The 71,710-nt window shown below is 38.9% G+C and overlaps 5 protein-coding genes and 1 non-coding gene across 7 annotated transcripts; 5 read left to right on the top strand and 1 right to left on the bottom strand.

The window, feature by feature from the left end:
* The first annotated feature begins 23,430 nt into the window (after positions 1 to 23,430).
* Positions 23,431 to 27,113, top strand: LOC122005839 (protein NUCLEAR FUSION DEFECTIVE 4-like). The gene is made up of 2 exons (XM_042561062.1): positions 23,431 to 23,947; positions 25,722 to 27,113. The coding sequence occupies exons 1-2, from the start codon at positions 23,492 to 23,494 to the stop codon at positions 26,889 to 26,891; spliced, it is 1,626 nt and encodes a 541-aa protein (XP_042416996.1). The 5' UTR covers positions 23,431 to 23,491; the 3' UTR covers positions 26,892 to 27,113.
* A 13,231-nt stretch (positions 27,114 to 40,344) lies between these two features.
* Positions 40,345 to 40,417, top strand: TRNAK-CUU. The gene has a single exon. It is a non-coding gene; the product is annotated as a tRNA-Lys (tRNA).
* Positions 40,418 to 42,428: 2,011 nt separating this feature from the next.
* On the top strand, positions 42,429 to 45,780 carry LOC122005837 (mitochondrial adenine nucleotide transporter ADNT1-like). Its single transcript, XM_042561059.1, has 8 exons — positions 42,429 to 42,726; positions 42,915 to 42,963; positions 43,692 to 43,855; positions 44,132 to 44,169; positions 44,579 to 44,691; positions 44,786 to 44,899; positions 45,151 to 45,495; positions 45,573 to 45,780. The coding sequence occupies exons 1-8, from the start codon at positions 42,557 to 42,559 to the stop codon at positions 45,642 to 45,644; spliced, it is 1,065 nt and encodes a 354-aa protein (XP_042416993.1). The 5' UTR covers positions 42,429 to 42,556; the 3' UTR covers positions 45,645 to 45,780.
* A 1,356-nt stretch (positions 45,781 to 47,136) lies between these two features.
* On the top strand, positions 47,137 to 50,451 carry LOC122005835 (proline-rich receptor-like protein kinase PERK2). The gene is made up of 8 exons (XM_042561057.1): positions 47,137 to 48,149; positions 48,257 to 48,721; positions 48,784 to 48,870; positions 48,976 to 49,046; positions 49,117 to 49,193; positions 49,281 to 49,428; positions 49,588 to 49,749; positions 50,070 to 50,451. The coding sequence occupies exons 1-8, from the start codon at positions 47,219 to 47,221 to the stop codon at positions 50,334 to 50,336; spliced, it is 2,208 nt and encodes a 735-aa protein (XP_042416991.1). The 5' UTR covers positions 47,137 to 47,218; the 3' UTR covers positions 50,337 to 50,451.
* A 111-nt stretch (positions 50,452 to 50,562) lies between these two features.
* On the bottom strand, positions 50,563 to 56,012 carry LOC122005838 (protein CONTINUOUS VASCULAR RING 1-like). 2 transcript variants are annotated; one of them, XM_042561060.1, is made up of 7 exons: positions 55,566 to 56,012; positions 55,029 to 55,081; positions 54,185 to 54,294; positions 52,939 to 53,106; positions 52,772 to 52,869; positions 50,893 to 51,022; positions 50,563 to 50,820 (listed from the first exon to the last, which is right to left on the bottom strand). In XM_042561060.1, the coding sequence occupies exons 1-7, from the start codon at positions 55,698 to 55,700 to the stop codon at positions 50,732 to 50,734; spliced, it is 783 nt and encodes a 260-aa protein (XP_042416994.1). In that variant the 5' UTR covers positions 55,701 to 56,012; the 3' UTR covers positions 50,563 to 50,731. The 2 variants fall into 2 exon arrangements, with proteins under 2 accessions (XP_042416994.1, XP_042416995.1); XM_042561061.1 differs by having other exon boundaries at positions 52,939 to 53,061.
* Positions 55,980 to 57,579, top strand: LOC122005836 (receptor-like protein 51). The gene has a single exon (XM_042561058.1). The coding sequence runs from the start codon at positions 56,114 to 56,116 to the stop codon at positions 57,371 to 57,373; it is 1,260 nt and encodes a 419-aa protein (XP_042416992.1). The 5' UTR covers positions 55,980 to 56,113; the 3' UTR covers positions 57,374 to 57,579.
* The last annotated feature ends 14,131 nt before the right edge of the window (positions 57,580 to 71,710 follow it).

Raw genomic sequence — 71,710 nt, 5'->3', positions numbered from 1 at the left:
CTTGACTTGGAAGAGCCTCCAAGAACCTTCAAGAACTGGCGATCTCGAGCTTGAGAAGAGCTGTGGAGGAGCTGGTGAAGATCTGAATTGAATCGGTGAAGAGATACCGAAGGAATCGTGCGCCTGCGGCCTTTATCGACGCCAACGGTCGGATCCCGATCGATTCGATTATTCCCAATCGATCGGGGAGGCTTTGGATCGATCCACGGATCGATCCAGAGGGCCTCTGTGCTCTGGAAAAATGCCTGGATCGATCCACGGATCGATCCAGCGCTTATCGCACGAAGCAGCAGTGTCCCAATCGATTCACTGATCGATTGGGACATCTGGATCGATCCACTGATCGATCCAGAGGCTTTCTGTTCGCTGGGAAAGGTCTGGATCGATCCACTGATCGATCCAGCACTTGGTATTTGCCCAAAACCAAGTCTCAAACCTCCCAAACCAACATCCGGTCAACCTTAACCTGTTGGTACGTCATGCCTAGCATCTAGTCATTCCCTTGACCTGCTAGGACTCCTCACCAAGTGTCCGGTCAATCCCTTTGACCCACTTGGACTTTTATCTTCGTGCCAAGTATCTGGTCACTCCCTTGACCTACTTGGACTTCCACCAGATGTCTGGTCAATCCCTTTGACCCATCTGAATTTCCTCGTGCCAAGTATCCAGTCAATCCTTTGACTTACTTGGACTTCCCAACACCAGATGTCCGATCATCCTTGATCCATCTGGATTTTCCCTTGCCTGGCTTCACTCACCAGGACTTTCACCTGGCTTCACTCACCAGGGTTTTCATTCTGCCTGGCTTCACTCACCAGGACTTTCATTCTGCCTGGCTTCACTCACCAGGACTTTCACAGTCAAGTATCCAGTCAACCTTAACCTACTTGACTCTTCTGCAATCAATATCTTATTGTCAAACATCGAAATCCAAACCAAGACTCAAGCTTGGTCAACCAGGTCAACCTTGACCTAAGGGATATTGCACCAACACTGAATTCTATAATTCATGTGGAACAAGATCCACATCATACTAACCCTTGAGTTAGCTTTGGCTAATATGCCCAAGACTTAGTATGATCGGTAGGTAACGATTACCAATTACATCTCTATGCAACTCTTGTTTATAGGATCAAAATTCGCATTTATATTAAAACTCGAGTTAGCTTTGGCTAATACGCCCAAGAGTTAATATAAACATGATTTTGACCTATCTACCAACCATTGGATAATGCCTATAGTTAAACTCGATCCAATTGAGTTCACTAGTTACTCAATCTAATTGAGTTGTACTCACCCATGCGTTGATAGGCGGAACCAAAATTATCCCTCCGTACCCTACCAAGATAGTATGTGTTGCTCTGCTTTGGCAGATTCAACAACAACATGCGATCGAGGTAGTGGTAGGTATCACGGCATGGTAGGCATTATAAGTTGACGCGATTTAGATCTAATCTAAACGATGATGCGTATCATATACTTGATAGATCTAATCTAATCGAAGGGTGCATCATGTGCACGACTTAGATCTAATCTAATCGTTAGGTACTAATTAATTACTTAATTAACTAGCATGCATCACATACACACAATAGCAATTAATTAAATAATTTTATGATTATGTCATGACCCTACTACGATCTTCTCAAGCCAATGAGAAGATCGGATGGTCAACCTAAGGTCAACAGCTTCTCAAGCTCCTTCCTTTGACCACCTCGTGTTGCTCGCGCCCTCCTCGTAACTCCGTCTCGAGTGGACCTTCCACCGCCTCAAAATTTACATTACATTTTGAAACTCGAGTTACATTCGAGTCTAAATCTAATTTACAACAAGAATAAAAGAAAGGCACGACGTGCAGGTCACGAAAAAAAATAAAATACAACACGCACATCACATCACGGCACGCAGGCCGTATTATGAATTACAACATGAATTATCCAATTGAATTGGGTCTTTGGGCCATGACTATCACAAAAATAATATATAATTCAAAATTATATATTTCTATAATTTTCTGTAATTTTTTTATAATTTTTACGAGTATAATTTCCTAGCGGTTCCGTTTAGCAGTTTTCGGGCGCAATCGCGGAACGAATCCCCTTGCGGGGCCAGGGGTAGCGCCCCTACCCGCGATCTAACCATCGCGAGGGTTCCATTGCGATCTAACAGCGCCTTAGCCCGCTGTCCCAAAAAGTTTTGGGGCGAAACTTGGCCATTTTGGAAAATTCTTCTCAGTAGTCGAAGCCTACAAGTGTCGAAACACTTGTGCTTCGCTTCTACGAGAAAAATACCCATAAAAACTATAAAAATTCTAAATTTACAGAATATTACATAACTAAAAAGTTTTCATAAAACACAAAATAAACTCGTATTCGTCTTCGCACGTGGCTCTGATACCACTGTTGGGTTTTTTGGGCCGCGAAAACCGCGTTTTCGCGTCGCGGAAACCCCGAATCACCCATGCCACTGGATCTCGTGCGAAGGATAGATTTCAAAAGATTTAAATACGAGTATGAGTTTACTAAAACTTAGATCTACTCCTAGATCTACATGGAAGAGATTTATACCTTCGATGCGTGCCCTTCGCAATCCCGCAAGTCCAAGGTACGCCGGATCTCGAAGTTGTCAACGTAGACAACTCTCTAGTGATATCCACACGAACAAGATGTGTTCTCTAACACTCAAGGATGGAGAAGAGAGCACCCCAAGTGTGCTAGCACTTTCTAGGGCTCTCGGGTAGGATTTGAAAGGAAGAAAAAAAGAGGATGCAAAAAGAATCTCATACACTCAAGAAGTAGTATCCTCCTTTGTGACCTTCACTCTTCCTTATTCTCTTGGAACTCACTCAACCACCTTCTCCTTCCATGAAAACTCACGGCAACAACAAGCAAAGAGGAGGAAGAAGCTAGGAAGAAGGAGAAGCAATTACCACACATGAATACACATCAATCCCCAAAAACAAAACCTCCTCACCACATTAGTGTGGCCGGCCACATGTTGTAACCTCCCTCATTAATGTGGCCGGCCACATTAAATGGCATGGGATGTGTAACCTCCATGAGGTGGCACACCATGAAGATGTGGAGATGATGTGGCAAGGTTAGTCATGCCATGTAGGATGAGTCAACCTTCATGATGTGGCAATACATCAAGTCAAACTTGATGTTTCAACTTCCATTTGGTCAAGTCAAAATTAACCAATTCTCTTCCTTGTTGAGTTAAATCCAACCTTTGATTCAAGTCAATTTCAATTTAATGAATCTCAATTCATTAATATAAATTGACTCAATGAATCAAATTTAAATTAGATTCATTCAACAATTGAATCTAATTGAGTCTAACTCAATAAGTCTAATTTGAATTAATCCGAATCCAATCCTTGGTGCATCATATGAACCTAATCCAATTGGTTCATCATATGAACCTAATCTCCATCCACTTGTTCTTTGTGTGTGACCCAATAGGTTCTTGTAACGTTGGCAATGTTTCTAAACTCCTTTAGAAACATAAGCAATGAGCGGCATCTAGCAATACATCATTGCTACCCAAGTTACAAGAATGTTGAGATCCAACATCACCTTGTGACTACTAATTGTGACTCCTCACAATATATGACAAGTGTCCTTCTATCCTAGACATCTAGATTGATCAATGTGAGGCATAGACCGTGTCATCCTCTGATCAATCTAAATCTTGAACTCCAAGTAGACTCACTAAATCAAATGAGCTCAATATCTTATATTGACTCATTTGGGAATGGTCATGCACTTCGTGGTCTCACTCTATCAAGAATACCGATGTCTCTCCCGTCATATAGGAGGGATAGATCCCATCTACATCACTCACATCCCTCCGCATAATTTGTTACATACCTAGTAATCGCCTTTATAGTCCACCCAGTTACGGGTGACCTTTGACGAAACCAAAGTACATAACTCTTTATGTAGGGATCCATGGTGACTTCAAGTCTAAGGACTAGTAGTCATACTAATAGCCACATGAGAAAGTATATGACACTCATATAACGATCCATGATACTTTCTCATGGTGGGTCATTCAGTATACATTCTCTAATGTATACCCATGTGTCAACTTAATATCTCTATATCCATGACTTGTGAGATCAAGTCATCGAGTTGACCTACATGCTAGTCTTATTACATTAACATTGTCCCTGAATGTTAATACTCGACTAGGAATGATTAAGAGTAGTGTTCCCTATATCATCTCACTATCGGTTCAGCTAACCGATTGATATAGGTAAGAACCTTCTACTCAAGGACGTTATTATACTTAGTTTATTTGGCACTAATACAAGTAAGTATAATAACCAAAAACCAAATGCCTTTATTTATATAGAATATGATACAACAAGTCCAAAATACAATCATCAAATGATTGGCTCTAGGGCTCTAGCTAACAATCCGAACTTGAAACAGTCATCTAGACTGGGTCGAAGGCACCTTTAATGGCATTGAGGGTGCATTCAATGTTGAAGACGCCTTCAATGGCATTGAGGGTGTCTTCAATGTTGAAGGCGCCTTCAATGGCCTTGAGGGCACCCTGGACAAGGTTGAGGGTGCCCTCAAGGCAATGAGAGTGCCTTCAGGACTGTTGGCAGCGCAGGCGCCTTCAGCACTTCGTTGAAGGCGCCTCCAGCTTGCTTTTCAAACTCCTTTTAACTCCTTTTCTTCTTTTGAAGTTACGATTGCTTGGGTGATTGTGGCCAACCGAAATAGGGTTCACTCAAACCTAATTTCCGAGCTTCTCCTCGAGTAGGCTTCCGACCCGGCTTCTCTTCCCTCGAACGTGGCGCACGTTCTTCTCGTCCACCGGTGTACTCTTCCGCTGCTCTCTCATCCTTCGGGCGCACCAAGCCTGTCGGCTCCCTTCCCGTGCCATTCTTCTCGCTATATGCATCTTCTGCTCGACTTCCTGCGCTCCTAAGTTCCTACACACTTAGACACAGAAATTAAAACAAAATAAGACCTAACCTAACTTAGTTGATCACATCAAAACAACCATGGGGTTCAACAATCTCCCTTTTTGATGTGCATCAACTCAAGTTCAAGTCAGGGAAAAATAGATAAGTAATTTAAAGAAATTACTAAACTAACATTTTAAGCAAAAAGGTTGCAATAAAAGAATTTGCAACACTAAGAAAAATTTGAAAATTTAAAAAAATATTAACTCCCCTAAGATTCCCCCTAAACTTGTACCTATCTCTCCCCCTTTGATCACATAAAAAAACATGGGCTAATAATTTTTAAGTAAAAATATTCTAAACAGAAGTTATTAATGTTTTAAAATAAATCATTTAAAAAAAAATTCTTAAGTTTTTGCAAACACAAATATTTTAGAAAATTAGAAAAAATTTTAAGCAGGAAAATTTTCTAAGTAAAAGAAAAATTATAACTTAGGTAATTTTTAGAAAAATATTTTTGAGAAATTTCTAAAAAAAAATATTTAAAGCATTTTCTAATTTCTATTCTCATGCTTTATCAATAAGTTAATTAAACATCTTATTTCAATATTTTGGCTTCTAGGTAGTGGCGAAGCACTAGGTTTTCTTGGTTATTGGAGCAACAATCACTTTCTTAGACAAAGCCTCAAAAGAAATTGACTGTTTAATTTTTCTTGCTAAAAGCGCTAACTTAGAAAATTTTAATCTAGATAGGTTTTTGGAATCCAGTATAGGTTCCTTCTTACCGGATTAATCAAAAACTTAGGGGGTACATAACTTTTGGAAACTTTTCTAAGTTGCCCTTGATGTTTTCTAATATACCAATTCAATTTTCCATAAATTCTAATTTTTTATTTTGGAAATTTATTTAAGCATGCATCATTTTTCAATTTTTCAATTTCAATTTTCAATTTTTCATTTTCTGATTTTAGATTATCGTACATCTCAAGAGGACATGCTTTAGCTAAGTTTAACTTTAACTCGTTGTTTTCCTTTTCTGATTTAACTAAATCTTTAGTGAGCACTTTAATAAACTGAAAGAACTGCTTGGAAGTTAGAGAACGTACCTTACTTACCACTATTTCTGATGCTCCCCCTTCATCACAGTTTTCTTCTTCTGATGATTCTCCCCCTTCATCTATGCTCATCTCCGAGCTGGTTTCTTCAAAGATTTGATGGTTGGCCATCAGTGCTACTCCTGAGAATGCTTCGACTTCTGATTCCGAGGATGACGATTCATCCCATGTAGCCTTCAGACTCTTGCGGTTCGAGGACGTCAGCCTTTGAGACTTCTCCTTGTCCCTTTTCTTTAGTTTTGGGCAGTCATCCTTGAGGTGCCCTTCCTCGTTGCAGTTGTAGCATCGGACCATCCTTCTGTTGCGTTGATGTTTTCCCGACTACGATCTAAATTTATTAGTCTTAATAAACTTATTTAATTTTCTTACCAATAGCGTCACTTCAGTTTCATCAATCGATGCTTCGGAGTCGGGATCGCCCATCTTGGCTTGTAGGGAAACATTGAGATCTGATTTCTCTATTTGTTTCGACTCTGCAATTCGAGACTCGTGAAGTTCGAAAGTAGAAAATAAATTTTCTAAAGTGCTTACCTCAAAGTCCTTAGAGATGTAGTAAGCATCTACTAAGGACACCCACTCTGGAGTTCTTGGGAAGGCGTTAAGCGCATACCAGATAGAATCTCGGTTCATTACCGATTCTCCAAGATTGGTCAGTTGAGTTGTCAGCTCCTTAATTCTCGCTTGGAGTTACGCTACCTTTTCGCCGTTGTTCATCCGGAGATTTGTCAGCTGAGTCCGGAGGATGTCGCGCCTTGTTAATTTCACTTCTGATGTACCTTCGTGGAGCTCTAGGAATTTATCCTAGAGGTCTTTGGCGGAGTCGTAGTTTTCGATCCGACTTACCTCTTCTGATGTACCTTCGTGGAGCTCTAGGAATTTATCCTAGAGGTCTTTGGCGGAGTCGTAGTTTTCGATCCGACTTACCTCCTAGGGTGACAGCACGCTGAGCAGATGGAACTCTGTCTTTCCGTTGGCCACGAAATCGGCTTGCTCCTTCTTCGTTTATTAGTATTCTTCTTTGTCTTTTGGAGCTGTAAAACCATATTTCATAGTTATAAGCATATCGAAATCCATTTTAAAAAATACCTCCATTCGTCGTCTCCACGTAGCGAAGTCTCCGTCGAATTTCGGGGGGTGAATACTTGTTCCGGCCATCGTCTTGATCTTTGTGCTTTAGACAACGCTTAGTCCTTCTAAGGCGGTCTGGGCTCTGATACCACTTGTTGGTGCAGTGGGGCCGGCAAGATGGGAGGGGTGAATTGCCTGTAAAATAAAAATACCCTCCTCAAAACTTTCAACTCTAAAATAGCAACAATAAAATTAAAACAAAATAACAAAAAAGCAAAAGACTCAGTAAGTTGACTTGGTTACAATCAAGAAGGTTGTTAATCCAAGACAGTTGGAAAGAGCACTAAGAAAGTCTCCTTCACTATAGGCAGAGAAGTCATTTTACACACTAAGAAAGCTCACAAGTTGCTAGGAATTGATTACAAAGTTGATTCACTAATTTCCTAGCTCCAGGGCCTTTATATAGTTTCTGAAAAACTTATCTCGAGCCTTGAGGGCACCTCCAATGAGGTTGAGGGCGCCTCCAGCCGAGTCAGCAGATAAAACTTTATCGAAACTCGAAACAGTCATTTAGACTGGGTCGAAGGCACCTTCAATGGCATTGAGGGCGCCTTCAATGTTGAAGGTGCCTTCAATGGCATTGAGGGTGCCTTCAATGGCCTTGAGGGCACCTTGGACAAGGTTGAGGGCTTCCTTAAGGCAATGAGGGTGCCTTCAAGACTGCAGGCAGTGCAGGCATCTTCAGCACTTCATTGAAGGCACCTCCAACTTGCTTTTCCATCTCCTTTTGACTCCTTTTCTTCTTCCGAAGCTCCGATTGCTTGGGTGATTGCGGCCAACCGAAATAGGGCTCACCCGAACCCAATTTCCGACCTTCTCCTCGACCAGGCTTCAACCCGGCTTCTCATCCCTCGAACATCGCGCACATTCTTCTCGTCCATCGGTGTAACGACCCAATTTTCCCTATTTCAAGTTCTAAAAGCCCATAAAAATATTTGGAAACACTTTTAAAATATTCTAGAGATTTTTAGAAATTGTTAGAGTATTTTTATGTAATTTTTGGAGGTCGTTTAGTATGGTTACAAAAGAAAGAAGTTTTGACCAAAAAATTGTTGAAGGTGAGACTCGAACCCAAGACCTCCGGCCGAACCTGACCCAACCGGACACAGCCAACCAACTGGGCTACGTGTGATTTGTTAATAAGTATGAAGCGAGATATATAAAAGTTATAGTAAAGAACAAAGTTAGACCTAGTTATAAAAGGAGAAGTTAAGAGGGATTAGGGGATATTTTCACCCGAAACCCTTTCTTCTCCTCTGCTTCTCGCGTGTGACGGCGCCGTTTCTGCCGAGCGAAGAAATACGAAGCCTTAGCTTCATCTCCGACGACCGACGAAGGTCTTCTTCCAGCGAACCTTGCGGATCTAAGCTCCTCTCGTCGAAGAGAATGCGTGAGCACAAAGGAGAAGCCGAAGTCCTCATCTCCGCGAAGCCCTAGCTGCCTCCTTCCGGTTGTAAGTCCTAAAAGCAAGTGTAAGTACTACTCACCTGTGGTAGGAGTTGCTCCAAACTTTGGATTTCATTCCTTGCTTCTGGATCTTGCTGTGCCGAGTAGAAGAGCATGTTAGGGTTGCGTTGCTGAGCTAATTTGCTGTGTTAAAGGTTGTTGTACCGAAGTTGCCATGTTAGGGCAATAGAGTTTCGGATTTTTTTTATGCTAGGCCTTCCTTTTCAATCAATTAGGGTTGTTGTGTGGAAAATGCTATGTGAGTTTCCTTGTAGAAGCTGCTGTGCCGAATTTTACCATGCAAAGTGCTGTGCCGAGAGTTCTCGCTTGGGTTTGCTGTTGAACAGGACTATAAGTTAGAGTTTTTCCCTTCTATTCCTCACCTTCTGTAGCATAACTATTGAGCATGCTAGGTTATGGTTCGAGTTTAATTGTGTAGAAGGAGTTTAGCTCTTAAATGTTGTAGCCGTGTAGGTCTACTTGCTGCCCATAAATTCCAGCAAAGTTGCCTTCTTTTGCTCTATTTTATAGCATGATTAGTAAGCTCAAAGTTGCTTTCTTTTGCTCTATTTTATAGCATGATTAGTAAGCTCAAAGTTGCTTTCTTTTGCTCTATTTTATAGCATGATTAGTAAGTTCAGATTTGCTTTCCTTTGCTTTGTTTTATAACATGCTTAGAGAGTTCAGATCTGCTTCCCTTATGTTATTTTTATATAGCATGCTTGGTTAGTTGTAATCCTACACTTGTTAGATATATCTACAGGATTCTAATAAGCTCTAATCAAGGAGTGTGAGAAGTATGAGTAAAGAAAAGACTAGAGTTTAGTTAAAAAGAAATAACTAGTAAATTAAAGTAAGATGCTAGTACCCGACTTCCAAGGTTGTCGTTAAATAAATCCAGGTGACCAATTCCAAGGTCTTGGCCCTGGTAAGACCAAGGTCTTTACCTCATAGGACTAGAGGCTCGCTACCTCAGTCACTATTAGAGAGCGCACAAAACAAATATGGTACTAAGCCTGGGCCCAAAGAAGAAGAAAAGAAAGAAGAAAAGAAGAAGAAAGTAAAAGAGAAATTAAAAGATTAATTTCTGGTATAAAGATATAAGAAAATGAAACAAGTATTATGCTTAGAATCAATAGAAGTTAGTTTCTTTAATTCTGAGCCTACAGTAGTAGTTTCATTGTTTTCCTATCAGTTAGTGAGCATGTTTAGTATTCAGTTTTATTTCTGTATACCATGAGTACATGCAGCTTTGCTTTTAGCATTTCAGTTTTAGTATTGTTACATTCTTTTTATGCACTTTGAGTTTTTGTGAGATAGATTAGTACTTACTAAGCATTTCGCTTATAGATCTACTTTTCCTCCTACTGCAGATAAAGGAAAAGCTAAAATATGAAAGGAAGGCGACAAGGAGATGCATGTGTGCGATGTCGGACAATGGAAGCTTGGGACCTTGTAACAGGATTTTATCAGATTCTTTCATTTGATTGTTAAGATAACTAGTCGGATTATTTCCCTTGGGTCACTGGACTTTGTTTATTTCGCATTGTTTTTTTATTACCATTGCTAGGTACGCTAGTCCTGTTGTTGAAAGTTCGGCCGGACTTGATTGCTTTGGTTGCATGTTAAAATTAGGTGCAGTATTCCTTGCACTACTAGAGTTTAGTTATTTCTGAAATTTCTCCCATTTGAACTGCCATGTACGTACCTTTTTATTAATGTCGTAGCATCAATTGTGTTGGGATACACTACTGTTTAAATTCAGAAAGATCTGCATGTTCAGTTGCTATGCCAAACAGAATTTCATGATACATCCGTAACATGCATGGACTTACCTTTAAACTTGAATATAGCATACTGAGGACTGGTTTTTCTATAACTCTGTCTATAACCTTTTCTAGGTATGCTAGTTTATTGTTCAAGTTTAGTCTTTATAGAAGGAGTTCTTTTCGTTCCTTAGCATGTAATCACATATAGAAATGTTTAAATTGCATGATATGAAGGGCGTTTATAGTAAGAACAATGGAAAAGTTTTGCATGGCAGTCCAAAATTTTTAAGCTTTGCTATTACTAGCATACGCAACATTTCTTAAGTAAAGTTATAGTTAAGTAGCATCCATCCTTAGAGATTAGTAAGAAGGGTGGTTGTTACAATCGGTGTACTCTTCCGCAGCTCTCTCGTCCTTCGGACGCATCAAGCCCGTCAGCTCCCTTCCCATGCCATCCTTCTCGCTGGCTGCGTCTTCCGCTCGACTTCCTGCCCTCCTAAGTTCCTGCACACTTAGACACAGGGATTAAAATAAAACATGATCTAACCTAACTTAGTAGATTACATCAAAATAACCACGGGGTTCAACATATAGATGTCATATAAACTAATGTTAGAGATGCATTATGGTTTAGTATGGGCAGATATATCAAGAGGAAGTCAAAACTAAAATTTTAGGTCAAGGTTCAATTGAATCATTTAAATAATTTTAGGTTTTATGTCAATCTTCTGATCGGTGATAAATATATCTTTATATATATTTTTTCAAGTAGACATTGGTAAAACAAAAATCTCCACAAAATTTGAAAAAAAAAATTAGGACTGCGAAATTTTTGGTGCATTTCTAAAATTAGGTTCAGAATGTTGTTTGGGACTGAAATAGAGTACTAGTTGACTGGCTCAGATACTAGTCGACTAGTAACAGTGTTCATCAAGTACAGAATGGTTCTGTAAGGTTATTTCGATGGGATCAGTCGACTGGGTCTATGGCAGTTAATTGATACATGCTGAAACTATTTTTCAGTAATAGAAAATAATCAAATTAGGAATATACATGTATGCAATCTTATGAGGAGATTAATATATGATAATTATGGTCATTAGAGGTTAAAGAGTCAAATAATTAGGATATTATTGGATCTCTTTTTGATGTATGTCAAAGTGGGAGAAGTTTAAGTTTAAGTGGGAAACCAAAATACCTTTGCAAGAAATCCTAACTCAAGGGAGAGCTTAGGTGAAAGGGGAGCCTAGAACATAAGCATGAGTAACTGCTTATTTATTGGCAAAGGGGAGATGTTTATCTTTGCATGAAATCCTAGCTCAAGGGGGAGCTTAGGTAAAGGGGGAGCCTAGGATTAGGTTCCATGATTTATGCATAAGTTGATTTATATATTTATTTGTATATGTATTGCTATATTATTTTTCTAACTTAAACGGGTTGTCAAACATTAAAAGAGGGGAGATTGTTGGAGCAATCTGTATGACCTTATGTTTTAATGTTTGGGTAAAGGTTTAAGTTAGGATTATTATTATATTTGATATGCACTTGTGAGTGTGTAGGATGTAGATACAATAAGGAAACTCTAAGTGTAATCTTAGCAAAGGCAAAGTCCAAGTGGGATCTTGACAAAGGTGAAAGTCTAAGTGGAATCTTGGCAGTGTAAATCCAAGCATGTAGTCTTGGCTGTTGGTTGCTACTTGAAATATCGTACTGATTCCCCTATACAAAAATTTTATACAAGTCCTGAACCTTTCCTAACAACCTATTGTGTTCTTTAGAAATTAAATTTGGAATTGCAAACAGAACTTAACATTATTGATTCCAAATTCAACTTATCTGTTCTTAGAAGTTTAGATTTGGATCGCAAACGATGTTTAACATTATTAATCCAAATCCACCTATGTTACAAATTCGATTAAATATTTATTTCAGAGATCGGCTTCCAGGTTAAACATGGCTAGACACTAAGCCTTCTTGGGTATGGGATCATCCACCACTTCCTAGACAAAGTCTTTCAACGAAATTCAATATTTAATCTCCTTATTGTTAGGACCTTCGGATAGCGGCTAGAGAGGGGGGGTGTGAATAGCCGACCCTAAATTCTCGTTTCTTCCTACAATTTGAGTTAGCGCGGCGGAAATAAAGAGTAGAAACGAAAATGGAGAAGATCAAACCTCAAACGCGACGATATAACGAGGTTCGGAGATGATACTCCTACTCCTCGGCGTGTCCGTAAGATGGACAAATCCTATCAATCCGTCGGTGGATGAGACCCCGGAAAACCGGCTAATAAAAACTCCTTCTGGGTGGAGAAACCTCGCCATAATCTCTCTTGCAACAGCAAGATCGGAGTACAGGAAATACAGCAAGAAGCCAAGAACAATATGAATGTAAAGAACACTAGTTTGCTTGCCTTCTTGTCGACTATTGATGAAGCAACAACTTCACGGATGCCAACCACAACACAGCAGCAACTGTTCAGTTGGAAACTCAGCCGAGGGAAGCTCACACGAAGCTTCAGGGATGAAGAGCTCAGCAAAGCTCAGATCGCAAGGAGGAAGAGTCAAGAAGAAGTCCCAACAGTAGAGGCCCTCCACCTTATATCAACCTGCGAAGAAGACAAAGAACAAATCTAGCCGTTGTGACTCAACGGCTAGACCTGGACCGATCAGGCTCCACCCTGATCGGTCCAGGGTGGATCTGATCGGTCAGGGGACCGATCAAGCCCTATGCTGATCGGTCCCCAGACCGATCCCAACTCTCACAGAGAGTTGGTTGCGATCCCTGATCGGTCTGTGGACCGATCAGCCTTCTTACTGATCGGTCACCAGACCGATCAGATAACTCACAGAAGGTTTCTATGTGGTTACTGATCGGTCCACAGACCGATCAGATAACCCAGTGTTTCACTGGATCGGTCAGCAGACCGATCCAATTACCCAGCCTTAAATCTAAAGCCTTCCTGATCTAGAGAACGAGCTACCGAGCCCTCTCTGACCTAGTCCGGAGAACGAGCTACCGAGCCCTCTCCGACTTCCATGTCCGGTCCAGAGAACGAGCTACCGAGCCCTCTCTGATCTAGTCCGGAGAACGAGCTACCGAGCCCTCTCCGACTTCCACGTCCGGTCCAGAGACCGAGCTACCGAGCCCTCTTTGACCTAGTCCGGAGAACGAGCTACCGAGCCCTCTCCGACTCTATCTAGTTCAAAGAACGAGCTACCGAGCCCTCTCCGACCTCCACGTCTGGTCCAGAGAACGAGCTACCGAGCCCTCTCTGACCTAGTCCGGAGAACGAGCTACCGAGCCCTCTCCGACTCCATCCAGTTCAGAGAACGAGCTACCGAGCCCTCTCCGACCTCCCATGCCAAGCCTCCATACTTGGACTTTTCCCCGTGCCAAGCTCCCTGCTTGGACTTTTCCCGTGCCAAGCTCCCTGCTTGGACTTTTCCGTGCCAAGTCTCCATACTTAGACTTTTCCCGTGCCAAGCTCCCTGCTTGGACTTTTCCCGTGCCAAGCTCCCTGCTTGGACTTTTCCGTGCCAAGTCTCCATACTTGGACTTTTCCCGAATCAGGTCAACTCAAGTCGGGTCAACCAGATCAACCTTGACCAAAGGTTACACCCACAATCCCCCAAGTTTCTATTCTTGTCAAACATCAAAATACAACTTCTCTATTCTTGTCAAACATCAAAATATACCTCGAGTTAGGTCAACTCGAGTCGGGTCATTCAGGTCAACCTTGACCTAAGGTTGCACCAACAATCTCCCCCTTTTTGATGTTTGACAAAAAATCATAATCAAGTTAGGTTAACTCGATAACCTAACTCAGGTTTTCCAATAGTTCTCCAATGTTCTTCCTTGAACATTCTCCTCAAACTCCAATGTTCTTCCTTGAACATTCTCTGGACATTCTCCCCCTTTATGACACACATCAAAAAGAGTGAATCAAGGTCAAGAGTTTCTTCCTAATGAAAGTCTCATACCTTTCATTGAAACCCTTAATTTCCCCCTTGATACTAAAATCAACAATCAACTTAGTGATAATCCCATATCACTCATCCTCAGAAATCTTGACGAGTAAAAACTCCCCCTTGACCATTAGGTAAAACTCCCCCTAAAGGTCAACTCCTCCTTGACCATTGCACCAACAATGTCTTGGAGAGTTTCAACCCTTTAGAAATCTAAAGCACCAACTTCCATAGCTGAAATTTCAGACAACAGTCGAAAATCAGCATTTTGGCACGCTCTGATCAGTCACAAGACCGATCCACACTTCCCTGGATCGGTCTAGTGACCGATCCAGACTTCCCTGGACCGATCAGGATCCCCTCTGATCGGTCCACAACTCTCTGATAAGGATTTCTGATTTTTCACCCGAAATTCAGAAACCCCTAAAAAATCACAGAAAATTCCAAAAATTGTAAAATTTTGAGGATACATTCCTCATGACATATATTATCATGGAAAAATAATTTTCTATGAAAATAACTTCCATTTTTAAATCTTGATACAAAGTTCGAAAGACTTTGAAATAGCTCAAGGTTAATCCATCTTTGTATCAACTTGCTCAATGATGAATGCTATCACTAGAAAAGTTTCATCAAGGTTTTTCAAATCAATTTTGAAATGATTTTAAACCATTCAATTTAGGACCACAATCTTAGGACTAAATGTACATGACTTGTACACAAGTTTTCCCTATGATCCTCAATTTCGAATTAGGCTCATCTAGGTACAAGAACTATGCACCTTGATCCTAACTCATCATCCTAATATCTCATACACATCTAAGGTGTATCAAACACATCCAAGTCAATTTTGATGTGAGATATGAGTTTAGGTCATCTTAAGCTAAGTTCTCATGCATTTTCTAAACAACAATTTGATCTCCATGTCAAATTGTTTCTATCCTTAAATCAATTTAATTGATCATAAATGCAAGAGATGATGACATGGCATAAAATAATATCATAAGTGAAAATATGTGCCAATGTCATGATGTCATGGCATAAAGTATGAAACTTAAATAAGACATGACATATAACTAACCTAAGCATTATCATGACATTTCAAATGATAATAAAATAAATATGATGTCATGACATGGCATATGACAAACAATGTATGGCAAATAACATATAAAGGTATAGAAAATACCTAATTCTAGCCTTAGTTGCCATTTTTGATAATTTTGATCATTTTATCATAAATTCTATATTCCTAAGTGTAATAGACCAAAAATCATATACTAAAGATTTTTAGATCACTATGTGCCAATTAGATTGACCCTAGAAAACTCCTCAAATGTGGTTGGCACATCCTAATCACCTTAGGAATAATTTTTAATTTCATTTTCAAGGCTTTATTACACCTTGAAAATTCCTAAAATACCACCTTTTGTCATGAGTAGGTTAACTACCTATCCAATTAAGTTTGACACACCCTAAACCATCTAGCGTGAAGGAATCACGCTCCTAGGAACCCAATACCTATTTGAGCTCATTGGGTTCACTAAATATTCACTAGGGATGACTTCCCTAGCAACCCTCCTAATGACCCTCCTAGGCTTTAAAGCCTTGGTCATTTGGGACTCATCAAGATCAACTCTAGGGGTGACTCCCCTTGTGACCTTGGTGATGGTCTTCTTAGCCCTGAGTCTTGTTCCATAATCGAATGGAACATTATGATAAGCGGGCTTGACCACTTGAGACTTAGGTTTGTGACCCAAACCTCTCACGTCCTTGGGCTTTGATTTTTGACCCTTAGACCCTAGAGTTGACTTCTCCAAATTCTTAAGAGCCTTTTCTAAAGTGTCAAGTCTTGACCTCAAGACTTGATTTTCCTTCTTTAATACCTCAAGCTTTAATTTTCCATTTTTCTTTGAGGTATTCCTAGGCATATGTCTAGTTGTTTTGGGATTCCTATCTAGGTTTTCCTTAACCTTAGATGAGTTAACTCTAGGGTTGGCATTTCTAGCATTGTCCTTATCTAGGCTAACATGTTTGGCACTTAAGCACATGAATCAGTTTCTATGGTTATCACGCTTATCATTATTGACAATTGCAATAAAACTACTAGCATGTGTCTTATTGCAAGAATGTGCCTTAAAGGATACCTTAGGGTTTGCCTTAGCTCCCCCTATAGATGTGCTTGGTCTCTTGTCCTTGTGAGGTTGCCTCCCCCTTTGACATTGACTCCTATAATGTCCCCTTTGCTTGCATTGGAAGCATACCACGTGCTCCTTGCCCTTGCGTATCGAGACTCCGGCTTCCTTGACTTTTGGTGCCGGTGGAGTCTTCCTAATCCTCTTTGGACATTTACTTTTGTAATGCTCATATTCCCTACACTCAAAGCACATTATATGTAATTTACTTGAAATTAAGTTGCTTGAGTTACCTAGGGTTGAGGATGGATATAAGCTCTCTCCTTCATCCCTTCCGGAGGTAGAGGCTTCTTCTTCTTGCTCCATTCTTGAAGAAGAACTCTCCTCCTCTTCTTCCTTAGATGTTGAGTAGCCCTCAACTTCTAATTCTGTACCTTCATGATGTGAGCTACTTGGCTCACTTGACTCCTCTTCATGACTTGAATTGGAGCTCTCCTCATGGAACTTAGCCAAGTTGTTCCACAACTCCTTGGCATCGTTGTATTCACCTATCTTACACAAGATATCATTAGGTAATGAAAATTCAAAGATTTTCGTTACCTCGTCGTTGATTATGGATTGGTGGATTTGTTCCTTCGTCCACTTCTTCTTCTCGAGAGGTTCTCCTTCTTTATCCACCGGAGGAATAAAATCTACTTGTACACAATTCCAATTTACTAGGTTAGTCATAAGAAAATACTTCATTCTTACCTTCCAAAACGCGAAGTCGTCGCGATCGTAGAAGGGTGGAATCGTGACGTCTTCTCCAAGTTGATCCATTCTCTAGCTCGTGCTCCCCCGGGTGTTAATCCGACGAAGAGCGACCTCGCTATGATACCACTTGTTAGGACCTTCGGATAGCGGCTAGAGAGGGGGGGGTGAATAGCCGACCCCAAATTCTCGTTTCTTCCTACAATTTGAGTTAGCGCAGCGGAAATAAAGAGTAGAAACGAAAATGGAGAAGATCAAACCTCAAACGCGACGATATAACGAGGTTCGGAGATGATACTCCTACTCCTCGGCGTGTCCGTAAGGTGGACGAATCCTATCAATCCGTCGGTGGATGAGACCCCGGAAAATCGGCTAATAAAAACTCCTTCTGGGTGGAGAAACCTCGTCATAATCTCTCTTGCAACAGCAAGATCGGAGTACAGGAAATACAGCAAGAAGCCAAGAACAATATGAATGTAAAGAACACTAGTTTGCTTGCCTTCTTGTCGACTGTTGATGAAGCAACAACTTCACGGATGCCAACCACAACACAGCAGCAACTGTTCAGTTGGAAACTCAGCCGAGGGAAGCTCACACGAAGCTTCAGGGATGAAGAGCTCAGCAAAGCTCAGATCGCAAGGAGGAAGAGTCAAGAAGAAGTCCCAACAGTAGAGGCCCTCCACCTTATATCAACCTGCGAAGAAAACAAAGAACAAATCTAGCCGTTGTGACTCAACGGCTAGACCTGGACCGATCAGGCTCCACCCTGATCGGTCCAGGGTGGATCTGATCGGTCAGGGGACCGATCAGGCCCTATGCTGATCGGTCCCCAGACCGATCCCAACTCTCACAGAGAGTTGGTTGCGATCCCTGATCGGTCTGTGGACCGATCAGCCTTCTTACTGATCGGTCACCAGACCGATCAGATAACTCACAGAAGGTTTCTGTGTGGTTACTGATCGGTCCACAGACCGATCAGATAACCCAGTGTTTCACTGGATCGGTCAGCAGACCGATCCAATTACCCATCCTTAAACCTAAAGCCTTCCTGATCTAGAGAACGAGCTACCGAGCCCTCTCTGACCTAGTCCGGAGAACGAGCTACCGAGCCCTCTCCGACTTCCACGTCCGGTCCAGAGAACGAGCTACCGAGCCCTCTCTGATATAGTCCTAAGAACGAGCTACCGAGCCCTCTCCGACTTCCACGTCCGGTCCAGAGACCGAGCTACCGAGCCCTCTTTGACCTAGTCCGGAGAACGAGCTACCGAGCCCTCTCTGACCTCCACGTCCGGTCCAGAGAACGAGCTACGGAGCCCTCGTTGACCTAGTCCGGAGAACGAGCTACCGAGCCCTCTCCGACTCCATCCAGTTCAGAGAACGAGCTACCGAGCCCTCTCCGACCTCCCATGCCAAGCTTCCATACTTGGACTTTTCCCCGTGCCAAGCTCCCTGCTTGGACTTTTCCCGTGCCAAGCTCCCTGCTTGGACTTTTCCCGTGTCAAGCTCCCTGCTTGGACTTTTCCGTGCCAAGTCTCCATACTTGGACTTTTCCCGAATCAGGTCAACTCAAGTCGGGTCAACCAGATCAACCTTGACCAAAGGTTGCACCCACAATCCCCCAAGTTCCTATTCTTGTCAAACATCAAAATACAACTTCTCTATTCTTGTCAAACATCAAAATATACCTCGAGTTAGGTCAACTCGAGTCGGGTCATCCCGGTCAACCTTGACCTAAGGTTGCACCAACACTTATAGTAACCCTAGGTTTAACCACTAAGAACAATCGAATCACAAGATCGAAAAACCAAAAGAAACACAAAGTCGAATCATAAATCCGAAACCTAGAATCATTAGCCTCTTGTGTTTAGTATTTCAAGATCTAAACAAAAGAATAAACTAGTTATGATGCAGAAACTAATAACTAGTTATACCTTTTGTAGCTTATAGACCTCACGATCTTCTATCGTATTCCTCTTCTTATCTCAGACGTCGTATGGGCGACGATCTACCGAGACGAGAATCGACCCAAGCCTCCTTCTTCTCCTTGCAAGTTTCGGCCACCAACAATCTCCTTGAGATGAAGAACTTCGGCCACTAACCAAGTTCCAAGGGATGCTAAGAAACAAAGTCTCCTTTCTCTACTTCTTCTCCAAGCAAAATTTGGCCACCAAAATCTCCTAGAGAGTTGATGTCGTCGGCCACCAAAGAAGAAGAAAAGGAGAAGAGGAAGAAGATGAGGGACGGCCTCCACCAAGGAAGAGAGGAGAGGAATAATAGATATGTTGTAAGGTGAGACACCTCTACCCTATCTTTTATATTCCTTGGTCTTGGCAAATAAGGAAAGTTTTAATTAAAACTTCCTTAATTTCCTTGCCAATGAAAGGAAAATTTAATAAAAAAAATTCCTTTTATTCTATTAATGGCCGACCACCTCAAATCCTCAAACAAGGAAAGTTTTAAACATAAAATTAAAACTTCCTAATTTGTTTCGTGAAATTTTTAAAATAAAAATTTCTCTTTTAAAAATTCCCTTCATGGTTGGTTATAAAAGGAAACTTTTAAAAATTAAAATCTCTCTTTTAAAACATGTGGATGGTTACAAGGAAAGTTTTCTCCAAAATTAAAATCTTCCTTTTCAACTACAAATAAGGAAAGATATAAAATCTTTTTTTTAATCTTTTGTAGAAAGCTATAAAAGGAAAGATTTATAATTTTAAAACTCTATTTTAAAACCATGAGGATGATTACAAAAAGGAAAGTTTTATCAAAAATTAAAATCTTCCTTTTAACTACAAATAAGGAAAGATATCAAACATTTCTCTTAATCCTTTGTAGAAAGCTATAAAAGGAAATATTTATAATTTTTAAAACTCTCTTTTAAAATCATGGGGATTGTTACAAAAAGGAAAGTTTTATCAAAAATTAAAATCTTTCTTTTGACTACAAATAAGGAAAGATATTAAACTTTTCTCTTAATCCTTTGTTAAAAGCTATAAAAGGAAAGATTTATAATTTTTTTAAAACTCTTTTAAAACCATGGCTTCCACACAAGGAAAGATTTAAAATTTAAAACTTCTTTTAATCTAATGTGGTCGGCCACCCTACTTGGACTCCAAGCTAGGGTCGGCCACCACTTGAACCCATCTAGCCTTGGTTTGGCCGGCCCTAGCTTGGGCTCCAAGTTAGGCTTGGCCGACCACCTTAAGGTGGGTAAGAAGTTGGGTTTGGGTGGATATACGACTTTATAAATAAGAGGCTATGACAGGGACCGAGAGGAGGAATTGGTTTTGGTCTCCCGATGAACTTGAGCTTCTCGTGTTCGCCCTGAACACCCAACTCGAGTTCATCAATAATAACTCATACCACTAAAGAGTTATTATTGAACTACCGAACCAATCACATATTACTATATGGGCTCCTTCTTATCATGAGTGTGTTAATCTCCCTGTGTTTAAGATATCGAATGTCCACTAATTAAATGAGTTACTGACAACTCACTTAATTAATATCTAACTCCAAGAGGAGTACCACTCAACCTTATTGTCATGTCAGACTAAGTCCACCTACAAGATTTACATGACAATCCTTATGAGCTCCTCAAGGGGACATCATCAACCTAGATTACTAGGACACAGTTTCATTCAATAATCAACAACACACTATATAAATAATATCATTTCCCAACTTATCGGGCCTATTGATTTAACGAGCTAAATCGCACCCTTTGATAAATTAAAGAAATAAATATTAAGTATATGTGCTTGTTATTATATCATGATTAAGAGTACACACTTCCATAATAACAGAGGTATTGTTCTTTTATATAGTCAATATAATAAGAAACTACCTCAAATGGTCCTGCTCAATACACTCATAGTGTACTAGTGTAATTTATTAGTCAAGATAAATTAATACCTAATTACACTACAACCACTCCTATGGTTTGTCTCATTCTATCTTGGTTGTGTGCAACTGTTTATAATTTATAAGGAACTGATAACATGATCTTCTGTGTGTGACATCACACACCATGTTATCTACAATATAAATTAATTGAACAACTACACTTAGCATAAATGAAACATTTGACCAATGTGACTATTATTTCTAAATAAATATTTATACAAAAGGCTAGGCTTTTAGTATACATTCTAACATTGGCAACGTAAGTCCAAGTGTGATTTGGCAATGGAAGACCTATAACAAGGATAAGACCGAAGGAAGCTCTTGAAAGTAAAGTGTGAAGGATAGGGAAGCATCTGAGAGACGCAAGGCTAATGGAAGAGGGTAGAAGGTAAAGTCAAGGTTATGCAGGTAAGGGCGAGTGCTGAGAGAATGTACTTGGGGTAAACACTAGGTTTCGGGTTTACCAGTCGACTGATGTATGTACCAGTCGACTGAGGAGAGAACAGAATATTTTTGTTCTCTCAACCGAAGTGGACCGGTCGACTGATCCTGGCACCAGTCAACTGGTATCGAGCCGTTGGAGTTGTAACGATCGAATTCCACAGAGAACCAGTCGATTGGTAACAGTAGAAACAGCTTGGTTATTTTTCCCAAGCTCTATATAATGGAGATCGAGGTGGCTGACTTGGGTGACGAAATTAGAGATGGTTAACCCCTAATAGAGTCTCCCATGCTAAGAGATAATCCAAGAGATCTTGATCAACTTATGGTAAGGTTTCTCCATCGACAAGGAGCATTGAGCTAGCCGAAGTTTCGAGGATTAATCCACTGATGGATTGAGGGACTATCCACCTTACTGACAACTATGGAATAGGAGTCTTAATCTTCAAACCATGTAAATCAATGTGTTAGAGGTTTGATTGTTTTGTTTATTGCCTTTAAGTTTTAGTTTTTCTTTATTTGTTTTGGTACTTCGTTGCGCTAACAAACGTAGGAAGCTAAGGGAAGAAGTGAGTAATCGGTTATTCATCCACCTCTAGCCGGGCATAAAAGGCCCGACAAAGCTAAAATATGAAATATTTGAAAATAGAAGCCAAAAGCTAGAGTGTTTGATGAACAATTACTTTCAAGCTTAACTGTTAGTTAAATGACACCAATATCCTTAAATTATATAAATTAATATTTTTTAATTATCTAACTATAATTTTGATCCACTATTTGTTTATATAATTATTATTATATTTTAAATAAAATTATTTTTTTATAATAAAAATATAAAAATTATTAAAAAATTATAAATAAAAAATGATAAAATTTATATAGATACACAAAAATATGTATACAAATTTTAGAAATATAAATTATATAAAAATATAAAATATTTTTAAAAAATAAAATATCATAAAATTATAGTGATAATTATGTAAAATGATAAATTTATTAAGATAAAAAAAAATATAGTAATAATTATGTAAAATAATAAATTTATTAAATACATAAATGTACTTCTAACTTTTAACTTTTAAATATCAAATTATAGAACTAAAAAAATATTAAATTCTTACTTCTAACTTTTTAAATAAAAATTATAAAAACTAAAATAGAAATTATATTCGTAAACATTTAAAAATACTTTTATATAATTAAAATCTAAGTTCTACCCAACACTTGTTTATTAACTTCGAAACCAGACCTATCCTGTAATTAAAATCTAAGTTCTACCCAAACACTTGTTTATTAACTTCGAAACATACCTATCCTGTCCAAGGAAAAAAACGCTGCTCTTGCTTTACCTACACTAAATAACATACAGTAAATTAGAGAAAAATTTCCAATAATCATAACTCCACAAACATATCTGTGACTGTGTAAACAATATGTTGTTACTTAAATACATTTTTTATAATTAATTTCATTATTTTTATGCTTAACAATATTGATAAATTATCGAAGAGAGAGTTGGCATCCAGCTGTCGCAAACAAGGATTCAGTCCAAGCCAACTTTTTTTGAAGATCTAATCTGGCCATCAGAACCGTTCAATTAGCGGACCCCATCGTGCCCATAAATTGCAGGTTCTTCTTGGACGGGAGAGTTGGCATCCATCTGTCGCAAACAAGGATTCAGTCCAAGTCAACTTTTCTTGAACATCTAATCTGGCCATCAGAATTGTTCAATTAGCGGACACCATCGTGGCCATAAATTGCAGGTTCTTCTTGGACGGAAACCATCCAGTGAATGCGTGTGTCGTGCTACAGCGTCTGCCAAAATAAGCAAACACAAAGTTGCCACGTAAAGAAAGAAGACGCAATAAGAAATGCAGAGGCTTCGAGAGGCGAAAGCTACAACGCCATGCCAATCGCCACCGCCACCTCGGGGCGGAGCAAATGGGCGGCGATGGCCGCGAGCACGTGGATCCAGTGCTCCACCGGCGGATCCTACTGCTTCGGAGTCTACTCGCCGGCGCTGAAGGCGTCGCAGGGCTACGATCAATCCACCCTCGACTCCGTCGCCTTCTTCAAAAACATAGGCGCCAACATCGGCGTGCTCTCCGGCCTCCTCATCTCGTCTCCTTCCGTTCACGAGCGGCCTTGGATCGTTCACCTCGCCGGGGCGGCGCAGTGCTTCGTGGGGTACTTTTTCATGTGGCTCTCCGTGGCCGGCTACGTCGCTCGGCCACCGCCGGCGCTGATGTGCTTCTACATGCTTCTGGCGTCGCACGCCCAGACGTTCTTCAACACCGCCAACGTGGTCACGGCGGTCGAGAACTTTCCGGGGAGCCGGGGAACTGCAATCGGCATCATGAAGGTAATCGATTCCTTCCACAACTTTAGGGATTCATTTAGGATTTTTCTTCGATAGAGATCGATGTTGCGATTATATACTCGAACATCATGCAGGATATCCTTAAATTCTCCTTCTCTGATTTTGATTCTTGAATCAAAGATTGACATTCTAGGGATCGAAAAGGTCAAATCGACAATTATATGAGCAATTTGATTAAAATTTTCACTCCATTCCGACAATTCTAGTGTTCCGGTTTGAAAATCTCATTCTGGCATAAAGAATGTTGACGTCGAGCCTTCTCTTAGATTTCTTATTTCTTGCGGAGAGTAACAAACATGGTTCGTAGGGAGTTGCCCCGGCGAGAGATGCCTCCTTGCCTTTATAGAGAGATCCCTAGCGACTCCTCTCATTCAAGGCTCATTAAGAGGCGGGGGCGCTGGGGGCGATTATGTCGGATACTGCCACATAACTCCCTGATGACCGGGTCAAGGGTCCTCCGCCCTTACTTACCATCCGCATCATTTAGTTTCATATTTTTTTTTGTCTCTTTAAGTAAAAACCACGTTTTCTACCTTCTCAAGGTCATGGCTAAAGATGATAACTTGTTCTGCAATATGACTTAATCACTTTATTGGCTTTGTTGGGGGACAACATTTCTTCGTAAACTGGAACAGTTTAGTACTTATGAACACGTTGACTTTCAAATGATAACTGTAAAATTCCATGTTTTGGTAAGAACAGGAACAATTTCGTTTTTTATGCACAGAAGTTATTCCCCTTGATCAAGTATAGGAGCTAAACTTGAGTAATCTTGTGCAAAACTGCGCTTGGTACCCTCTCAATATCTCTGCTAAAGATGATAGCTTGTTCTCTAATATGATTTAATTCCAATTCATCAACTTTGTTGTAGGATCACATTTTTTCGTAATCTTTAACAGCTTTCAAATGATAGTCGTAAAATTCCATGTTTAGGCAATAACTGGAGCACTTCTTTGCTGTACAGGATTTGTAGACTCGATGTTGATTTCTCTTCGTTGCTTATATATTTGCTTTACAGGGTTTAATTCCCCCTGTTGATTTCTCATAAGCCATGATATCGTTTTCCCTAACGATTCTAGTAATAATAGAGATCTAGATGAATAGGAGAATCCATTTGCCCAATTCACATTTGCTGAATTATAGCTCGGAGCTGAAACATAGGACTTGCCGATCCAAGCTTCAAGCAAATATTACTAACCTTATTAGATTATTAGTAGCAATCTTGTATGAGTGTATTGATTGGATCATCTTTTAGCTTTCTATTAACATCTAGAATAATGATAGTTAACCAAATTTTAACGAGCTTTAACAAGTAAGATAATCAACGTGCTTAGGAGAATGAAATATAATTTCCCAAACAGCTCAATAGGGATATTGGTTATTAGACCTGATGGTTGATTGATTAAGGATGAATGTTTATTATAATGAAAATGTTGTATTTTGAATAACCTTTAAATAATGTAATCCCGCACTCAGGATGCTCAAACAAATGGAACTATGCTTTATGCGTGTGTAGCGATACACAAATAATATCTATAATACTACAAACGTTTTGCCTTTTCCCTAAAAAAACAAGAATGAGTGTGGCGGCATAAGTCATATTTCCTAAGACCAGAAGATCTTGATTATAGTTTGTGATTCTTTTGGCCCACTTATTAGCATGTTTGTCCTGACAATCCCTCTTTGAATAACCAAATAGGTGTCTGAGTTCATTATCATCGGCATCCTCAAGATCTAATGTCTTTTTATTGTGCAGGGTTTTCTGGGTCTTAGTGGAGCAATACTGATCCAGATATATCAGACAATGTTCAACGAAAACCCAACATCTTTCATACTGATTCTTGCATTGTTGCCAAATATCCTCACATTACTATTAATGCCCATTGTTAAAGTTGATCATAGAAAGAGTGTATGCGAGAAGAAATTTCTGGATGCATTTTCACTCATTGCTATGATAGTTGCTGGTTATCTTATGCTTGTTATAATTGGAGAGAGCATACTAAGAATGGGATCAGTAGCTCAGATAGTGATATTTACAGTTCTCATGATGATGCTCTTGTCTCCAACAGCTGTTGTGATGAAAGCTCAGATGACAGAAGCAAAGATGCTTGATGCAGATTTTCTTCATGAAAGAGCCACTCTGATAGTAAAGCATGATGATCCTATTTTACCAAACAGATTAGCTTCTGGGACTGGACATGACCCGTTAGACCAAGATTTGATCCTACTGCAAAGAGGAGACAATTTCAACCTAACACAGTCCATGTTGACATGCGACTTTTGGTTATTGTTTATAGCCATGGCATGTGGCATGGGTTCTGGATTGGCCACCGTAGACAACATCAGTCAAATTGGAGGAGCTCTCGGTTACATGGCTACAGAGACGAGTACCCTGGTTTCTCTATGGAGCATTTGGAACTTCCTTGGTCGATTCGGCAGCGGCTACATCTCCGATTACTTCCTCCATAATAAAGGTTGGCCGCGGCCTTTATTCATTTCGCTGACACTCATGCTCATGAGTGCTGGTCATGCACTCATCTCGACTGGCCTTCCAGGTTCTCTGTACATGGGTTCTGTGCTGGTCGGCATCTGCTATGGCTCTCAGTGGGCACTGATGCCTAGCATCACATCTGAATTATTTGGACTCAGGCACTTCGGCACCATCTTTAATACTATAGCGATTGCAAGTCCAGTCGGATCATATATCCTCTCTGTTAGAGTCGTGGGATACATCTACGATATGGAAGCTTCAAAGTCCTCAGGCGCACACGAGTGCTTGGGCCAACATTGCTTCATGCTATCCTTCATGATCATGGCTTTGGTGACCATTCTAGGTTCCATTGTCGCATTGATTTTGTTCTACAGGACTAGAAGGTTTTATGAGCAGGTTGTATATGTAAAGCTTCAAAGTTCTCTAGTCCAGTAGAATCATATATCCTCGCTGCGAAGAGCTGTTGAAGTTCCCGGGCACGCACAAGTGCTCGGGGAACATTGCTTTCGACTGTACTTCGAAGTTCATGGCATGTGTGAGCCTTCTTGTTTCACAACCTTGTGGGGATGAATAATGTGTATTTTAACTATGGATTCATGAAGGTTTCATGTATATTGTATATTCTAATGCGAGAGGGATGAAGTATCCTTTTAGCCATTTGAATTTTATCATGAATATTTCTTTACTTATACAAGCATAGAGGTGTCGATGGGTCATGCTCGGCCTGGTGATGCTCGGCTAAGGCAGAGATGGCTTGATTCGATTTAGATTTAATTTGGTTTGATTTGATTTAGTTTGGTTTTACTTAGGTTGAATTAAGTTTTGGAGAAAAATTGAAAGTGAGATGATGCAATTTGAATGTATAATTGGGTTGACTTGAATTATTATTATTATTATTATTGACAAAGATAATTTCATTTGATATATTAATTTTTTATATCATATTTATTTAATTCTCATAATTTTTATCAGTCCAATAAATTAATTTTATACAACACAAATTATTAACCTTTTTAGCACATTATTATTTTATTTAAATTTTGACTATAATTTATCTTGTCAAAATGCATGGATCTAATAAATAAATAAATAAATTTTTTCTTGTATAAATAATTCAATAGCAATGAATGATCTTTAATAAATAGTTTTATAGTAATCAAGAAATAATAGTTGGAAAAGTAATCAACTGCCCGTCTAGCTCAGTTGGTAGAGCGCAAGGCGTGGTCGTGGGTTCGAGCCCCACGGTGGGCGATTGTTGCTCATTTTTTCCTATCATGCACGAAACCAGGCCTGTACTGTCCGCTCGCATGATTTCCCACTTTTACCGTTAAGTTTTAAAAATTTTAATATCACCCTTATTTCATGATAACAATATCCATTATGAAACGTCCCTAACTCTCAATTCACTTCTTTAAATCAATTATTTCTTCAATAGTTTTTTTTCCTCCTTGCAAGTGACCGTTATTTAAGGAAATTATATGTTTCCTTTAGCACTAATTAATCTTATTTTTCCTTTACTCTTCAAATTTCATAAATTACACACTACTCTCAGCCATTTACAATCAACTTTTATTTTTTAAAAAAACTATTTTTAAAAATATCTAACTCATAGTTATTCACGAGATCAGATCTTCTATTCTAAGATTCTTATGTCCTCATGTCATTTCATCGATCGAAAGGATTAAATCATATCTTAAGGATGTAGTGCGCATCACAAGAATATCATGGTCGTTTGATCGATGAAAAAATATAAGGACACAAAAAAAAAATTTAATCAGGCTGAGTAACGTCGAGCCTGGGGTGATCGGCCCGACTTCACGGAAGTTTCCCACCAACCACCAGGGGGAATCGGGAAGTACTCATACCGAGCAGCCTAGAATCCCAGCATCCTTTAGTTTCTTGCCCCATTTGAAGGAAAAATTCTTACAAATTCACTATAACTGAAGTTCGAATCGTGAATACGTAGATGATAACTTAAATATCTTATTATTGTACCATAATCTCGGGGATAAAAATAAGAGGACATAAGAATCTTGATACACTGTCTCAAGATCTAATTATTCAATCTTTCCATTGCTCAAACCATCCTTTCTATCTTTGCCAAGAAAGTCTCAATAAAGCATGGATTGTGGTAGAGATAATGTAGTTATTTTTTCTCTTGGATCTTTTTATTATCATTTTTCTTGACTTTTTGCTTTCACATCCTCTTCGTTCCCTATAATCACCTCTTGTCGTTGCAAGGAGATTGAACTTCACACATACTCGAAATCTCGTTGTAGCCTTAGTCTTTATTAGTTCCTTGTAATTACGGATGATGAGATGCAATTATTTGAAGCTTTTAACACTTGTAACGCGTTCAACATTTTTAAGCTTTTATATGACCGTTAAATACTTCTAAATTTAAAAAAAAATCTATAAAATCACATATATGAGTAGAAGATGAGAATTGCGGAGGTATAATGTTACAATAGATATATAGACATATGAGAATGAATAAAATAATAAATAAAAATATTAGAGAGAAAGTTGAAATTATAATTATTGAGAAAAAATTTTCAAAGACACGTTTAAAATAATACGAGCATATACTCAAACGATCAATAAATACTCCAAGTGATGTGAAATTATGACAAATATGTATATCAAACGAGAAAAAATAATATCAAAAAAGACTTGATTAGTAATAATAAAATTATATATATATATATATATATATATATATATATATATACAGGACTGATGTCCTGCGGGACTTCATTTCCGCGCTTGTGCGCGACTACAGAAAAGCCATAGCCGACGTGCCTTATTTCCTTCTTTTCCTTAGCCATTACGTGGCTTATTTGTTTCTTTTATTTGAATTTTATTTTACTGTAATTGTTTCTTTTATTTGACTTTTATTTGGTTTTTGCTTTTTCATAGAACGTCGCGAAGCTCTCTTCGGCAAACCAAAGGGACGAAGCTAGGGCACGCCGTCCTCTCACAGCGAAGCTTTCCCTCGCTGTGCGGTGTCCTCTTCCCTCTAGGGTAGCGAGGCGACGCTCTATGTGCTCAGCAAACTCTGGGCCGCTCTCTGTGCTCAGCAAACTTTCACAACGACGAAGCGAAGCTAGGGCACGAATCTTCCAAATCGATCTCTCTTCGCCAAACCAAAGGGACGAAGAGCTAGGGCTCGCCGGCCTCACCGACGCGGAGCTAGGGCGATCTCTGTCAGCAAACCTTCGACGTGCAGCTAGGGCATGAGGCTAGGACGATCTCTGTCGGCAAACCTTCGACGCGGAGCTAGGGCACCAAGCTAGGGCGATCTCTCTCGGCAAACCTCCGACGCGGAGCTAGGGCATGAAGCTAGGGCGATCTCTCTCGGCAAACCTCTGACGCGAAGCTAGGGCACGAAGCTTCCAGATCGAGCTCGTCACCGCCTCGCGCATACGAGGACACCTCTATGTAAGGCTAAATGATCTTTGTTCATCTATGTTTTCTCGAAAGCTTTGTTTGTTTAAAAAATCTTCTAACTTGATGATAGATTGAGAAAGGTAGGTTGTTGTCCCATACATCCTTGTCCTGTTTTTGCTTGGAGTACCTTTGCCTTTTCATGATTTTCCACTTGACTAAGATAGTGTTTAGTCATTTGACCAAATGCACATAGAAGTGGAAAAAAAACAAATACTACAATACCCTTCTGTAGCTGAAGCTAGCAGTAGTAATTCGGTCTTCAACAGGTGCTTTGCATATTGAGCAGCTATCTCGACACGAGTTTGTAAATCCGGTAGGAAAAATATTTTTGTAGAATCAAAGCAGCTGGAAGAAAGAAAATTAACAGTTGAAACCCAGCATGCAGTTTATAACTATCTGAATAGCATGTTTAGACAATTATAAAAGTATGAGTGATGGCCAGATTACAAATCCTTGCACCTTATAAGAGCAGGATCTAGATCTTGTCTTCTATTTGTTGCAGCTATAATAACCACTAGTATTTCCAAGAAAATCAACATGGATCTTTGTATATAATTACATTTTTCTAATGGCACTAGTATTTTTGTTGTGTATATTTTAACTATTAATAAGTTGGTCACAATATACTGCTTTAATTTGATTAGCTAAAACATACAATACAATGGCCACATGTTATAGTTGCAATATTTATAGTTTATTTACATGAACAAATTATAACCTCTTTATTAATTTATTTTTACTTCCAAAAATGAAGTGTTATAAATATGGTTCCTTAGTCAAATGAAGTGTTATGAATAAAATTTAGTTAATAATAGAGAAATGTTAAATTGAAAATTTATGTTTTGTCTATTGGTTGCATCAATATTATACCAATCAGTTATTTATGAAATTTCTCTACAGTTGACATGTCTCATTTGGATTTCAACATTTTTTCTTTGATAACTTATATTCTTTTGATTCTAGATTTTACAGAAAACTTGCAAAACTTCGACTCTTTATATCCAATCCATGGTAATCATTTCATTTAAGTTCTAATATATTGTCTTTATAAGATTCTAAATGTTGTTTTAAATGTAGGAAAAAATATATGTTGTATTTGTTGGACGTGAACCGGGAATTCATGAAACATGGGCAGAAGCTTCTGATCATGTTATTCGGTTTAAGGGCGCTATACACAAATCTTTCAAAAGTAGAGAGGAGGTAAAAAAAAAGCTTTTGAGGCATACATAGATAAAAAATCTGTACCAATTTCCTTTGCACCAAGTCGAAATGAAATATCATGTGCAACTTCAAGTTCAAGTTCAAGTTCAAGTTCAAATTTAAAAAGAAAACTTTCAAAAACTGAAAAAATTATTAAGTTGAAAGATGCATTGAAAGAGCTAGAACATCAGTTGGATTCTCTTATGATCAGTGATGATAATGATGATGATTAAGCATGTTGTTTCAAGTCGTTATATGAGTTGAATTTCAAACACTAATTTTATTTTGAGTAGTTGCAAGTGTTGTATCGAAATCAAAATGCTACTTTAAGCTAAATTAGTTTCATGATGTGGTTTGTTGCTATGGTAGAGTTGCTATGCACCTTGAGAATTAATGATTTGCATCAAAATATTGTTAATGCAAATAGTTTTAGCGTACTGTATGTTTGCTTGATGGTTATAATCATCTCTTGCAATTGGAAATGTTATCTGGACTGCAATTGGAAATGTTATCTGGAAATAGTTTTAGCCATCGCAGCTTTTATTTACTCTAGATTGTGGCCTGGTATCATTCATATTAATGCAACTAACGACATGGTTTTCTTTACCATGGTATGTTCTCCTTCTTTACCATGGTTTTCAAAGAACCCGTACAGGAACCAGCCTTAGAGACCACTGGGCATGGAGTTTGAATGAGAGTCAAGGAGCAATTTTATGAAAAAAGAAATTAGTTTAAATGGTCGAGGATTATGTGTACCGAAGAAAGTTATAAGGGAGCCACTTTTTACAGAGGAACTACTGTAAGCTGTTAGCGACGTGCAACAAAATTACACCACGGAGAAGTAGAATTGTTCTGCGAGAAGTTTTCATCTTAGTTTTTGATAAAGCAGCATCTTTGTTATTGTTTATGTGGATTAGTTGGAAAGCTGCCATTCTAACTCATGATAAGTTCAAAAATTAGATGATTTGAACTGCAGAAATCAATCAGATCTTAAATGTCATTTATTTTCTAGAGTGAACATACTTTTATATATGTCACGTAACATATCCTTGCAACACACATTACATTACATAGAGAAAAACAAACGTGGAAATTAAAGAACACGCCCAATTAATTATTATAAAGCTTTAGGTTGCTGCATTGCGTCGATTGTATTCTCATCGCATCATCCCATCTTGCTTTGTTGGTGGTCGCGTCATTCCGACCATTCCACCTGCCTGCTGATTTCTTTCCATGTTAAGATGTCATCCTGCATCCATTAATTATATGTATCGATTAACTCAGCAATTAAACTAACTACCTTAATGGGTTGCTCATAATTAATAGATAATAAGGTTACCGATGGTCATGTCGAAGCCACGGGCCTGGAGCTCTCGGTATTCCTGGCACAAGGCGCAGGATTCACACCAGAAATGAATGCAGCAGTCGCAGCACGACGACTTCGGCAAATTGTACTGCGCCCTCATCTTTGATCAGTAAAAGCATGAGTATATCCACTGGCACCCGATCACTGTCGCGATCAGAGTGTACAGCACCCCGCTGGCTCCACATGCTGCACCAATCGTATTCATTTCATCATTGCTATCACCATTACCATTCTAACCAGCCTATAGATTATGGCCTGCTTCAGAACCTCTGGACTTGGATCTACATCATTTGTTTTGAACCTGGACAAAGGTCTCTTATGAGCTGAGGAAGACCTCTCACTGCACTTCATCAGAAAACCGGTAGTAAACAAAGAATCTGGAGTTCCCCTTGCCTTTCTGATTTTCAAAGCAAGTCAATTGAAGATGTTGGTACCTGTGGATACAAAAAATTGGATATAATTAAATTGTTCCCTCACCTCACTGCCATCCAAGTCAATTGAAGATGTTGGTAAATTCATTTGTCTCTCCTTCTATTATTTCCATCCAAGTGGACACGCCAGAAATAGGGAAGCGGGCAGATGCACTGCTTCACTTCCATTCCAATCAATACAAAGAAACATTAAAAAAAAATCCTACAATGTAATGACCCGACCCTCTTGGCCCATTTGGCGACCTCTCATGTCGTCGACCGTCGGCCCTTATGTCGTCGGCCCATTTGGTGACCTCTAATGTCGTCGACCGACGACCCTTGGCCGTGCCGTTACTCACTAGGACTTTCCACCCCTAGTCAGTGGATTTTTGTCTCCCCGGTTACCAGGATTCATAAACTCTAATACTTAAGCCTGGAGGTCTAGAGTTCGAATCCTGGGGGAGGCAAAAATCCACTGGCCAGGGGTGAAAAGTCCTAGTGAGTAACGGCATGGCCAAAGGTCATCGGTCGACGACCCGAGGGTCGCCAAATGGGCCAAGAGGGCCGGGTCGTTACATACAAAAACCCCAAATGATCAGATCTAATATCAGAATGAACATATTTGGTAGATTACTTAAATAACTAGCTTGTATAATAGAAACACATACAGCAGCAAAAGATCGACCAAGGTGATAAAATGCTCGACAGAAGCTATATTAGAAAATCTTCCATTACCGCGGATTCCGACAGTGAGTGAAGAGTTATTGTTCCAAACAAGAGCCCCAGAGTTGGTTGTCCAGAAGGGGGAGTTGTAGTGGCTCGACGGGCAGTGCTGCACCAAATCAAAAACTGAAAAAATAATCAGACGAACAAGAACATGTTTTTGGTGAGCCGTGTCCACTTGGATGGAAATAATAGAAGGAGAGAAAAATGAATTTACCAACATCTTCAATTGACTTGGATGGCAGTGAGGTAAGGGAAAAATTGGCATGGATTCTGTCAAAGCAATCTTGTGCAGACTTTTCTGGTACCTGTGGATACAAACAATTATAAGGCATTGGGTATGATGCACTACAATTCTAGCAAGGGAATCACTATCAATGTAAGTCACATTCTATCCTCTAGTGACAGCCTTTGGATCACCTCAAATGATAGTGAAGAAGCATAACAAAGCAACATATATGCTTTGAGACATGGACAAAGTAGAGACCAACAAAAGTATGCGTTTGGAAGAGAATGAATCATACCTGCCAGCACAGCATTGCCATTGTTAATCAGTGACAAATTCAGCTGCTATAGATCTCAAAAACTTTTAATCAATGTAATTCATACCTGCCATCACAGTAATCTGCACAGCGCATTTTCTAAGTCCCGCAGGGTACAGATAGAGTTACCTTTTGCTGTTAATCTACTAGCCTCAAAATAAATTTGCAAAGACTGACAACAGATGGAGCAATTTTTGATGAAATTTATATTGACAAATTTAAATAGCAACACCCAATTTCCATACAGAAATGCTTAAAGACAGAAATGCTTAAAGAGTTCATAATAGTCTACTCAAAGGTGAAAAGTATGACGCTTGTTTAAATAGATACAGAAATAAGTAAAGAGTTCAAAACAGCCTGCTCAAATGTTTCTGTTTCTGCATCACCAACTCAAGCTTGTTTCTGTTTCTGCATCAATCAATCAACCATTAATTATGCCAAATCTAAATAATGCCAAATATTTAATCCTTGTAAAAAACATCATGGACAAACCAATTGTAGAATGATGCCTACCTGCCTTCGGTCAAATAATGCTTCTAGATCAAATGCATTGAGATTTAGAGGACCCACCTGCTTGCAAGAGAGAACCCCAAGGAAGACCTTAACAATATTTTCATGGACAACTTTAACAAATTTATCTCTACCATAGAAAAATGATACTGAATAAACATAATATTACCCCATTTCTTATTTGTTAACGAATATTGTTAGAACCTACAATAATAAAGACAATTATTAATTTTAATATCTCAATCAATCAATCACTAACTTTAATTAAACTTTGATAGTGTTTGCCTGCTATAGATGTCAATTCTTCTTCATATGTGTCATCATCGCTGTTATGATGATTATCCAAAGTTGATCTGACAATCAACACCATGTCAAATATACACATTTAATAAAAGATGATTTGCAAATAAAATTATCATACAAATGGAGAATTAATCGACACATACCCTTGCTGTAAAATGGGACAATTGCGCTTGTCATGTGACACACCTCGATGTCCACATCCACGACATAACCGGGACTTTGAGGTTAACTTCTCCTTTGATGATTTCAATCTCTTCTCACATCCCTTTGTTCTTACTAAAGAATGATCAATAATATTAGGGGGCTCATCCATAGATTTCTTCCTTTGACCTCTATTGTCACATGTTTTACTAATATTCATCTCTTGATTTTATTGTAAATACAATCCAATTGCTCATCTAAGAAGTTTGTCCCCTCATCGGTCAAAGATGCATCATCAATTAATACTAAAGCTTTATAAGATAACCTTGAGTGTCTTGACATCAAACCCTATCTGGATCATCAATAAAATTTTGCACCCCCAAAGCATATATTGCTCTAACCTTTGCATCTCATGTCCATCGTTTGAGTATATACTTATCAGGCAAATGAAACACCTGGTTGATACGAAAAAAAAGCTAACCTATGCCTGCATGGAATGCCATCAAACTCAAATTTCCTACAGCTACAGGATATGTTATCCCTCTGTTTGTCTTGCGTGAGAACCCTTGGTTTGGAGGAAGAACAACTTTGAAAATTCATCACATGATAAACCACTGAGTCAACTTCCATAGATACTTGTTGCACATAATAACCATGACTCTCACTCATTTCACTTTGAAACTCCACCCATTTTTTTCGTATACAACTTAACCATTTGAGATTCTATTGGCCAATTTGTCTTAATCCTAGGATGCTCATTCATATCAATATGATCTGCAACTAACTCATTGTGTCTTTGGTGTCTCAGTGCCCTATTGAAACGGGTGATAAAGTCCATCAATGAGTTTTTATTTGAGACATATCTCTTGAAAAATGCATGGGAGCCTTCAGATCTCTGACTACTTGACATTCCAGCACAAAATACATGGCTAAAATAAGCTGACACTCACTTATATCGCAATTGATACATCAAAGATAATCAATCATTTTTCTCTAAGTTAGCACACTTGATAACCTCTTCCCATAAATTCTCAAATTCATCAGGTGTTGTAGAATTTCTAATAACATTATTTATACTTTGATAGTAGTCACGAAAAGTCAAAGGATGCAATTTTTCTGGAAATTTGTTCAGTATGTGCCACAAACAATATCGATGCACTATTTGAGGGAAGACTTGGGCAATGCCTTTTGTCATAGCAGGATCCTGATCAGTGATAATCACATTTGGTGCACCTTTAGGCATGACTTCTATGAACTTGTTAAGCAGTCACACAAAAGATTCAGTCTTCTCATCACTTATAAAGCCACAACCAAAAATAATTGTCTGGTGATGATGATTCACTCCTACAAATGGTGCAAAAATCAATCCATATTTGTTGATGTTATATGTTGTATCAAATACAACCACATCACCGAATACACTATATGTCGTTCTTGATACATGATCAGCCCAAAAACATCTACTGAATCTGTTATCTGAATTAGTCTGGTATTCAAAGAAAAAAAGTTGGATTTTTCTCTTTCTCAGATGCAAATAGCTCAATTAGTGTTTCAGCATCGATACCTTTTTGTTCATCCCTTAGCTCTTTCTCAAAATTTCTAATATCTCTTTTTGTACAACCTACTTGCTCGGGCCCTCCATATTCTATCTCTAATAATCGCATTTGTTGGCAAGTTGGCACATTGACTTCTGAAAACCGTTGAGTCAATGCTTTTTTTGCTGCTGAAATAGTACGATGTAAGCGTAGTAAATGCACCTTTGAAGGAGTCGATAGTGGATGATTATGACCTTCTGTGAAATTAGTGACAACCCATGCAGATCTAGTTTGTTTCTTGACAAGTGAAATCTTTGACTTACAACCAGTTCTAACTTCACCACGTGTTCTTTCCCTTGTCCGTTGATCACCCTTTGCTTGTTTATTCCGTTGATCATCCGTATGCCTTTCTTTAAAGCATACAAATGTTTTCCACATAACCTCATTTGTTATCTTATTTTTCTTGCTACTATTTATCCTTGCACTAAATCCGGATTCGCGTGCATATTGGTTATAGAATAAAAATGTCTCATCTATTGATGAGAATTCCATCCCATATTTTGGCTTTCGATCATCTACAACTTGAGGAATGTATAGCTGATCTTCACCATGATTTTCACCCATTGCTAAGAAATTTCAGATGTAGATGAAATGAAATTCTGCATATCATTATCAAATAGCCAGAAAAAACATTGTAAGAGTGATACTTCAAGCTCATGCATGCAACCTGAACAAAAACACAAAGATAACAATAAGACATCCAAAAAAAACACAATCAGTTGCTAAAAATGCATGCAGATATGCATTTTTTTTTAACGAATACAAATTGATATAAGGACTCTTATTAAGGAAAAAGAAATATTATAAAAATGCACATTTCCCCAATTATAAGTTGCTAAAAATCTCAATTGAATCGTTAACCAAAATTAGTTGTTAACCACCGGATTGTCCAAACTCATCTTGAATCTTACTATTAATTATCTACCATGGTGATTAGCTATCAAGTTGCTAAACATAAACATAAATTTTAATATTAAGCTTTGAATCATTTCATTTAGGAATGGGTAAGAAGAATGGATCTTCTAAAGTCGCATGAAAATAGAAACAGTGTGATCCTTTAGATACATGTCAGGAAAAACGAATTGCAAATAGAAATGAGGTATAGGAGTCTCACATAGAGGGGCGAAACTAGGGCTAGAAGTCGGTAGAAAACCCTATATGCCTGGAGAGGAGACGACGGTGAGCACAGGCGAGAGGAACAATGAAGGAGAAACTTTGCTGCCCAATCCTCGCTACCCTAGCTTCGCTGCGAAGCTTCCCCGTCGAGGGAAGAGGACACCACACAGCGAGGGAAAGCTTCGCTGTGAGAGGATGCGGCGAGCGTCGGGGCGAGAATGTAGAGCACAGAGATCGTCGCTGTGAGAGTTTGCTGAGCACAGAGAGCGTCGTGAAGCTTCGCGACCCAGAGTTTGCTGAGCACAGAGAGCGTCGCCTCGCTACCCTAGCTTCGCTGCAAAGCTTCCCCGTCGAGGGAAGAGGACACCACACAGCGAGGGAAAGCTTCGCTATGAGAGGACGACGTGCCCTAGCTTCGTCCCTTTGGTTTGCCGAAGAGAGCTTCGCGACGTTCTGTGAAAAAGCGAAAACCAAATAAAAGTCAAATAAAAGAAACAATTACAACCAAATAAAAGAAACAAATAAAGTCACGTAATGGCTAAGGAAAAGAAGGAAATAAGCCACGTCGGCTATGACTTTTCTGTAGTCGCGCACAAGCGCGGAAATGAAGTCCTGTGTGTGTGTGTGTGTATATATATATATATATATATATATATCTGATAATATAGTAAGAAATAAAATTTAATGGTTTAAAAAGATCTATATAGTTAACTTCAAATAAGACTGGATTGTTATTATTATTATTTTAAAATATGAGAAAGGAAGGTAGATCCCGTATGTTTTGAAAATTTAATATTTTTAATAAACGACTTGCTTTCTAAAAATAAGAATTTCTAATTATGTCTGTAATTAATTTTAGTTAACGAGGGTGTATGAGTAATTTAGTAAAATAATTAGGAAATTTTTCATAATTTGACGCTCACGTTCCTAATGAGAGATGGTGGCGATGACTTGTCCCCTCGGATGGGTCTAGTGGCTAGCACATGAGATGTTGCCACCAATGAGGTCTGGGGTTCGAATCTCGGCAAAGTCGAGGTAAATGTCTCCCTTATGTGCTAATCACTATTCCAAAGGCTAGTAGCCAGTGGCGTAGCTAGAATTTTCGATTAGGAGGGGCAATTTTCAAAAATTCATGAAACGAGAAAGGAATAACTTACAACTCTTGGAAGATCATTGCTTTTGAGAAAAATAGAGAGGAAGAAGAAAAAAAGGAGAACTTTACTTTTTTTGTTAACAACCTTGACTAGTTTCGGTGAGTTCGACAATAACACAAAGAGAGCAAGGTAAGATAAAACATGACTATTTTGTCGTGCCAATAAAATCCTAAAAAAATACCAGAAGAAGAAGAAGATAGAGAGGTTGATGGCTGCTTGATCTTGTTGTTAGAAGGGGGCAACAACTGGTGTTGTATTTCTTGTTTGCTGGAGAAGAGAAAGGAGAAGAAAAAAGCTCGTGTGCTCTAGAAGAGGAGAGGAAAAAATTGTAGGTTTACTAACGTTGGAAAAGAGAAGGAGAAGAAGCAAATGAGGAAGAAGAGGAAGAAAAAAAATAAAAGAGAGGAATGGGTGAAGGGTTGGCATACGATACGTTGGGATGTAACATGCATAGAGAGAAGAGGGAGAGAAAAAAATGAAAGGTTTCATCAAAAATATCCTAATTCTTTTTAAAGTGTTCGAACTTGTTTAAACATTAAATTTGGTTCGGTCATAATTCAACTTCAAATCAATTCCAATTAGAACTACCATAATTCTTATCTCCATATCTACCCATTGAATTTAGTTCAAACTCGATTTAATTTTAATTTAACTTCCTTACTTTGTGCCCTACGATTTATTTCATCCATTAATTATTATATATTTTATTTTTAAAATTCAATACTTAACATTTCAAATCATGATATTTCCTCGTAGAAGTGGTACTAATGGATAACTTAGATCATGCACTTTCTAAATATGTGATCAATTTCAGTTTTAGACATTGAATGATGATGAATCAACTACGACGATAAAAACTTCCAAATATATATATATATAATATATAATTTTTTAATAAAATGTGAGAGGGGGCTGTCGCACCCCCTCTCCTTAAGGTGGCTACGCCCCTATTAGTAACCGTCCGTGATTTACTTCCTCCGTGTTGGCCCTTAGACGGGTTGACGGGATGCTGGGGGCGAACGTATTCGTCTTTTGCCACCGATGGTTGTGATGACTTGAATAGTTTATTATTATTATTATTTTTGAGAAAGATAATTTCATTTGATATATTAATTTTTTATATCATATTTATTTAATTCTCATAATTTTTATCAGTCAAATAAATTAATTTTATACAACACAAATTATTAACCTTTTTAGCACATTATTATTTTATTTAAATTTTGACTATAATTTATCTTGTCAAAATGCATGGATCTAATAAATAAATAAATAAATAATTTTTTTCTTGTATAAATGATTCAGTAGCGATGAATGAGTGATTTAATAAATAGTTTTATAATAACTAAGAAATAAATAGTTGGAAAAGTAATCAACAGCCCGTCTAGCTCAGTTGGTAGAGCGCAAGGCTCTTAACCTTGTGGTCGTGGGTTCGAGCCCCACGGTGGGCGATTCTTTCTTAATTTTTTCCTATCATGCACGTGAATAAACCAGGCCTATACTGTCCGCCCGCATGATTTTCCACTTTTACCGTTAAGTTTTAAAAATTTTAATATCACCCTTATTTCATGATAATAATATCCATTATGAAACGTCCCTAACTCTCAATTCACTTCTTTAAATCAATTATTTCTTCAAGAGTTTTTTTTCCTCCTTGCAAGTGACCGTTATTTAAGGAAATTATATGTTTCCTTTAGCACTAATTAATCTTATTTTTCCTTTACTCTTCAAATTTCATAAATTACACACTACTCTCAGCCATTTACAATTAACTTTTACTTTTTAAAAAAACTATTTTTAAAAATATCTAACTCATAGTTATTCACGAGATCAGATCTTTTATTCCAAGATTCTTATATCTCAATGTCCTTTCGTCGATCGAAAGGATTAAATCATATCTTATGGATGCAGTGCGCATCACAAGAATGTCATGGCTATCTGATCGACGAAGAAACATGAGGACATAAAAAATAAAAAATTAATCAGGTTGGATAACGTCGAGTCTCAGGTGATCGGCTCGGCTCCACAGAAATTTTCTACCGACCACCAGAGGAAATCGGGAAATGCTCGTAGCGAGCAGCCCAGGATCTCAACATCTTTTAGTTACGTGCCCCATTAGGAGAAAATTTTTTTACAAATTCACTATTGTTGAAGTTAGAATTACAAATATAAAGATGACAATTTAAATATCTTATTATTATACCATAATCTCATAGACAGAAACATGAGGACACAAGAAACTTGATACACTGTCTCAAGATCTGATTTAATTATTCAGTGTTTCCATTGCTCAAACCATCCTTTCTATCTTTGCCAAGAAAGTCTCAATAAAGCACCGATTGTGGTAGAGATAATGTAGTTATTTTTTTCTCTTGGATCTTTTTATTATCATTTTTCTTGACTTTTTGCTTTCACATCCTCTTCGTTCCCTATAATCACCTCTTGTCGTTGCAAGGAGATTGAACTTCACACATACTCGAAATCTCGTTGTAGCCTTAGTCTTTATTAGGTGCTTGTAATTACGGGTGATGAGATGCAATTATTTGAAGCTTTTAACACTTGTAACGCGTTCAACATTTATAAGTTTACCTAAATCACTACAATAAATATAAAAGAAAGAAAGGTACACTAATTTACTATATGGAACATAATACAATCCAATAGCTATTTTAAAAGAATATCAATTATTTTTTTCAATACCCTAATTTGCCCAATAAAAATCTCTCTATATATGTTTTAATATTTTTTTTTTAACTTTTAAAATATAAGAGATTGAGAAAAATGTCTTACATAGAATATAAATATAATGATTGAAATAGAAAAGAGTATCAGTTATTTTATATGACCGTTAAATATCTCTAAAATTTAAAAGAAAATTTTATAAAATCATAGACATGAGTAGAAGATGAGAATTGTGGAGATAGGGATGTTAAGGTAGATGTGTGGACATACGAGAATGGACAAAATAATAAATAAAAATATTAGAGAAAAAGTTGAAATTACAATTATTAAGAGAAAATTTTTAAAGACGTATTTAAAATAGTACGAGTATATACTTAAACGATTAATAAATACTCTAAATGATGTGAAACTATGACAAATATATATATCAAACGAGAAAAAATAATATAAAAAAAAATTGATTAGTAATAATAAAATAAGATAAAATTTATTTAAATATATATATAATAATACAATAAAAAGATAAAGTGGTTTAAAAAGATCAATATAATATTATTATTTTAAAATATGAGAAAGGAAGGTACATCCCGTATGTTTTGAAAATTTAATATTTTTAATAAACGACTTGCTTTCTAAAAATAAGAATTTCTAATTATGTCTGTAATTAATTTTAGTTAACGTGGGTGTATGAGTAATTTAGTAAAATAATTAGGAAATTTTTCGTAATTTGACGCTGACGTTCCTAACGAGCGATGGTGGCGATGACTTGAATCGTTTAAACAAGAAGCAAATTAAAGGGCATCTCTCCGACGACTATATAAACTACAGGGAGAGCGAGCGCCGCCGACAAGCGCTCCGGCCGCCTCCCCTTTTCCGCTGCCCTACTCTGCCATCGCCTACGTTGTGCGATGGAATCGGAAGATCTGGGCCGGAAGGGGACGGAGGAGTCGGCGGCCCCCAACGCGATCGTGAACCTAGCGGAGGACCCGAAGCTCGCGGGGGAGGGAGTCAAGGACCCCGGCCGCTCGTTTATGAGCATCTGCAAATCCCTCGTCGCCGGAGGTGTTGCTGGAGGAGTGTGAGTCGAATCGTGCTCTTTCCCTCTCCTTTTGGCTCATTTGTTGTAAAAATAAGGCCATTTCTTCTTCTTCTTCTTCTTCTTATTATTATTATTATCATTTGTGATTTACCAGTATAGCACTGATAAAATTCTATTATTGTATTCATTTAAAGAAGAATTTGGCATCTTATAGAACTATTTTGCAGATCAAGGACTGCTGTTGCTCCACTTGAACGATTAAAAATCTTACTTCAGGTGAAGATTCATTTTCCATTGCGTGTTTTCTTATTTTTTTTGCAAATGAAGATTAGATGTTTCTCTCTTTTCAACTCTTATTTTGATGGAATTTCTGTAGTTCCTACATTGGTTGAGATCACTGATTGGTTGTAGCAGCCTGATTTTATTTCTGTTTTTAATGAATTTAATATGTTTGATATTATGGAGCTTTGTTTGAACCGGACAGAATCATCAGCAAACAAGTTTTTATACAGCACATTCAGGGGTTTCACTCAAGTTCCTCTACTATAAAAAATTTCAACAAGGGGTTTAAAGAGGACTGAGGATTAGGTTTATCATCGGATGAATTGCATTGCTAATATTGATCCCAAAAAATAAAAATTAGGTACAGTTAGTCCGTGAACAGCCAACCATCTTACTGTAAAAATGGGATGAGGTCGATCTAGACATTGGGGGCCTCCTAAAAGAATTTACTAATTTCATCGAGTTGTTCCAAAGAATCAAAACAGCCAATGATCAATGCAATTTATCTTTGTGTTCAACAATCTATGTTTGTTTTCTTTGTTGGTGGAAAGTATGGACCATGTATCTGCATTTGACAGTCATTATACAGTGAATTTGTTCTTCTTGTCTTTCATATGCTAGAAAGCATGGACTATATATCTGCATTCAAAAAGTCATTATCTAAAGGAATATACACAATGTATTTGTTCTGTTTTTAACCGGACAAAGACGAATGCATACAGGTCCAAAATCCTCACTATATTCAGTATAATGGAACAATACAAGGCCTCAAGTACATTTGGAGATCTGAGGGTTTTATAGGGCTTTTCAAAGGCAATGGAACCAATTGTGCACGAATCATCCCAAATTCTGCAGTTAAATTCTTTACTTACGAACAAGCTTCACGGTATGCCCATATCTTTACTATTTTCCCCAGATTTCACAATGCTTCAAGAATATTCTACCAAATAGTTCATCTCTGTGATCTTCACATCTAGGCTGTTAATATTCAAGGAACAAATGAACAGATATCGTAATGTCCAGTTCATTTCACTATTCAAGGACCTTAGAAGTTTTTTCTAAAGTTTTCTTGGAAGCAAAGCCTGTGTGTTGTTTCAATAAGGCTCGGCTAGTTATTCAAATCCTGTACTTTATTCTTATACCAATGTTATATTTTGTACAGCGAAATTCTGTGGCTTTACCGGTGGCAATCCGGCAACGGTATGCATATTCCTTCATGTTGAGCTGTTCTTTGTTTGTTGTTATTGGTTTTCCTCCCTTTTTTGCTATCCATGCTACTCATCTGAAAACACTATACATCAAAAACAAACACATGATGAGGATTGTAAAGTTTGAGTTTGCTCATGGAAGATGACTTCATAATGGACCATTACAACGAGAATAGCTCCAATCTTTTCTGCCCTTGCACTATGAGAAAGGGGTTCTAACTTGTCGAGCCCAAAGGTACCCTGCAGAAACCTCAATCTTGACATCCCTGAATTGCAAACTAAGGATGGAACGACATACCATTAAATGGTTTAAATAATATTAAAAGACTTGTAGTTATGGATACATATCGTTTTTTTTTTTTTCAAATTATGATTCATTTGTTAGGTTGCAACAATTTCAGAAGATGCTCAACTTACTCCTGTGTTGCGCCTTGGAGCGGGAGCTTGTGCTGGAATTATCGGAATGTCATCTACTTATCCCATGGACATGGTTCGAGGAAGGATCACTGTCCAGGTTCTGCTTCTCTTCCTTCGACAAGTCTGAACATCAACTTGTTTTTAGATTGAGTGATATTTTATTCATTCTATTGGCTTTTCTTTTTATGCAGACAGACAAGTCCCCTCGCCAGTACAGAGGAATGATTCATGCTTTAGCAACCATTTATAGGGAAGAAGGTTTTCGATCTCTTTACAGAGGCTGGCTTCCGTCGGTCATTGGAGTTGTAAGTTTCTCATCTATGTTGAGCTTGAAATCCCCAACATTCAAAAACAATGCCAACATCTTCATCATCATCGTTAGGTTGTGTTTTTGAAATCTCGAATCACTTAGGCGCATTTTCTCTTCCTTAGTAGTGCATTTTCTCTCATATAGAAAAAGGTGACCTGAAAACTCTTTTGATACCGATTTAGTTGAAGCAACATGAAAGTTAAGGAACTAATTTTCATAGCTCACAACTCTTCTTTGGATTCGCAGATCCCCTACGCCGGCCTCAACTTTGGTGTCTATGAATCTCTGAAGGATTGGCTGATCAAAACTAATCCATATGGACTTGCTGAAGATTCTGAGTTGAATATCTCCACGAAGCTGGCTTGCGGAGCTACAGCCGGAATCGCTGGCCAGACCTTTGCCTACCCGCTCGATGTAATTCGGAGAAGAATGCAAATGGTGGGCTGGAAGGACGCTGGCACAATCGTGACAGGCCAGGGTAAGAGCAAAGCACCCTTGGAGTACAATGGAATGGTTGATGCCTTCAGGAAGACGGTCCAAAACGAAGGCTTTCGTGCATTGTACAAGGGTCTGGTCCCCAACTGTGTCAAGGTTTGTGCTTCCCACCACCGCAGCTGAAATGATTTCAGCTTCGCACCGAGACTTACTTCTTCTTCTTCTTCTTCCAGGTTGCGCCGGCAATTGCCATTACATTTGTGACTTATGAGGCCACAAAGGATGTCCTTGGAGTAGAGAAGTGAACATTGGATTGATGTAGTTCCAACCACTGTCTTCCATACATTGTGACAGTCGATACCGAAACAATTGGCTCCGCTAAAGTTTTTTACTTTCTTGTTTCTCGACTCGAAGAGGGAATTGTATCTTGGAGTCAGGTTTGTTCATCAGGCCATCAAGTTTTGTTATAACGCGCAACCAAATTGTTTCTTTATGCTTTATGTTTCTTTAGTTTTTTGAATGTTCAAATGAGTAGTTGAAACTCTTTGCTTGTGCACCTTCTCCTCCTACTCGAAACCGTATAGGCTTCTGTCTGAAGTCGTTGTGCCTACTTTTCTTTGGACAACTCCGTGTGTTGAATTCTCTCTCGCCTTCTTTTCTAATCGCCATGCTCTATGCTCTGTTTGTTCTGCCAGGCTGGATTATTCCTCGAATTCTCTTATTTTTAATTTGAAATTATTCAAGTTGGAATTGAAAACTTTTTAGCTGAATTTGAATATATAATATTTTGTTTGATTATTTATGAGTCGCAAATAGAATACTAATTATTTTATATATATATATAGAGAGAGAGAGCGAGAGAGAAATATTCTCCTGTGATGTATTTCTTGGGGTTTTGGTGCGGTTGCCTTCCTGATCGGTCTGTAGACCGATCAGATCATTTTCTGATCGGTCTACAGACCGATCAGAAGTTTCCCTGATCGGTCAGGAGGTTCTCTGACCGATCAGGAGTTTCCCTGATCGGTCTGTAGACCGATCAGGAGGTTCCCTGATCGGTCCAGAGACCGATCAGGAATATACGTGGACTAAACCGCACCGATGCAGCAGCATAAATACCGCAGGCTAGCATTCTCGTATATATATATATATATAAAAGTTCAAATTCAAATATTAATATTTTTAAACTTGATTTGATTCATTTATATTTCTAATTCTAATGGGTTCTTTCTTAACAACCTCTCGGCATCTCTAAGATCCTTTAAATTCACAAGTATCCCAAGGAATACTTAAAAATATCATCCAAAAACATCAGCATGTCGAAGAATTCTTCAACGGTCATCGTTGATCTCCTTGAAGAAGACCCGGCAAAATTAATATATTTTTAAAAAATATGACAAATTAAAATGATTAATTATTTAATTTTTGCACTCAACGTAAAAAAAAGTCAAGAACTCCCATTGGGTAAGAACAAGTAATGTGCGCCTATTAGGAAAACTCTTATCGAGGACAAGAAATTATCATATAATAAAATTCATTTTGATAAATTACTAACAACGTGCACTTGGTCGCTGCAACTTATTATTATTTTTTTTAGGGGGGAGATTTTTTAGGGTATTTATCATTATGTGAAGGGTTTGACTTTGACATGTCTTTAATTCTTTGGAGTTTTGTATTTGGTATTGAATTTAATTTAACTGGTAACATTAAATTTAAATAAAAATGTGATATTATGCTGTGTAAGCATCGTTTAATTAAAATGGCATATTAATTTTATAATAAGCATTTCGTCGTGGAACGTCCGTGGATTATAGGGAAAAGCGAGTCGAGCTACGCGTAGACTCGTTTCCCGCCCGGCGTCACTCCCGGCTTTGACGCCGCCATGTCTGCGTCGCCCCCGACGACCTCGGGTCCCCTGCCGCCGTCCTCGACGCCTCCTCCAGTGGCCTCTGCGCCTCCTCCTCCGACGAATTCCGCGCCGCCTCCGACGACTTCGAATGCTCCGCCGCCCCCTTCCAACTCAGCGTCGCCTCCGACGACGCCCATCCCGCCCCCTCCGGTTTCCAGCCCTCCGCCTAATTCGGCGTCGCCGCCTCCTACATCTCCTCCTCCGGCAACTCCTCCGCCGGCGACGTCCCCTCCGCCTACCTCAGCGCCGCCGCCTCCCACCTCTCCTCCTCCAGCAACACCTCCGCCGGCATCCCCTCCTCCACTATCGTCGCCGCCGCCGCCCTCTCCTTCGAATTCCGCTCCTCCCCCTGCCTCCCCTCCGCCCGCCTCTCCGCCGCCGCCCCCTCCTTCGAATCCCGCTCCTCCCCCTGCCTCCCCTCCGGCCACCTCGCCGCCGCCGCCCCCTCCTTCGAATCCCGCTCCTCCCCCTGCCTCCCCTCCGCCCGCCTCGCCGCCGCCACCGCTCCTCCCTCCTCGGTCACCGCCTCCACCCCAAGTGGGTCCTCCCTCGCCGGTCCTCTCTCCACCTCCGCCACCCTTGACTCGGTCGCCCCCTCCACCAATCACTCCTCCGCGTAACGTACCTCCACCGTCGCCGCCCCCTTCATCTCCGCTCACACCATCTCCACCGTCGCCTCCACTCACACCATCTCCACCGTCGCCTTCACTCACACCATCTCCACCGCCAGGTCCGCCACCTCCATCCTCGAACACCTCAAGCTCGTCGTCCTCAACTGGAGCAATAGCAGGAGGGGGAGCAGCGGCGGCCGTGGTCCTCGCCCTTTTGCTGGGCGTATTTTTATTCCTCTGCCGGAGGAGTCGCCGGCGACGACCTCCGACACCAACATCTTCCCCACACCCAGGTACTCTTCCAAAGATCAAACCGTTACCCAATAATTCTTCAAAAAAAACCGATCTTTTTTGGCCAATTGTTCTTAACATCTCGTACTAATAGACCTTTCATTCTCAGACTATCCATATCCTCCTCATTATACTCCTTCACCGGTGAAGCTCTCTTCCTCAGAGACAATGCCTCTTTCAAGTGGACCGAGCCGCCATTCAGGATCCCGCCACCTCTCCGGTGAAACTCCATTATCGCCCTCTTCCCCAGCCTTCAACCTCAATTTTGCAAAGATCAACTTCACTTTCGAAGAACTGGCACGGGCAACCGCAGGATTCTCCGACGCTAATATTCTCGGCAGAGGTGGCTTTGGCCAGGTTTTCAAAGGCACACTCGATGGCAAGGAATTCGCCGTCAAGAGATTGACAGCCGGGAGTGGGCAGGGCGACCGAGAATTCCTTGCCGAAGTCGAAAAACTCAGTCGTGTTCATCACAAACACTTGGTGACATTGGAAGGCTACTGCATTTCTGGAAGCCAGAGGATGCTTGTGTATGAGTATCTTCCTAACAAGACTCTGGAGTTTCACTTACATGGTAGCCTCCTAAACTCATATGAATTTGAGTTTGTGTTATTTCATAGGTGTATACTTGTGCAGGGAAGGATCAGCCGACGATGGAATGGTCGATCAGAGTCAAGATTGCTGTTGGTTCCGCTAAGGGGTTAGCTTATCTTCACGAAGATTGTCAGTTGCATTGTTCCTTTCCGTTTGAAGAACACCAATCTTTTAGTGATTTTGTGAATGAAACTTTGTAGCTCTGATCTGATATCTGTGTTTTGAATTCAACAGGTCGTCCTAAAATTATTCACCGTGATATCAAGGCTGCCAATATTCTCCTTGATATGAACTTTGAGCCGAAGGTGAAGTAAAAGATCACTTGTGTAGTTTGCTTTCCGAATGGGAATGTAATCAAATTGGATTCCTTTTCAGGTTTCAGATTTTGGGCTGGCTAAGTTTCAAGGCGAAGGCGACACACATGTTTCGACTAGAGTTGTTGGAACCTTTGGGTCTGAAATGTTCCTTTACTTGTTTCCTTATCAGTCTTCACAAATTGGGTTTGGAATTGTAATTCTAGATATGTTGTTTTCGGGCAGGTATGTGGCACCTGAATATGCAGTTTCCGGTAAACTAAGCGATAAGTCGGATGTCTTTTCTTTCGGAGTAATGCTGCTGGAATTGATCAGTGGAAGACGACCTGTGTTTTCAGGTCAAGGTTACATGGATGAGTCTTTGGTTACTTGGGTTAGTCGCCTAATTAAGTATATCTAGTTCCATTTTCTTCTCTTCCTTTTTTTCGGTCTCGTTTGACTTGTAGATCCATCAACCAAATGTTTCCTACCCTATTAATGTTTCAGTATAACAAAACCAAAGAACATTTTTTTTGTATTGAAATTCTCACAGGCAAGACCATTGCTAACACAAGCTGGAAAGGATGGCAACTATGATGCCCTCATCGACCCATGTCTTGAGAAAGTCTACGATCCTAACGAGATGACACGCATGGTTGCTTGCGCCGCTGCCTGTGTACGCCAGTCTGCAAAACTTCGGCCGCGAATGAGTGAGGCAAGTAAACTTAGTTATCTCTTCTAACTACAGAACCTAGTACTAAACTTGCCTAAACATGCTAGTCTATCATGATTATCCTCTTCTATGTGATCGCGGATACTATTCCGAATCGTGGTTCTGCAAATGATGGTGTCATCTCTTCTCACCAAGTATCCTAGTGTCATCAACCTTGCTAATGTATCATAATCATTTATCTCCTCTTCTATGTGATCAAGGTTTCAGTTCTGAATTGAAAGCATACTTTTTCTTGATTGAGACTCAAGCATTGGTCTGTATTTCTACGACGCGTGTTTGAACTAACTGAAGAAGTTATGCAGATTGTTCGGTTCTTGGAAGGGGAGTTACCTCTCGAGGTTTTGCACGGAGAAGTTTTGCCTGGACACAGTGCCATTGAGAGTTCATCCAACTCTGAATTCATGAGAAGATTGAGGAGGATGGCATTTGGGAATCCAGAAGATACAAGCAGCAGCCTTTGCAGTGTGAGTGAGTCAAATGAGAACCAAGATTCCTCGTTCGTCGACAATGATCCATATGAGATAGCATGGTCGAGGAGAAGCACCAAAGATTTCAGTTCTGAAGTATAGGAGATTGATTTGATCTTTGATTCATTGTACAGTATCTTTTCACTCGGGTTGCTCTTCATCATTTATATGCAAAACATTGTTCATTGAATCATAGTCTATAAGATTCTTCTTCTCATGGCTGAGTGGCTCATTGCTAGTTGATGTTAAAACTAATACACTAGTCACTAGGTTTTGATTGGGAAAAAAAAGCCAAGTTCATGAAAATTACTTCAGCATGGAATACAGATTTTTCAAGGTTCAAAAGAACATAAGCAATAGCATCTACCAAAATCCTTGTGTCTTATCTACAGATCGAGTTAAACTAGAAAAAGAAACATGCTTTTGTATGCAAAATGTCGAGGTGGAAAGCCAGTCGTGTAGTGTGGGAAATAGTCATCAGCCACTAGAAACTCAGGTTAGATCTTAGTTCTATCAACTGGTACCATGTGCGGATCAAGTGTAGTGAGAATTTGCGGCATCGACATGCCAGTAGAAACAACAATCTCTGCATTTCAAGATGGACACAGTATAAGAACACAAAGGTAGGTTGCTGCGATAAAGGATGATAGGAACTTACCAATTCCTTCACGGACAGAAAGGTTCGGTCTAATAATATCTTTCGAGCTGACTAGAAAAATATCGCCAACGTAGAGATGGTTGGTTGGAACATAAACACAGTAGAGTTCCTCCTCAACAGAATAAGTATGCTATCAATCAAGAAACAATAGGCATATGTAAGATAAGCTATTATCAAAGGAACATAGCAATAAATTTGTGAACAAGCAAAAATAAGTTCTGAATCTTGAAATTAATGCATGGCATTAGATAAAGATTATAGAACAAGGAAATTAGCTGATTTCAGAACAAAAAAAACCAATAAATTAATTGATTCACTGCAGAAGAAATTTCGCTCAGATTAATAATTGTTGCAAAAAATAGTGGAGACGGGAATGTAATGTAATTAGTATTTTCAAATCTTGTTCAAATTCGTTGAAAATTTTAAAGAAACGTAAGTCCTTTAAAATTTTTATAATTTATGATATTTTTAAGAAAATAATGGGAGAATTTTTAAAAACTCTTGAATTTTTAGAAAAAGTCGAATAGAATTTTATTGGGATAAATTAAGTCATTATTTTACAAAGAGCAACACTAATTATCAATGTATAAAAGGGGTTAGTATTTCGTATATTAGAATAGTTTTCAGCTAATAAATTCTCATTCTGATTCTCTACGTAAGATTGATTATCTCCAGATTTCTCAGTGATTGAGGTCTCAATTTTGGTGGCGCATTAGAATGATCATGCATTATAACTCTTGACCAAAGTTGTCAAGGATTAAGGTTTTTACCATTTCAATCGGGAAAGAAATGGGGAAAACTAGAATGAGCAAAGATGAAAAAACTTGGAACAAACGAAAATCATCATCTATAATCAAGAGCCTATCTTTCCCATGGTAGATGTCAAGTTTCTACAAAAGTGAAATTACAACTTGATGTGTTTTTCAAACATTAATCTAAGTTTATGAAGAAAAACTATTTCTTATCCAACCTCATGAATTCGCATGGCATTTTTTTCCTCAAAACCCAATGAAAATTGTTCATTTCATTTCCAAGTCGGTATCTAAAATTGACTCAAATTGAAGAATAAACGATAAAAACCAACTTATCATTTGAGTGAATCAAATTTCAGGTCAACCAATATAATCTATCAGGTTGGTTCGAACCATTTACGATGTAAAGTTCAATTTGGGATGAGTCAGTACTAAGGAAAAAAAAAACACACTAATTTTGTATTCAGTCAGTTCAGCATCTGAACAGTGGTCTGAATGGTAAGAAGGGAAAACCTACAAACCAACTAGAAATCCTGAAGGAAGCCTTCTTCCAATTAGGCTCCCGGACTTTGTAGTTGCTAAACATGCCTAGTTTATAGCCACTTCTTATTGACAGGAAAATAGTTTTCCACAATAGGAAAAACTTTTCTGCTTATTGCCTCTTCTATGAAGCAAGTAAAGATGATAAAAAATTAGTTGTAGCTCCGATGATCCAACGAGATTGAGATGGTATGGCCATGCTCGAAAAGGTCTATAGATTCTTTAATTAGAAGAGTTACCTATTAGTGAATGTGTAAAGGTAGAAGGAGATTAAACAACATATTAATAAACATAACAAAAGAATTAAATTAGTTTGAAGATTACTAGTGATACAACCTTGTATAGAAGTTACAGAGGAAAAAGATTCATGTAGTCAACTCTAAATAAATAGTTGGGACAACCGCAGCTAGATGATGTAAATATGATATAATGAATGTAATCTCTACCATTCATCAAGTTTTATACTAGAAAAGGTCAAAGAGATAACATGACTGACAAGATAAAAATGTAAAGAAAATTTTAATATACAAGCATTAATTTAGAAAGAACACTAAGCACGCCAAAGTTATGAGAAAGATGACAAGCACCTGTAGGGAAACCGCAGATGTGATAAATCCAAATGCATATTCACCTAACCGAGGGTGCCTAATAATCACGACTTCCTTGAAGGCTTGTTTATTCTGGTCTGTGTTTAGCAAAATCAAGTTAGAAATGCAAATTGAAGTATAAAAAAAGTAAAATTAGAATTATTCACCTGGTGAGACAGCAGAACTTATTTGCTTAGAAGCATTGTAAATATGACGAACAAATGGCATGCGCTTAATAAACCATTCACCAAGGCCAAGGACAGATGCGCCCAACCATGATGACATGAAAACTCCAACCAAAAAGATAAACGTTATGGAAGTAGCAAAACCAAGCCCTGGAAAGCAATTCCAGTTACACAAAACATGTTGACAGGATCAACATACAGAGTAAAAGTTGGAAGAGCTGATAATGAAATTCTTTGATAACTTGATAGAGTAAAATCATACTTGCTTTGACATCAGGAGAATTTCCAAAGTGCAAAGGACATTGCCCTAGCATAAGATAGGATAATGCAAGATATATTGCATTGCTAGAATGCAAGTAAATCTCTGAATATGGATATGCTTATTAAGTGTGATTATGGCTACAATAATTAGAACTAAACTAAGAGAAAGACAAATTGATAACCTCAACAATGAAGACAATTGATTTAGTATTGAACTTCAAGAGACAGTTTAGCAGCTTAAGCCACTAAGTTTGTGCTTTATCTCAAGTATATCTTTTACCCATAGCAGGTCTAGTTCTGAGCAGATGGATAACCTTATATCTACAAGTGGCGTATGCATAATCTAAATCAAGTTTTATCTCGTAGCATAGTTTGGAAAACAAAAGCTTCAGCATGAAAACAGAAATGCCAATCTTAAACAGCTGGAACTTTCAGCTTGTTATTCCTATTGTTGACACAGAAAACTAAATGCTGAATCAGAATAGGAATCTAAAGGTTAACGAGGAACCAAGAGTTGACAGATTAAGCCTGTGAGCTTTTAGGTCTAGCATGTAATACCCAATGGATATTTGCAGATTAAACATGGACCTTGAATATAATGTTATCAACACCTGTTTGTAGTTGGATGACTAAGGCATAAAGAGCATCTGTGCATACTTGCATTTTTATATATTCTATAGGTTTGTTTTTGACCTCATTTCCCCTCAAAAAAAAGTAGACAAACAAGAAAAAATTTAGGCATTGTAATATTAAACATCAAGAGAAGTATGCATGAGACAATGAGAAGGATGTCAACCAGACCGAGAACAAAATCATACCCCTCCACACAGAAAGTGTAATAACGATCAATTACAGTAGTTGAAAGCATACACATGATGTATTCTTGAAGCAGTATCAATAAAGCTAGAACAGGTGCACAGTTTCATAATAAACCACAAAATAAAAATTGGAAAGAAAAAACCCATACCGAATATGTTTATCCCAAGTTGAGCATAGACTGGAGAAAAAAATCCATCCACAAAATGGAAAAACCACCAAGTGATATAGAACGTCATTGCAATAGGAAAGAGAATGACACTGAAAATTAAAGACAAATGAAGCGATGAGAGGTAACAATTGTGCATCAGACATAACTTGCTAATGAAAATTCATTTTGATTATTAATTGATTATAATCATCTCACCAAACCATGTTTGTTCCAACTAACTGTGATTATTAATTATTGAAAAACATAAGCAGTACGATTTACATAGGCAAATTCTCAAAAATAAAATGCTATCTGGTTGTGCAACTTTTAGTTATTTGTTACTTTCTTTTCCTTGCTTAAATGGCTAGGGTCAAAAGGCACATTTTATTGCACAAGTAGGGATTTGATCAAATTATTGGTCTGAATGAAACTGAAAAAGTTAGGTAAGAAATAAAATTTTCCAGAAGTATGAGAAAGGAATTAAGACAATGTTCAAAATCCTATTTTCCTTCCTTTAGATTTATGTATATTTCCTCTTTTTTACGTTTAGTTACTTGGGCATGGACGTTCTCCTAACGTAGAACAAAATAAAAGGCTAAGGAAACAGACTACTGTCTCTCTATAATTTGATTGAAAGTTGTAAGGATATCAACAGGGACTACTGCTCTATCATGCTGTGAGTTATGCTCTGCATTCAAGTTTCTTGAAAATTTTCAGATTGACAGCAAATTGCATATGGTAAAATGTTGAAGAAGTGTGTTACATTACGCCAGTAATATACTTACAATTAAAGATCACAATGAGAGCACAAGAATTATCTAAGACACTAAAGAGAAGACCCTACCATCCTGTCATAAACTTCTTCGAAGCCCAACTACGGATGACTTTATAAAAAGCCTGCGGTTTAAGAAGTGAATCATTTCCAGATTATTTAATAAAAAAATAGCAATAAGCATAAAGATTACATGTATTATAACCTCCAATTAGAAGCATCAATCTACTTCAAAACATATCCAAGCAGTTACCGTACACGATTAAAGATATTTAATTATTTATTTAATGCACAAGAAAATATTTCAGAAACATCCGCCTCCACCTTAACACAGTTTCCCACATGCATAAGAAAATCATTACTGAGAACAAATTAAATTTGGTAAACAAAACTAAGAGCATTCCGGAGTTGTTTTTATGACGAATTCGAAGTTTACAATAGACTACACGAGCTAATTAGTCTTCAAACTCATTCACATTGACATATAAATTGTATAATCGACCTATCCTTTGCAGAAATTTAAGGAGAAATATAATTATTTCAAATACGCATGCTTCATGGATCCTACTGCCCAGAAAGAGAAGATCGGATGGGAAATGATCGCGTTACCTCTCTACCGGAATGGTGATGAGAGGAAGAGGAAGAAGCATTGGTGGAACCGTGGAGTTCCATGGATACGGGAATAAGAAGCTCCCGATCTCTCTCCAGGCTCCCCATCGAGCTCGGCGACCCCTCCTCGCCCATGCGCTGCTCGACACGATCTCCTCCTCGTGCTCTCCGGCAGAGAGAAGGCAATTGGAAGACGCTTCGCCTCGTGATTTCGGGACGCGATGGCGCAGGTGAAGCAGAGAGGCGGGGCCGCGGGGGAGTCGAAGAGGGAGGAGACGATGGCGAAGCGTCGAGGCGGTGAGGACGAGGACGGCGAGGGCATGAAGTGGGAATTGGACGGTCCTGATCTAACGAAATCAAGATGTAAATATCGAAAACTTTCTATATTAATGGTTACCTGTGAAATACCTGCGGGTGATGTGGCAAAGGTCTACAACGCACCCACCCGCAAAAAGTTTCAGGAGTGTGCAACTTTTTCTCTTTCTAAAACACCATAGACCCGCCCGCCTCTTCTTCTCCACTCTCTCTCCTCTTGTCGAGCTTTGCTAATGGCGCAGCCCCTTTCCGCCCTCCCTCTGCTAATCCTACTAATCTCCGGCGCCGGCGCCGCCGCTCCTCCGCCGGAGGTCCCCTCGCGAGGCTCCGATCTAGACCCACGGCAGCTGACTGCGCTCCAATCCATGGGGTTCCCCACCTCCCGCGACCCCTGCTCTGTCCCTTCCGCCCGCGACAACGCGACCGCCTGCGACAACTCCGCCCCATTCCGCCACCTCGTCTCCCTCCGCTTAGCCAACTGTTCCCCCGACCTCGACCTCCCTACCACCGCCCTCCGCGCCCTCTCCACTCTTCGCTCACTCTCTTTCCTCCGCTGTCCCGTCTCCGCCCCCAAGCACCTCCCGGTTTCCCTCGCCTCCTCCCTCCGCTCCTTCTCCTGTGACACCTCCCTCCGCCGCCTCACCGGCGTGTGGCTCTCCCGCCTCCAGAACCTCACCGACCTCTCCGTTGTCGGCGTCCCCATCTCCACCAGCGGTCCCGCCGTCGTCCTCTCCCAGATGCGCCGCCTCCGCTCGGTCACCATAGCTCGGACCAACCTCTCCGGCGGCGTTCCCCGCCACTGGCACGCTCTCGACCTCGTCTACCTCAACTTCTCCTCCAACCGCCTCAAGGGCCGCATTCCCAGCTCGATCTCCGCCCTCGGCTCCCTCCAAAACCTCGATCTCAGCTCCAATGCCCTCTCCGGAACCCTACCTGACTCCATCGGCGACCTCGCCGACCTGAAAAACGCAACTTTCGCCCACAACTCGCTCTCCGGCCCGATCCCCGACTCAATCTCCCAGCTTTCGTCGCTGACCCACCTCGATCTGAGCTCGAATCAGTTCAACGGAAGCATCCCAAAGTTCGTCGCCGAAATGAAGCAGCTCAAATTCCTAAACCTGGAGAAGAACAACTTCCAGGGAGTCTTCCCCTTCAACGCGACCTTCCTCCGCAAGCTCGACGTCTTCAAGGTCGGCGGCAACGCCAACCTCTGCTACAACCGCACGCAGCTCCCCTCCAAGCTCAAGCTCAAGCTCGGCATCGCGCCCTGCGACAAGTACGGCCAGCCGGTGTCGCCGCCACCGGACCGCTCCACGCGGGCGGACTCAGACTACGCCGACGACGGCAGCGACGAAGGAAGCGGAGACAATGGCGGCGGCGGAGGCGGAAACCACCACGGGCCTAGCAAGCTGGTGCTCGGGGTGGCGATCGCCCTCTCCTGCCTCGTTTTCTTGGTCATCTTCCTCATTTGCCTATCCAAAATCTGCCGCTGAAGCCTGAATCAGCAGAACAGCTTCAATTCTCCAGACAAATTCGATATCAACGGCAAAATTCTCTATTTTACTAATTTCCATTTTAAAAAAACTCTTTTTGATTGTAGTTTCGTAGTTTCGTAGACTTAGAGTAGATTTAGCGTGATCTGATCTCATCTCTCTGTCTCTGTTCCTCGTTTTCAGATTAATCATCAATTATTAACTAAGATATGTTCTTGCAGATTAATTAATTCTGATAATTCGAGTGATGTTGGCTAAATAACTAACAAATCGTTGTGGGAGTTAACGAGATTGATGGCCACAGGATTGCTACATGTCTCAACTCTACAGGCAAAGGGTGGCTTCTTTTAGCTGAAATTGTGGTGTTGTTGCCGGATGTACATGAATCAAATATTAATGAAAAAGTTTGATGTTTATTAAATTAATAAATTCAAATGATATATATATATATATATATATATATTATCATTTAATATTTATAAATAACGTTCTACGAATTATGTAAATTCATAAAATTCTAATCAGCAATCAAAATAAAGAAAAATTTTCAAATCAACAAACAAGAGTTAATTATTAAATTTAATAATCAATGTAAAATTTTCATTTTAATAGTTAAATAATTTAATTCAATTATCTTATTAAATAAGTTTCAATTAACTTGACTTATTTATAGCTCTAAAGGTAGAGTTGATAGAATTTATGGATGTTCTATCGGTAAATTAGAAAAAAAAAAAATTCAATCACAACTTTAACTTTGCATGTAGTCCCCAATCACAAAAAATTTTATTTTCACTCCCTACATGCAAAGTTTTATTTGCTTCAACTCCTTCATGCAAATATTGTTACCTAATTGTCCTCAGATTTTTTAAATACAAAAGGTCCAAAAATGAGTATAATTTCTCTTAAAGTTAGCACTTTACACTAGAGTTAGTATATTTTCTATTAAATTAAGTACGATTTTTTTTCCTGCTTAATATAATTTCTCTTAAATTCAGCATCATTTTAAAAAAATATAGTATATTTTCCATCCAATTGGATATCATTTAAAGCAAAATTTAGTATATTTCTATCCAATTGAGGTGCAAAAAGAAACATACTCAATTTGATAGAAAATATACTAAAACAAGTATAATTCTTTATAAAGTCATTACTTTATACTATAATCAATTATATTTTCTATCAAAATGTCCTTCATATTTTTTAAGTACAAATAATCTAAAAACAAGTATAATTCTTGTTAAATTCAATACTTAAATAGAATTGAGTATATTTTTTATTAAATTGAGTACAATTTTTTTCCTTCTTAATATAATTCCTCTTAAATTTAGTACCATTTAAAAAAAATTAGTATATTTTTCATCTAATTGAGTATCATTTAAAAAAAATCTAATATATTTTTCATTCAATTGAGATAGAAAAATAATCGTACTCAATTTGATAGAAAATATATTATATTCTAGTTTAATATACTGAATTTAAGAGGAATTATACTAATTTTTAGACTTTTATACATAAAAATATCAAGAGTAATTAGATAAATATATTTGATTAAGAAGTGGAAATAAAGATTTTTATCAATGAAGACTGCATATAAAATTTTGTTTGCCAATAAGGATTGCATACAAATTTTCCCATGTTTTATCTATAAGTTTTCGATAGATTAGACTAGTTACAAATAATGCATGACAATAACTCATATGTTTGTTTTATAAAAAAATGTAGAACCGTCACATCAGTGGCCCCCTAAAGTCGGTCCTACGGATATGGATGGAGGTAAATACAGGTACATAACTGAAAGTGTATAGCCGGGACGCTAACCCTAAGCAATGACACCCCGAGGATCAAACACTGAACCTTTCGACCACAAAATCATACGTCCCCATTGTACTACGCCCTTGGGACAACTCATATGTTTGTTTTATGATCATATGTAGTCTAGTTCACAGGAAAATCCATATCCATTTTTTGTTGTAAAGGAGAAGTCAAACTGTGGATTCTGAAGGAAAGTGAATGGTATTCAATATTCAAAATTGAAGGGTTTTCTCCCTTCTGGAAATCTGTTGGTTCGTAGTTCAAAATAAGGGCCAAAGTATTTTCTGTTATTATCTTTTGAAAAACATTATATTATTTAGATATGTAATTATTTCGCATATAAAGTGAAAGTAATAAAAATAAATATAAACCAAATCATCAAACTTCATTTAACGATATATTCATGCATAAATTTAGTATTCAATTTGGTAATAATTTATTATATATAAAATTAATTAAATAAATAAACTTAAATAATTTATTAAACTAAATAAATAAACTTAAATACATATATATTTAAATATTAATATTCATAAGTAACATTTATGAACAACGTTTATTTTTTTTAAAGATAAATATATACCATGAAAGAAATACATATACATATAAAAAATAAAAAATCCCTACCTATGTCATGTTTGACGAAATGACATATTTGTTAGGGTATCTAAGGTATGATGTACAACTGCTTTCACGTGTACCATCACACTCATGTATATCAATATCTTTCTCACCATACCCTATCATCATGTGTACTCCGGTCGATTATTTATCTTCCGTACAATCCACAATAGATCGAGCATTGACCGATCTCGGTCATTTGTATCAAGCAGTTTCAGTGTCATCACTCATCCATAGGTGACTCCACATGTCTTAGCCATCAGTGTCAAACAAACTCATTGTCTCAATGCGTCTCGCTAGCTGTCCTCACTAGCCATCCTCCTCTAGTGGACAAGCTCATCTTGGTCAAAATGATACAAATATTCTCATCTCCTCAAACCATCCAAAGGTCATTATCATCTGCTCCTGAACACTTTTAGCAAGTGGGTAGTTATCAATAAATTTGTAATGTCTTTATCGCGAACAATTTGCTATAGATTAGATAGATTATTCTGGTGGATCTATTCACCCTCATAGGTTTTTTTTAGCAAAGTCTCAATCATAAACAGGTTTGGAACGCTTTTATCGATAATCATTTGCTTAGACTGATAGATCATTTAAGGTGAATCTATTCACCTAAATCCTCACCATTGAATACATGCTTGCACGCTCACGAGGCATATTCTCACATGATGTCTACACTCATTCACCCTCTTAAATCATACATAATCTCATTCTTCACTCACCAACTCAAAATGCATCTCAACGTGAACAACGTTCGTGATCTTGCCAAAGAACACCAATGAACGAGCCACTAGTCATTTGATGTGGATGCTTACTTTGTTGTTGTTCGCCTTGGCACAGTGATGACTTGTGAGAGATTTGTTGAATCCTGGATAGAGGATACTAGAAAGAGAGAGTTAGAATGATGGATGAGGACTCCCCAATGCAGTCACTCCAAAGCTCAAGTTAGTTTCTGGTGGAGGAGGAAGGACAATGAAGGATAGCAGTTTAGAATTTTTTTGGATGTGTGTGTGTACCTACACCTGCAGGATCGAGCTACTTTTTATAGGGTTGTGGCTATACTCCACATGCTCCAAGATATACGTTGGCGTTATCCATGTTTAATTAAATAAATGGCTACATTGCCGACATTTCCTGGATTAAATAGTTGGTGTTTCCCACGTTCTTCACCGAACAATGGCTACATTGTGCGCATCTTCAGCAAGCCCCAACTTATCACTTTAGTTGTTGGCGGTCGAGTGTGCCACTTTGATTAGTCGACTTGATCAAGACTGACACATGGAGCCGGGGATGATCCAGACTCGAGATCGACATAGAATCGGGGTTGTTTGGAATCGGAGATGCATGGTGCCAGGAATAATCCAGACTCGAGATCGGCGTGGAGCTCGGGTAATTGTTTGGAGTCGGAGTGACCTCCTATTGACTTTGACCACCACCTCAATAGGACTATTGACTTCCTTAACCACATGCCCCCCTCTAATTATCTCCCGCATCACCAATCTTTCCTTCAAGTCTAGTCGAAGGAGGTGAGAGTTTGACTGACTGGATTATTGTGTAGTCGAATATATCTGCTATCTTTTACCTAACTATAACCGCCATGCGGCAAATTCCAGACATGTTCCAAATGACATTTTGCATTAAATGTAGTCATGCTTAATAAATGCACGTCATGTATAATCTGCCTCGATTATTGAGCCCGGAGTATGTCAGCATGTCTCCCAGGTTATGTCTCATCACTACGAGAAAAAAAAACTTAAAGACAATACTTTTTATGCATTGTCTATGATTGAAAAAGCGTTGTTAAAAGTACTATTGTTAAAAGTCCCCTCAAAGACAACACTTAAAAAATCTTATTATTTTTTTAAAAAAAACAACGCTCTTGCAACGTTTAAAAAATATTGTACTTTTTTGCAAAGATAATATTTTTGCAACACTTAAAAAACGTTGTTGTTTTTTTTTGTAAAGATGACATTTTTACAACGCTTAAAAAGTATTGTCATTTTTAACAAAGACAACATTTTTTAATGGATAAAAAATGTTATCTTTTTTAAAATTCAACTTTTTAGCAAAAGATAAATCTATTACGAAACCGTTGTCTATTATATTTATACCACAAATTTCTTAATTAAACCTTTATAAATAACACCAATTAAAATGTCATAAAAATACAACTTAATTATCACTATTCTTACTATTGAACTAAAAATGTGTTATAACTCTTCTAATATTACATCTTCTTCAAAAATATGAGTACCCTTCTTAACAAAAAAAAAAAAATCTATTTTTAATTTCTTTTCACGTTCATATGTGAGGAAGAAAATTATTATATTATAATTAAGGTGAAGTAACACATATAATCAATACATTAAACTCAATGAATAAATTTGACAAAAATAATAAGCTAACAACATCATAAATCTCACCCTTTAAACAAAGAGACACATGACAATCACATAATTAAATTCATTTCCATTTTAACTATCCGCTACTTATCTTATTAACAATATCTTCAGTAAGACCCCTTTTCAATTGAATACCAGATATAATATAACTAAAATCTTAATCAAATTTAAAAAAAGGATCTTGTTTGTTTACTTAAACTAGCCCCTCAATTTTTTTTCTTACTAGTCAAACTATATTTCACATAATCAGTATGAGTTTTACTAAAGTCCTTTGGTTCTAAGAAAAAAATTATTTTCTTAAACTATAAAAAATATCAAGCAGACGAAGGTCACAAATTAAACAGGTCACAATTCAAGCACATTATATCATACCATATGACAAAAGGAAAAATCTTTCACCCCCAGTGCCCCCGTGGTACCCGACCCTAAGTCATCATGAGGGAAGTAAATCATAGCAGCCGAGAGGAAAGCGTTGTTCCTATTTTCTTCTTCCCGTGCGGATGACCTATTTTGTCCGGGCGGGATCCTGGAGGGATTAGTTTTCTCCCTCCGTTGATGGTGATGGCGCTCAGTATCCCTTCTCTCTTCTTGTCGCTCGGTTGAGCAACGACGATCTCGTCGATCAGGAGATGGGGAGTGACGACGATATCCCCTGGGGGCCGGTCGGCTGACGATTGACATCAATCCCTAGTAATCTCGTGTGTTGTGCGTCATCAACTGGTGGAATGAACAAAACATAGGCGTCCATACCTTGCCCTTGGACGCCTTGGGCCGACCGGATGCCACATGCTGTACGGCATGCACCCTGATCTCTTGGTGCATTCGTGCTTCTTCAGCTCTCAACCCCTTGGGCGGCACATGGCTGTTAGCCGATTGATGCTTGGTCAGAGCCGAATGCTCGGTCGGTGTCTCCTTTCTTCTGGCCGTCTGGGCTTCTTTCATGTTGATGTATTCGTTGGCCTTTTTCAGCATGTGGTCGAAGTCCCGGGTTGGCTTTCTGATGAGCGACCGAAAGAAGTCCCCTTCGGCGAGCTCCTGGGTGAAGTCATTCATCATGGTTTCGGACAAGACCGATGGGATATCCATGGACATTTGGTTGAAGCGCTGGATGTATGCTCGGAGCGCTTCCTTGGGCTCTTATTTCAGAGCGAAGAGGTTGACGCTTGTCTTCTGGCAGCGTTGGCTGCTAGCGAAGTGGTGTTGGAAGACGGCTCGGAAGTCTTTAAAACTTCATATCGAGTCGTCCGCCAGTCTTCTGAACCAACGCTGCGCCGATTCGGAGAGAGTCGTGAGAAAGACTCTGCATTTTACTCCGTCCGTGTACTGGTGCAGCATAGCCTCATTATCGAACCGATCCAGATGATCATCTGGGTCGGTCGTCCAGTTGTACATCCCGATCACCAACGGAGTGTAGTGTCGAGGAAAAGGGTCTTGTAAGATCTCCTCGGAGAACTGTCTGTTGATCCATTCGGGGGACGCAGCGCTTCGGGGCTCTTTTCCTTTCCGCGCATCCCGAATGGGTGCCTCGTCGGAAGATGATCCCCTCTCCTGATGCGCTTGGGCTATCTCCAAGGGGGTTTGGAACAGAGCCCAGCGGAAGGGGCTCGGTGCGGACAGCGCTTCCCTTTGGGTGTGGGTCGGCTTTCGGTTATGCCCCCATATGAAGAGTTGCTCCGCTCGGTCTTCTTTCCCCACTCGCCTATCGGCCGTCGAAGTTGCAGGTTGTAGTGATGACTAATCGGCTATCGCTTGTTGTTGTTGCTGCTCCATCATTTTTGTTGCTCGTGCTTGCAAAAGCATCTTCAACTCCTCTTGAGTGAGCGTCACGGTGGTTAGTCGTCTAGCGTCTTCCATTTCCTTGGATCGGATTCAGGTGACGTTCCTACAGACGACGTCAAATATGATCATGTCCGAAAGTCGGGGAGACGGATGCTGGGGATGTGGCGCTCTTGCTGACCTTCGGTGGACTTCGCTCCCACCTGCAACACAAGCAGCATCAATGCCGAGCCAGGGAAGGGGTCGGGTGACGTTCCCACAAATTTTTGGAAAAAAAAGGAATTATTGGAGAAGAAATAAAAGATTATAGAAGGAAAAAAAATGTGGAAGAGGCGAAGAATCTCTACGTGGAGAGGAGGAGAATAAAACAAAACACACAACTTACTTCATTCATTGAAAAGAGGTACATATTTATAGGCTTATTGGATAAGCATTAATAATCAAGATTTTTTTTTTTTTTTAAAATTCGATCTCTACGAAACTCTTATCCTATCTTGACAACTCAACAATCCTATCACAAAGTTGGTCAAACTTGCCACCTCATCCTTCTATCTTCACAAATTTTATCAACATTAAAATAAAGTTTAATTAATCTTCAACACCCCCTCTTAAACTTTATTTTGTGACTCCAAGTAGATTCCGCATCTTGATGAAATCTTCAAATTTGAGTGGCTTTGTAAAGATGTCAGCAACTTGATCTTTGGTCTTCACATAGACTAGCTCAACATCTTTGTTTTTCACATGTTCCCAAATAGAATGAAAGCGTATATCAATATGTTTACTTCTTTGATGATATACTGGATTCTTCCCCAATGCAATTGTCGATTTGTTGTCAATGCAAATTTGAGTTGCTTCACTTTGTTCAAATTTTATCTCCTTTAGCAAGCTTCTTAGCCATATAGCATGACTAACACATGAGGATGCAGCAATGTACTCTGCTTCACAAGTGGAAAGAGTAACAATAGGTTGTTTCTTTGACATCCAAGAAAATGTCGTATCTCCAACGAAAAATGCAAAGCCGGAAGTGCTTCTCCGGTCATCACAGTCTCCACCCCAATCACTATCTGAATATCCAACAAACTGAGAATTATTAGAGTGAGAATAAAATAGTCCATGATTCATAGTACCTCGGACATAATGAAGGATTCGCTTGGCTGCCTTCCAATGAGTCTCTTTAGGCTCTTCCATGAACCTGCTCACAAGAACGACTCCATATAATATATCCGGTCGAGTGCAAGTTAGGTACCGCAAGCTTCCCACCAAACTTTTGAAACGTGTGGGATCAATCATTTTTCCTTCGTCATTCTTGGATAGCTTTGTTCCGCAGCCCACCGGTGTGTTAACTGGATTGCAATCATCCATTCTAAATCTCTTGAGGACCTCCTTTGCATATTGTTCTTGAGACATAAATATGCCATCAACTCCTTGTTTCACCTCCAAGCCGAGAAAGTAGGACATAAGCCTCATATCGGTCATATCGAATGCTTTTGTCATATCTTCCTTAAAAGATTTTATCATTTGAGGCGAACTTCTTGTCACGATTAGATCATCTACATATAATGATACCAATAAGATGTTATCATTGTCTGCTCTTACATAAAGAGCATGCTCATATGAGCATTGCATAAAGTCATTTTCTTTGAAGTATGCATCAATTCTTGAATTCCATGCTCTCGGTGCTTGCTTCAAGCCATAGAGAGCTTTCTTCAATTTCAACACCTTTCTTTCTTGCCCCCTCTTGATGTACCCAGCCGGTTGTTTAATATAGACTTCTTCTTCTAAGTAGCCATTAAGAAATGCCGATTTAACATCAAGCTGAAATATTTGCCATTTTAGTTGAGCGGCTAAAGAGATTATCAACCTTATAGTCTCCATTCGGGCAACGGGAGCAAACACTTCTTCGTAGTCAATGCCGGCCTTTTGTTTGTAACCTTTTGCCACAAGTCGCGCTTTGTACTTTTCTATTTCTCCTTGAGCATTTTTCTTCACTTTATAAACCCACTTCACACCAATGGGTTTATGGCCATCGGGCAAAGTAGTAAGATGCCAAGTTTCATTCTTCTCAATTGCTTTCATCTCTTCATCCATGGCTTTCTTCCATTTGCTATCTTTAATAGCTTCTTCAAAAGATACAATTTCTTCATTAGCATAAAGACAAATGAGATTAAGTGGAGTTGTCACCTCATATATTTCTTGAAGACTTCTTGTCTTTTGTGGTGGAGGATCTTCTTCATCCAAGGGTGATGAAGAAGTAGGCGATGGTGGTGGAGTTGGTTCTTTCTCCTTCACTTGTTCTTCTTCTTGAATCATCACCATATTAGTGTTCCAATTCCAAGCACCATCTTCTTGAAATTTAACATCTCTACTTATGATAATCATTTTGTTCACTGGATTATAGAGTCTGTAAGCCTTCGATCTTGCATCGTAGCCAATGAAAATGCAAGGTAAGCTTTTGTCATCAAGCTTCGTTCTTCTTTGATCTGGAATGTGTGCATAGGCAATACACCCAAAAATCTTCAAATGAGATACAGATGGCTTGTATCCGGTCCATGCTTCTTGAGGTGTAATTCCTTCTAAATTTCTTGTAGGAGATCTATTTAGCAAATACACCGCATAGTTTACAGCTTCAGCCCAAAATTCTTTGGGTACTTCTTTCGTTTTGAGCATACTTCGAACCATGTCGAGAATAGTTCGGTTCTTCCTTTCAGTAACTCCATTTTGTGAATTCACCACCACGATATGACCGCATTGCCTTGATAGTATAGCCAGATTTATTTTCTACCAATCCTTTAAATTCCTTGAACTTCTCAAAAGCATCATCTTTATTCATCAAAAGATAGACCCAAGTTTTCCTGCTAAAATCATCAATAAAGGTTAGAAAATATCGACGACTTCCAAAGGAGGTCGGAGTGATTGACCCACATATATCCGTATGAATGAGTTCAAGAGGCTTCTTAGCTCGATTGTGCGATTCATTCGGAAAACTTGCTCTAGGATGTTTGCCAAGAATACACCCTTCACAGATATCATCTTGAGCATTAATATGAGGAAGACCATTCACCATTCCTTTGCTTGAGAGAAGCTTTAGAGGTCTGAAGTTTACATACCCGTACCTCATATGCCATAGCCATGTAATATCCTTTATGCATGCATTTAAACATTTTGCAGTAACATGCTTAATATCAAGAGAAAACATCCTATTTTTAGACATAGGAATATGAGCAATAAGTTTGCTTTGCTTTCTCAGACGAAGACTACCATCTTTTAGTTGCATATTAAAACCTTTCTCAAGCAATTGTCCAAGACTAATAATATTTGTTTTCATGTCGGGCACATAATAAACATCAGTGATGTATGTGTGAGATACATCTTTAAGTTTGATAAGAATCTTACCAACGCCTCTTACTTGGATTTTGGATGCGTCTCCAAATGAAACTTGTCCATTCACCATTTCATCCAACTCGACAAACATATCTTTACGCCCGCACATATGATTGTTTGCCCCGGAGTCTAAATACCACAAATTCTTGTTTGTGGAATCTTCATCCTTTCTTGCTAGTAAAACTACATTATTGTCATTGTCTTCTTTTGAGGCGTAATTAGCATTCCCTTGCACATTGTTAGAGCGACATTCCGTTGCATAATGACCAAATTTGTTGCAAGTATAACATCTTACATTTCTTTTGTCATACCTTTGGTCTCTACCTTGATTGTTGTCTTTACTTCTTCCTCGACCTCGAGCAAAACCCCTGCCACGGCCTCTACCTCGGCCACGTCCACGGAAGTTACCACGACCACCGTCATTTTCTTGCGAACCTTCGGTCTTTGACTCTTCTTTTTGGTCAATAATGGTGAGCTTGGTTTGTAGAGCCTGCTCCATAGGCTCTCTCCTTCTTCTTTGCATTCTTGCTTCATGAGCTTGTAGAGAGCTTAATAATTCTTGCACCTTCATTTCTTTCACATCTTTTGATTCTTCTATAGCCGCAACTACATAGTCGTACCTTGGTTCCAACGAGCGTAGAATTTTTTTCTACGACACGACTATCTTCAATGTTATCGTCATTTCTTCTCAATTGGTTGACAATAACCAATACCCTTGTAAAGTAGTCTGATATATTTTCGGACTCTTTCATCTCCAACGATTCAAATTCCCCTCTCAGGATTTGAAGGCGAATACTTTTTGCTCTTTCATCACCTTTGTATGCTACTTGTAGGATCTCCCATGCCTTTTTGGAAGTTGTAGCTTCGGCTACTTTCTCAAAAGTAGCTTCATCAAGAGCTTTATAAATAAAGAAAAGAGCTTTTTTATCTTTTCTCTTTTGTTCCGCCATTGCCATCTTTTCTGCCTCCGTTTGTCGACTCCTTCTTGAGGCGCTTTATAGCCTCTTTCAACAATATCCCACAAGTCTTCACTCTCCAGTAAGGCACTCATTTGGATACTCCAATTACCATACTTCAAATCAACAAGACGAGGGATAGGAAGCATCGACATGGCTCTGATACCACTTTGTTGGAAAAAAAAGAAATTATTGGAGAAGAAATAAAAGATTATAGAAGGAAAAAAAATGTGGAAGAGGTGAAGAATCTCTACGTGGAGAGGAGTAGAATAAAACAAAACACACAACTTACTTCTTCATTCAAAAGAGGTACATATTTATAGGCTTATTGGATAAGCACTAATAATCAAGATTTTTTTTTTTTTAAATTCTATCTCTACGAAACTCTTATCCTATCTTGACAACTCAACAATCCTATCACAAAGTTGGTCAAACTTGCCACCTCATCCTTCTATCTTCACAAATTTTATCAACATTAAAATAAAGTTTAATTAATCTTCAACACAAATGACACCAAATATGATCTTGTCAAAAGTCGAGGAGACGGATGCTGGGGATGTGACGCTCTTGCTAACCTCCGGTGGACTTCGCTCCCACCTACAACACAAGCAACATCAGTGCCGAGCCAAGGAAGGGGCCCCCGGCGATGACCCTCCGACGCTCAAGTCAGTCTCCAGCGAAGCAAGAAGAAGAAGCGAAGAGAACTGTAGCGCAACAGTAGAAATCGCTAGAAAATTACATACCTCCGTCGATGTCTAGATCCCCCTTTATATAGGGCTCCTGTAGCATGTGTGCACACTTCTTAAAGCGAGCACGCTATCCCAAGTTTTTCCTGAAGAGACATGTCAGTAAAGTGTCCTTGACACAGTACCTTAACGGGTCGAGCACATCTCTGAAGTGACAAGTAGAAGTAATTTTAATGGGCTCCCAAAAGGATGCTGGGGATGTCAAAGTAATTTTACTAAAGTCCCTGACACAATACCTTAACGGGCTAAATATGATCCTATCCGAAAGTCGGAGAGACGGATGTTGGGGGTGTAGTACTCTTGCTAACCTCCGATGGACTTCGCTCCCACCTGCAACACAAGCAACATCAGTGCCGAGCCAGGGAAGAGGTCCCGGCGATGACCCTTCGACGCTCAAGTCAGTCTCCAGCGAAGCAAGAAGAAGAAGCGAAGAGAACTGTAGCACAACAATAGAAATCACCAGAAAAACATATCTCCGTCGATGCTTGGACCCCCCTTTATATAGGGATCCTGTAGCGTGTGTGCACGCTTCTTAAAGCGAGCACGCTATCCCAAGCTTTCCCTAAAGAGACATGTCAGTAAAGTGTCCCTGACACAGTACCTTAATGGGTCGAGTACATCTCTAAAGTGACAATGGAAGTAATTTTAACGGACTCCCAAAAGGATGCTGGGGATGTCAAAGTAATTTTACTAAAGTCCTTGACACAGTACCTTAACAGGCCAAATATGATTCTGTCCGAAAGTCGGGGAGACAGATGCTGGGGATGTGGCGCTCTTGCTAAACTTTGGTGGACTTCGCTCCCACCTGCAACACAAGCAACATCAGTGCCGAGCTAGGGAAGGGGTCCCCGGCGATGACCTTCCGACGCTCAAGTCAGTCTCCAGCGAAGCAAGAAGAAGAAGCGAAGAGAATTGTAGTGCAACAGTAGAAATCGCCAGAAAAACATACCTCCGTCGATGCCTGGACCCCCTTTATATAGGGCTCCTGTAGTGTGTGTGCACGCTTCTTAAAGCGAGCACACTATCCTAAGTTTTCCCTGAAGAGACATGTCGGTAAAGTGTCCCTGACATAGTACCTTAACGGGCCGAGCACATCTCTGAACTGTCCTCTGTCTAACCATGCCGTCTGTCAGCGACACTAGCTCCCAAAAGGATGTCAAAGGATATCTCCCTGTGTTTGTTGCTTGGTCGAGCGGAATGGTCGCTCGGCCGGGACTCTGATATCCTTGCGTCTGCTGCCACACCGAGCGGGATAGTCGCTCGGCTAAAAGTCCCCTGTCCAAGTGTCGTCCGTTGCTAGGCCGAGCGGAATGACCGCTCGGCCGGAAGCCCACTATCGCGCCGAGCGGGAGGGCCGCTCCGTTGAAAGTGCTCGATTTGTGTCGTCTGTCATTTGGCCGAGTGGGAGAGCCGCTCGGCTTGATTTTTACGTGTCCCTTGAGCGCTGGTTTGATTACTCCGTGTCGGATACGGTGGGTCAGTACTTAACCCATGGTTGGAATATGCCTCGCCCAACCGGCCAAGACCATCCATCCGTTGACGGTCTTGACTTTGACCTCCATTAACCTCCACCGTGATAATAGGGCGGGGCTCTCATCATCACCGCATCACTAATCAAGCCAAGTCAAAATTAAAATGAAATAATTAGACAATACAAATAGTTGTTTATCGAATTTAAGCTTATTTGATTATTTAAAAATTTTATATTTATAAATTTAATTTGATTAGTGAGCTTATATTACAAATTTATTTATTTATTGAGAAATTTTTATCTATTTATAATTTTAATTAGAATTTTATTGATAAATATCCTTAGTATATTTTGTTTATGATATTTTAATGAATCATTCATAATCTTTATTTATAAAAATGAACGAATCCAATACATATATATTTAAATTTATTTATTTATTTTAATAAATTATATAAAATTATTTATTTAATTGCCCTTATGTATATTAAAAGGAACAGAAATAAACTCGAATAGTAAGATTAATAACTTGCAATAATTCCTACCGTTATGCTCAGTTAATTAGTCAAGGAATTATTACTTATTGTGCTTTTCTTTGTTTACTTGGAAAGAATACTGGAAATGGATCAAATAAATAAAATAAACATTTATTATTTTCATTTTTGGAAGTGAATGGTCAGTCTCACGAATCGTCTATCAAATCAATTCGAGGAGGGTTGATGGACCCCTTATAGTTCTAAATGAGTCTTTGTTTTTTAATAATTTTAATATGTCATATTAATATTATAAAAATTTATTAAAATATTTTCAATAGTTGTAACTTTAATTGAGGTATTTTATAGTCCAATTCATAACATGTTATAACATGTTATTAACATGTTATATCAATTTCAAGATAAAAGGATAAGTTTAAATTTTTACTATAACTTTAAAAAAAATAGATCTCCTACGTTAAATTATAAACTTTAAACCTTGGTTCAAACTTCTTTATTCAACTTTTTAAATTTTACAAACTCCTTACAAATCTTGCATTGAAGATTTCATGAGTGGATTAATGTCAATAGTAACTCGAATTCCACATGTATTTGAAAATATCCAACATAAAATTCTAATCGACGTAGCATGGTGGCATAGCTAGGATTTTCAACTAAGTGAGGTGATTTTAAAAA

This window comes from Zingiber officinale, chromosome 7B, assembly GCF_018446385.1.
Source record: "Zingiber officinale cultivar Zhangliang chromosome 7B, Zo_v1.1, whole genome shotgun sequence".
Taxonomy (NCBI): domain Eukaryota; kingdom Viridiplantae; phylum Streptophyta; class Magnoliopsida; order Zingiberales; family Zingiberaceae; genus Zingiber; species Zingiber officinale.
This window is presented reverse-complemented; position numbering and strand designations above follow the sequence as displayed.

Coding starts and splice junctions, on each gene's coding strand:
- LOC122005837 (XM_042561059.1), top strand. CDS start 42,557: ATGGAATCGGAAGATCTGGGCCGGAAGGGGACGGAGGAGTCGGCGGCC. Junction 44,692..44,785: donor GAGGAAGGATCACTGTCCAG/GTTCTGCTTCTC, acceptor CTTTTTATGCAG/ACAGACAAGTCCCCTCGCCA. Junction 45,496..45,572: donor TGGTCCCCAACTGTGTCAAG/GTTTGTGCTTCC, acceptor TTCTTCTTCCAG/GTTGCGCCGGCAATTGCCAT.
- LOC122005835 (XM_042561057.1), top strand. CDS start 47,219: ATGTCTGCGTCGCCCCCGACGACCTCGGGTCCCCTGCCGCCGTCCTCG. Junction 48,150..48,256: donor AACATCTTCCCCACACCCAG/GTACTCTTCCAA, acceptor TTTCATTCTCAG/ACTATCCATATCCTCCTCAT. Junction 49,429..49,587: donor ATGAGTCTTTGGTTACTTGG/GTTAGTCGCCTA, acceptor AAATTCTCACAG/GCAAGACCATTGCTAACACA.
- LOC122005838 (XM_042561060.1), bottom strand. CDS start 55,700: ATGGGCGAGGAGGGGTCGCCGAGCTCGATGGGGAGCCTGGAGAGAGAT. Junction 54,295..55,028: donor AAGAAGTTTATGACAGGATG/GTAGGGTCTTCT, acceptor TTTAATTTTCAG/TGTCATTCTCTTTCCTATTG. Junction 52,870..52,938: donor AAGTTCTGCTGTCTCACCAG/GTGAATAATTCT, acceptor TGCTAAACACAG/ACCAGAATAAACAAGCCTTC.
- LOC122005836 (XM_042561058.1), top strand. CDS start 56,114: ATGGCGCAGCCCCTTTCCGCCCTCCCTCTGCTAATCCTACTAATCTCC.
- LOC122005839 (XM_042561062.1), top strand. CDS start 23,492: ATGCCAATCGCCACCGCCACCTCGGGGCGGAGCAAATGGGCGGCGATG. Junction 23,948..25,721: donor CTGCAATCGGCATCATGAAG/GTAATCGATTCC, acceptor TTTATTGTGCAG/GGTTTTCTGGGTCTTAGTGG.